Source organism: Mustela putorius, unplaced genomic scaffold (genome assembly GCF_011764305.1).
Source record: "Mustela putorius furo isolate JIRA1106 unplaced genomic scaffold, ASM1176430v1.1 tig00000580_pilon_pilon_pilon, whole genome shotgun sequence".
Lineage (NCBI taxonomy): Eukaryota > Metazoa > Chordata > Mammalia > Carnivora > Mustelidae > Mustela > Mustela putorius.
In genome coordinates, this window is record NW_025421423.1 from 8,889,815 (window position 1) to 8,954,701 (window position 64,887).

General features: G+C 36.5%; 2 protein-coding genes across 2 annotated transcripts; one reads left to right on the top strand and one right to left on the bottom strand.

The window, feature by feature from the left end:
• Positions 1 to 28,926: 28,926 nt before the first annotated feature.
• Positions 28,927 to 29,959, bottom strand: LOC101673144 (olfactory receptor 13C3). Its single transcript, XM_004747893.3, has one exon. The coding sequence runs from the start codon at positions 29,878 to 29,880 to the stop codon at positions 28,927 to 28,929; it is 954 nt and encodes a 317-aa protein (XP_004747950.2). The 5' UTR covers positions 29,881 to 29,959.
• Positions 29,960 to 48,438: 18,479 nt separating this feature from the next.
• LOC101673455 (olfactory receptor 13C8) lies at positions 48,439 to 49,398 on the top strand. The gene has a single exon (XM_004747894.1). It carries the CDS (start codon positions 48,439 to 48,441, stop codon positions 49,396 to 49,398), a length of 960 nt encoding a protein of 319 aa, XP_004747951.1.
• The last annotated feature ends 15,489 nt before the right edge of the window (positions 49,399 to 64,887 follow it).

Here is a 64,887-nt window from a genome sequence, read left to right on the forward strand (position 1 = left end):
ATTTTAATCAGATGCAGTGAAGAGAGTAATGGGGAAGGAAAAAGACAACTCAATAAGGACTGGAATTCTGATTCAGTGTTTAAGAGAAATGTTCAAAACTGTAAAGCAAATTTTATTTGTATGCATATTTGTCTGCCTCACATTCTTTTCAGTTAGATTGTGTGCTTTTATGGGGCAGACAACTGATCATAGTAAACTGAATCATTACACAGCAATTTAACATCTGCTCAAAGGCAAAGTTAGTTGAACTCACAATCATAGCCCACTCTCAACTATTTTGCTTTTTCCTATACTAAGACTAGTGTACAGACCAGCTGTGCATGAATCTGATGGAGAATCTTTGAAGAACAATAATCTCTCTTCATTTGTTTTATTCTCTGACGTCAGAGTTGTCCTTCATAATTTATTTACTTAGGCGAACCTGAGAAAACAATAATAATGCTTAAATATATTTATGTACACATGTATAACACTTTATACTTTATTTTTTTTCTTAAAGATTTTATTTATTTATTTGACAGACAGAGATCACAAGTAGGCAGAGAGGCAGGCAGAGAGAGAGAGAGAGAGAGAGAAGGAAGGAAGCAGGCTCCCTGCTGAGCAGAGAGCCCAGTGCGGGGGCTTGATGCCAGGACCCTGAGACCATGACCTGAGCCGAAGGCAGAGGATTTAACCCACTGAGCTACCCAGGCGCCCCTATACTTTATTTTTAAAAAACAAATTAATCTTCTTATTATCCTTATTTTTTTTTTCAAATGTGAATGACAGGATGTGGCCAAAGTTATCCAGCCTATAAGTAAAAAGCAGAGCTTGAAGCTCAGATCTTTGCCAATGAACTGCAGCTGTTGGGGCTACAACACAAATCAATACACCTTGTTTTCCCACTGACTAGTATCCAGAAATTTTGGCCATGGTGGAATAATAGAATCAACTATTTCAGTCTCCCAAATTTTTCATATGTTTATAAATTAACTGGGGATCCTGTTAAAATGCAGATTCTCTTTTTGTAAGTCTTTGACAAAGCCTGTGATTCTGCATTTTTTTCTTTTTTTCTTTCTTTTTTTTTTTTTACAATTTTATTTTTAAGTAATGTCTGTTCCCAATGTGGGGCTCAAACAGACAACACTGAGATCAAGAGTCGCACACTCTACCTACTGAGCCAACTAAGTGTCCCTGTGATTCTGCCTTTCTAATAAGCTTCAAGTGTATGTCAAAGTAGTTGGCCTGGGGCCACATTTTGAGCAAGGCTTTAGTTCACTTATAGTGAGATGGCAGACTATCCAGATATTTGTGATCCAAATAGATTTCCTTTTGTTTTATTATATGGACTAGCTTAACAACTTAGAAAATGACCAGAAGCATACTTCTTTTGTATTTCCCAGTGAACAAATTCCAGAGCCATATCTCACTGTTCAGTACAATTCAGAAAATAATACTATTGAAAGACAAATTTCATAAAAAGAAATGTGGATTTTTACTGGTCTACTACAATATCTGTAGGATATTACAGACAGCCTAACTCATTTCTGTTCCAAGCTGAGTAAAGACAAGACAAATATAACAAATATCTAAAATCAAAAAGTCCACAATTCAATAAGGAAAACATTAAAACTACATATGGAACAATTAGATACAGACTATAATTACTTTGTGTGACCAGACTGAATATTAAAAGTGTTCATAGAAAGAGGAGGCTAATAAGAAATAAAGTCAAGGGAGAATTTTGGAAGAATTTCAGACAGGTTGGATCTGTAAACATTGAAGTGTCAAGGCAGGTTTGGAAGACAAGAGGGGGAAAGAGTATCCCAGAAGGGAGAATATGTTGAGCAAAGTTTAGTAGTAAGCATATTGGCATTATTTCCTATACAAACAAGGCAGTTTCTGTGGGGGAATAATGGGAAGCACATCTGAAAAGGTAAATGAACCAAGCATATAGAAAGGTCCAAAAGTGAGGCAGATAAATTGATATTTCTTTTTGTGGTGAAGGGGCCTGTCATTAGAAGCACCAAGCACAAGATGAGCATTTGGACCTGATGATTTTAGCTACCTTCCAAACTTAACATTATACACTTTAATTTTATCAGGTTCTTGAGCAGATACATGATATGAGGAATTAAAATGTTTAGATTAATTAGGCTATCATTAATTACAGACTGGTACACACACACATAGTTATCTTTTCATAATCACCACCAATTTTCAGGGTAACCAAAATTTCAAGCTTAAGGCTCATATAGGCTAATAGTTTTGAGAGTGTCAGCATAAGCTCACTACCCTACTCTAACACTGTTGTGTGATGATAGGTGGGAAGATTCTCTACAGTGTATAATGTCTTAGAGTCAGAAGCCAAACTCAACAGAGGTAGCCTCACTTCAGAAAAAAATCAGCTGAAGAATAAAAAATAGAAAATTTCAACTTGAATGAGAGGAGCAAATGAGAGAATATTAAATCTCCAAATTAGAGATGAGAAAATAGAGCCTCAAAGCAATTTTGAAGTCTATTTATTCATCTAATGGTCAGAAGTACCTAAAAGAAAGAAAAAACACCTATAATTTATTTAAATTAAAAAAAAACCTTTTCATTTATCCAAACAGCTATTGCAGGATCTTATGTGCTAGATACTTCTAGTGCTTGAAATTAGTTCACTTCATTGAGGTCACATGACTAATAAGGGACAGAGACAAAATCCAAAGCCCATTTTCTTTCCAGTATTCCTGTATACAACAAGTAGCATTAAAATCTGTATGGGGGGAACCTGGGTAGCACCCTCAACAGTTCAATAGTTGAGTGTCCAACTATTGATTTTGGTTCATGTCATGATCTTAGGGTCCTGGGATTGAGCCTTGCACTGGGCTCTGCACTCAGTGGGGTCTGCTTGAGGATTCTCTCCATCTCCCTTTGCCCCTCCCCCTTGCTCATGCATGTTCTGTCTCTCTCTCTCTCTCTCTGTCTCTTGCTCTCTTTCTAAAAATAAATCAGTATGCTACAGACAAAGGACTGATATCCAAGACCTATAAAGAATTTCTCAAACTCAACACTCAAAACACAGATAATCACATCAAAAAATGGGCAGAAGACATGAGCAGACCCTTTTCCAAAGAAGACACACAAATGACCAACAGACACATGCAAAAATGTTCATCATCATTAGCCATCAGGGAGATTCAAATCAAAACTACATTGAGATACCACCTTATACCAGTTAGAATGGCCAACATTAACAAAACAGTAAGCAACAAGTGTTGGAGAGAATGTGGAGAAAGGGGAACCCTCTTACACTATTGGTGGGAATGCAAGTTGGTGCAGCTACTTTGGAAAACAGTGGGAAGATTCCTTAAGAAATTAAAAATAGAGCTACCCGATAACCCTGCAATTACACTACTGGTATCTACCCCAAAGATGCAGATGTAGTGAAAAGAAGGGCCATTTGTAACCCAGTGTTCATAGCAGCAATGGCTACAATCACCAAACTGTGGAAAGAGCCAAGATGCCCTTCCACAGATGAATGGACAAAGAACATATGGTCCATATATACAATGGAATATTATGCCTCCATCAGAAAGGATGAAAACCCAACTTTTATATCAACATGGATGGGACTGGAGGAGACTATGCTGAGTGAATTAATTCAAACAGAGAGAGTCAATTATCATATGGTTTCACTTACTTGTGGAGCATAAGGAATAACATGGAGGACATTAAGAAAAGGAAAGGAAAAGTGAGTTCGGGGAAATCAGAAGGTGAGATGAATCATGAGAGACTATGGACTCTGAGAAACCAATTGAGGGTTTTAGAGGGGATGGGGGTGGGGAGGTAGGTGAGCCTGGTGGTGGGTATTAAGGAGGGCATGTATTGCATGGAGTACTAGGTGTGGTGCATAAACAATGAATCTTGGAACACTGAAAAATAAAATTAAACTTAAAAAAAAGACAACAAAAAAAGAAAAACAACAAATTAAATGTCCTTACTAGTAAAAAATCAATCAATCAGTAACTCTTTAAAAAAAAATTGTATAGAAAACATGTGTCAACAACAGAAGATGGCCAACAAGAAAATGGCCAGTATCTGTGGATATACTGAAGTCACAAAAGCGAAACTTGACTGTGTGCAGTTAACAATATACAAGGAAAATGGCTCACTTTTGAGGACTTAGTACTTTTTATCATGGAGGAAGATTCACAACTATGGAATTGAATCATATGCCTGGAATACTCTATTTCTCTGAAATGATTCTATACTCACTGTACACTACTTCTTAGGATAAATCAAAGTTCTCCCAAAATGGGCTCAGAAACTAGTCAAGGAGTACCTTAGACAAGTGATATGAGCCATCTCTTTGGCTCATGCATGAACACAAAAGGAAGAAGATAGTAATAGACTGATTTACCAGGAAATGTGGTGATGTTCCAGATCCAGCCCATTTGAGGTCTAGGCCTGTGAGAGCCTATTGGCTTCTCTTTCCAAAAAAAAAAAGTAGTGAAAATATATCTTAAACCACTTCTGCTACATGCTTTAAGTCTTCCCCTCCTAGACATAAATTCCCTCACCAATTCAAATCCATCTTGAGCCAGACCTGTTTTGCTGCCTTTACTCTTCTCCCAGAAATCTAAATTGATTATTTTGCATATTGTAAGATAACAAGAGACACTGTAATTTATACAAAAAGAAAAAAAAAAGTAGAAACAGCTATATCCCTCAAGATATTCATTGCCAGGGGGCGCCTGGGTGGCTCAGTGGGTTAAAGCCTCTGCCCTTGGCTCAAGTCATGATTCCAGGGTCCTGGGATCGAGCCCCATAATGGGCTCTCTGCTCAGCAGAGAGCCTGCATCCTCCTCTTTCTGCCTGCTTCTCTGCCTACTTGTGATCTCCGTCTGTCAAATAAATAAATAAAATCTTAAAAAAAAAAAGATATTCATTGCCAAGTTATTTCAAACAGCATAAAATTGGGATCAACAAAAAATTCCAAAGGAAGAGGATCTATGATAAAATTATAGCATATTTGGAAAGACATTCTGAAGAAAAACAATACAAAGAAATGCCTAGATATAATATTTAGAAGTCGATACATAAAAATGTATATTTTTGTTATTATGAATGAAAAAACTACTATCCATTTTGTTAAAATGATAAGACTGTGGTTTGCTTTCTCTATTTTCCAAATATTTTTAATACTAAAATAAAAACAATTGCTCCATCCTCAAAAAATAATAATAATAACAAGAGATATAAGGAAGAAACTTGTGTGTCTTGCCCATCACAACTCACAGATGACCTAACAAAGGGGCTGCACATTATCAATGGGTTTTGATTAAATAGATAAAGGCTTACTTTCTACACTCTTAAGAAATCTCTCTGTAAAGTGTTTGTGGATTCATATTCAAGAGCATTTCAACATGCCCAAATGGTTCATTTGCAGTAGGCTCTAAGTTTCAAAAAAATATTATCTTTAAGTTATCACTAAGATGCCATCTTACATAGAAATTTACCAATTTATGTAGTGAAAGTGCAGCAGGACTGCCTAATATTCACTTGAACAGATATAGCATGAGATTATTCCATTTACAAAGTGCTTGTAACTTAGACACAAAAGCTCTAGGTTTGAGGTTCTTCTAATACATAGTCTCAGTTTTCTCATTTGTGAAATAGTGATAACTGCTTTGCTTTTGTCTAACAGGTGTGTTTTCAGAAAAACTTAGGTGGCATATGGAAACTGCTTTATGGATTAACAGGTAGTATAGAAATAACAATAAATCATAGCTATTCAGTTATAATAAATTAGTAGCTATATGACCTCATGCTGTTCACCTTTTAAATCTACATTTAATAACAGCCTTAACTTATGGGTTGCCTGGGTGGTTAAGTGTCTGCCTTTGTCTCAGGTCATTATCCTGGGGTCCTGCAATTGAGCCCTGCATCAGTCTCTCTGCTCAGCAGGGAGTCTGCCTCTCCCTCTCCATCTGCCTCTCCCCCAGTTCATGCCCTTTCTCTCTCTCTCAAATAAGTAAGTAAGTAAATAAATAAATAATAAAATATTTTTAAGATAATAGGTTTAACTATAGATTGGAAAGATACGGTGTCATAGTATTTAAGACTCACCTGCATATTGATAAATTATTTCTACCCCCTATAATATCCAGTTACTTCTTCTTAGTATTTATGTCAGCATTCTGAATTAAGGTCAGGTTCAACAAGCAATGCCAGATTCCACATGTGGAAGAGTAAGTATTTGTTATGCAGCATTTGTTGTAATTGTTCCCCAATTCCCAAAACAATTTAAAGTTGGATGAAAGATCTGTGGAATGGAGAAACTTCTGGTACATTAGGGACAGTGTCCCACAGACCCAATTAAGAATGGTGCAGGGAATAAACTGTGATTGACCCATAGTTCAAAAATGAAATGACATTCTCCTACTCATGTAACTCTTGAAAATGGGCAAATATTCACAAAAATTAACTTTATGAAATGTGAGCCCTTTTTAGTTTAAAATAGCAAAGTCAACTCAAAGTAAGATCTTAATTCAAGTGATAATTACCAAAGTGGAAAGCTAGAATTGAGAAATGATTTAGATATTATGAATGACCTAAAGCAGGTATTTGTTGTGAATTAAATGTATTATCATTATTTTGGGGGAAATGAAAAACACAGACAAGCAATAAAATTAATAAACTGATAGGACAAAAGTGAATTCATATGTTTAAGACCAAAAAAAGTTTTTAAAAGCCCATAACAGATAGTTTAGAGCTTGAACTCAGATAAGTAGATAGCACATTACTGATTCAAAGTGTTTCAGAAAGTCTTTTAAGCTATATTATAGTTGTTAGCACTTAGATTCCAACTACTTTTCCAACAGATGTTACATTTCACTGTAGAATATCTAGATTCTAGAGGGCCATTTTGAGAAGCCAGAACCCATGCCTAAGTAGGGAACTGAAAGACCATGGACTGTGGTCCAGCAGCAACTGACTCTGAAATAGCCCTATCACCTTGTAAACTTGGCTACAGCCCTATTTGGCCTTAATCCTGCCACCAAAGCAAGTTCAAAAGCACATTAAAAGGATCATACACAATGATCAAGTAGGATTCATCCCTGGGATATGAAGTTGTGTCAATATATGCAAATTATTAAATGTGAAATACCACTTTAACAGAATGAAGATTTAAAACCATATTATCAACTCAATACATGCAGAAAAAGCATTTGACAAAATTCAATACCCTTTCATGATAAAACAAAAAAACCCTCAACAAATTAGGTATAAAAACAATGTATCTCAACATTATAAAGGCAATATATGGCATGCCCACAGTTAACATTATACTTAACAGTAGAAAGTGAAAAGATTTTTCTCTAAGATCAGGAACAAAACAAGAGTGCCCTCTCTTGCTTCCTGTATTCAACCTAGTACTGGAAGTCTTATCCACAGGAATTAGGCAAGAAAAAGAAATAAAAGGCACACATTGGGAAGAAAGAAGTTAAATTACCCCTGTTTGGGAAGGAGTCAAGATGGCAAGAAGTAACAGGCTGAGACAACATCGGGTAGCAAGAGATCGGCTAGATAGCTTATAAACAATTCTGAACATCTACAAATCCAACAGGAGATCAAAGAGAAGAAGACAACAATTCTAGAAACATAAAATCAACCACTTTCTGAAAGGTAGGACCAGCAGAGAAGTGAATTCAAAGCAAAGGGAAGAGACCGCGGGGGGAGGGGCCGGCTTCCGGCAAGCAGCGGAGCAATGGAACACAAAATCAGAACTTTTAAAAGTCTGCTCCACTGAGGGACATTGTTCCAGAGGCTAAACTGGGGTGAAGCCCATGTGGGGACAGCGTGGCCTCAGGTCCCGCAGCATCAAAGGATCAGGGGTGTCTGAGTATTGCAGAGCTCACAGGTATTAGAGTGGGGAAGCCAGCTACAGAGACAGAGCCAAGGAGTGAGCTCTCAACTCAGGATTACCTTGAACCGTGGTCTATGGCATAGGCCAGTGCTCCACCCCACAAGATCAGGGGAGACCTGCCTGGAAGAGCTCAGGGATATGCAGTGTTTGGAGACTCCAGGCGAGGCTGTGTGCCAGAGACAGAGATGCTTGGTCAAAGGCTGGGTGAGCTCGGAGTGCAGCTGGAGGCCAGGGAGACAGGAGCGATTGAGCACGTTTCTCCAAGGGCGCACTGAGGAGTGGGTCCCCGAGGTCTCGGCTCCTCCAGGCCAGAGATTGGGAGGCTGCCATTTTCATCCCCATCCTCCAGAACTCTACGGAAAGCATTCAGGGAACAAAAGCTCCCAAAAGCAAACCCGAGGGGAATACTTAGCCTGGCCCCTGGTAAGGGCGGTGCAGTTCCGGTTCGGGCAAAAACGTGAGAATCACTATAACAGGCCTCTCCCCCAGAAAAACAACAAGAAATCTAGCCAAGACCAAGTTCACTTACCAAGGAGAACAGCAGAATCCCAGAGGAGGAGAAAGCAAAACATGGAATTCATGGTTTTCTCCCCATGGTTCCTTAGTCTTGCAAAGTTAATTTTTTTAACTTTTTTTTCTTCTGTGAAATTTTTTTTAACTTTTACCCTTTCCTCTTTTAATGTTTTTTAACTAGTTTATCTTAACAATACCTTTCATTAAAGAAGATAATAATAATCTTTTTTGAACCTTCATTATTATAGTCATATTTTTTTAAAGATTTTTTCTTTATTTATCTGACAGAGATCACAAGTAGGCAGAGAGGCAGGCAGAGAGAGAGAAGGAAGCGGGCTCCCTGCAGAGCAGAGAGCCCGATGTAAGGCTCGATCCCAGGACCCTGGGATCATGACCTGAGCCGAAAGCAGAGGCTTAACCCACTGAGCCACCCAGGTGCCCCTATTATAGTCATATTTTAGCCTTCATTGTATCTAACTTTATTTTTTGTATACACAGAGGGTTTTTTCTTCTAAAAAAATTGGGGCACAACTTGTTCTAATAGATCAAAATATACCCTAAATCTAGCACCCGGCTTGTTCTAGTCTCTAGCCTGAGCAAATTCTCTCCACTTTCTTTGCTTTAATCTCCCAACCAACTTATCTTGTCAACTCCTTTTTTAAAAAATTAAAAATTTTTTTTTCATCTTTATAGTCATATTCCATCCTTTCATTGTGTTTACCCTTATATATGTTTTTCATTCTTTAAAATTTTGGGAGGTAGTTTCTTCTAAGAGACAAAAATACTCCCAAAATTAAGTGGATGACCCTGTTCTAGTCACCAGTCTAATATATATTTTTTTCTTTTTTCTATTTTTTCTTTATTTGTTTTCTTTTTTTAATTTTTTTTCTGAACTTCTTTTTACCCCTTTCTCCCCCAACCCCCATGATTTGGGGTCTCTTCTGATTTGGTTAAAGCACATTTTCCAGGGGTCTTTGCCACCCATTTAGTATTTTATTCTGTCATTCATATATTCTTATCTGGATAAAATGACAAGGCAGAAAAACTCACCACAAAAGAAAGAACAAGAGGCAGTACTGAAAGCTAGGGATCTAATCAATATGGACATTGGTAATATGTCAGATCTATAGTAAAGAATGACAATTCTCAAGGTGGTAGCCGGGCTCAAAAAAGGTATTGAAGATACTAGAAAAACCCTGTCTGGAGAAATAAAAAGCCCTTTCTGGAGAAATAAAACAACTAAAATCTAACCAAGTTGAAATAAAAAAATGTATTAGTGAGGTGCAATGAAAAACGGAGGCCCTTACTGCTAACATAAATAAGGCAGAAGAGGGTATTAGTGACAGAGAATAAAGAAGCTGAGCAAAAGAGAGACAAACAACTATTGGACCCCGAGGGGAGAATTCAAGAGACAAGTGATACCATAAGATGAAACAACATTAGAATAATTGGGATTCCAGAAGAAGAAGAAAGAGAGAGGGGAGCAGAAGGTATATTGGAGAGAATTATTGTACAAAATTTCCCTAATATGTATGGCAAAGGGAACAAGCATCAAAATCCAGGAGGTTCAGAGAACTCCCCTAAAAATCAATAAGAATAGGTCCACAACCCATCATCTAATAGTAAAATTTACAAGTCTCAGTGACAAAGAGAAAATCCTGAAAGCACCCCGGGAAAAGATGTCTGTAACACACAATGGTAAAAATATTAGATTGGTAGCAGACTTATCCACAGAGACCTGGCAGGCCAGAAAGGACTGGCATGATATATTCAGAGCACTAAATGAGAAAAACATGCAGCCAAGAATACTATATCCAGCTAGGCTATCATTGAAAATAGAAGGAGAGATTAAAAGCTTCCAGGACAAACAACTAAAAGAATTTGCAAACACCAAACCAGCTCTACAGGAAATATTGAAAGTGGTCCTCTAAGCAAAGAGAGAGCCTAAAAGTAGTAGATCAGAAAGGAACAGAGACAGTATACAGTAACAGTCGCCTTACAGGCAATATAATGGCACTAAATTCATATCTCTCAATAGTTACCCTGAATGTTAATGGGCTAAATGCCCCAATCAAAAGACACAGCGTACCAGAATAGATACAAAAACAAAACCTATAAATATGCTGCCTAAAAGAAACTCATTTTAGACCCAAAGACACCTCCAGATTTAAAGTGAGGGGGTGGAAAACAATTTACTATGCTAACGGAAATCAAAAGAAAGCTGGGGTGGCAATCCTTATATCAAAGCAATTAGATTTTAAGCAAAGACTATAATAAGAGATGAGGAAGCACACTATATCATACTCAAAGGGTCTGTTCAACAAGAAGACCTAATAATTTTAAATATCTATACCCCTAACATGGGAGCATCCAACTATATAAACCAATTAATAATAAAATCAAAGAAACACATCAACAATAATACAATAATAGTAGGGGACTTGAGCACTCCCCTCACTGAAAGTGGACAGATCATCCAAGCAAATATCAACAAGGAAATAAAGGCCTTAAATGATACACTGGACCAGATGGACATCACAGATATATTCAGAACATTCCATTCCAAAGCAACAGAATACACATCTTTCTCTAGTGTACATGGAATATTCTCCGAAATCACATCCTGGGTAATAAATCAGGACTCAACTGGTATCAAAGGATTAGGATCTGAGGGTTTTGAAGGGGCGGGGGGGGGGTGGTCGGGTTACCAAGTGGTAGGTATTATAGAGGGCACAGATTGCATGGGGCACTGGGTGTGGTGCAAAAATAATGAATACGGTTATGCTGAAAATAAATTTTTTAAAAAAGTTTTTAAAAAAAAGATTAGGATCATTCCCTGCATATTTTCAGACCACAATACCTTGAAACTAGAACTCAACCACAGGAAGAAATTTAGAAAGAACCCAAATAAATGGAGACTAAAGAATGAATGAGTCAACCAGGAAATGAAAGAAGAATTGAAAAAATTAATGGAAACAAATGATAATGAAAACACAACAGTTCAAAACTGTGGGATACAGCAAAGGCAGTACTGAGAGGAAAATAGATAGTGATACAAGCCTTTCTCAAGAAACAAGAAAGATCTCAAATACACAACCTAACCTTACACTTAAAGGAGCTGGAGAAAGAACAAGAAAGAAACCCTAAACCCATCAGGAGAAGAGAAATCATAAAGATCAGAGCAGAAATCAATGAAATAGAAACCAAAAAACAAACAAACAAACAAACAAAAAACAATAGAACTAAGCAACGAAACTAGGAGCTGGTTCTTTGAAAGAATTAATAAGATTGATAAACCCCTGGCCAGACTTATCAAAAAGAAAAGAAAAAGGACCCAAATAAATAAAATCATGAATGAAAGAGGAGAGATCACAACTAACACCAAAGAAATACAAACAATTATAAGAACATATTATGAGCAACTCTATGCCAACAAATTTGACAATCTATAAGAAATGGATGCATTCCTAGAGACATATAAACTACCACAACTGAACCAGGAAGAAATAGAAAACCTGAACAGACCCGTAACCAGTAAGGAGATTGAAGCAGTCATCAAAAATCTCCAATTAAACAACAGCCCAGGTCCAGATGGCTTCCCAAGGGAATTCTACCAAACATTTAAAGAAGAATTAATTCCTGTTCTCCTGAAACAGTTCCAAAAACTAGAAATGGAAGGAAAACTTCCAAACTCATTTTATGAGGCCAACATCACCTTGATCCCAAAACCAGACAAGGATACCATCAAAAAAGAGAGTTACAGACCAATATCCTTGATAAACACAGATGCAAAAATTCTCACCAAAATACTAGCCAATAGGATCAAACAGTATATTAAAAGGACTGTCCACCACGACCAACTAGGATTTATTCCAGGGCTGCAAAGTTGGTTCAACATCTGCAAATCAATCAATGTGATACAATACATTAATAAAAGAAAGAACAAGAACGATACGATACTCTCAATAGATGCTGGAAAAGCAATGGACAAAGTACAGCATTCTTTCCTGATCAAAACTATTCAAAGTGTAGGGATAGAGGGTACATACCTCAAATATCATAAAAGCCATCTAGAGAAACCCACTGCAAATATCATTCCAAAGGAGAAAAACTGAGAGCTTTTCTACTAAGGTCAGGAACACAGCAGGGATGTCCATTATCACCACTCCTATTCAACATAGTACTAGAAGTCCCAGCCTCAGCAATCAGACAACAAAAGGAAATTAAAAGCATCCAAATTGGCAAAGAAGAAGTCAAACTCTCACTCTTTGCAGATGATATGATACTATATGTGGAAAAACCAAAAGACTCCACTCTAAATCTGATAGAACTTGTACAGGAATTCAGTAAAGTGTCAGGATAGAAAATCAATGCACAGAAATCAGTTGCATTTCTCTACACCAACAACAAGACAGAAGAAAGAGAACTTAAGGAGTCAATCCCATTAACAAGTGCACCCAAAACCATAAGATATCTAGGAATAAACCTAACCAAAGAGGCACAGAATCTATACTCAGAAAACTATAAAGTACTCATGAAAAACATTGAGGAAGACACAAAGAAATGGAAAAATGTTCCATGCTCATGGATTGGAAGAACAAATATAGTGAAAATGTCTATGCTACCTAAAGCAATCTACACATTTAATGTCATCCCAATCAAAATCCCATCCTTTTTTTTTTTTTTAAGAAAATGGAACAAATAATCCTTAAATTTATATGGAACCAGAAAAGACCTCAAATAGCCAGAGGAATACTGAATAAAGAAAGCCAAAGTTGGTGGCATCACAATTCCAGACTTCCAGCTCTATTAAAAGTTGTCATCATTAAGACAGTATGGTACTGGCACAAAAACAGACACATAGATCAATGGAACAGAATAGAAAGCCCAGAAATAGACCCTCAACTCTATGGTCAACTAATCTTCGACAAAGCAGGAAAGAATGTCCAATGGAAGAAAGACAGCCGCTTCAACAAATGTTGTAGAAGAAACTGGACAGCCACATGCAGAAAAATGAAACTGGACCATTTCCTTACACCACACACAAAAATAGACTCAAAATGGATGAATGGCTTCAATGTGAGAAAGGAACCCATCAAAATCCTTGAGGAGAACACAGGCAGCAACCGCTTCAACCTCAACTGCAGCAACTTCTTCCTAGGAACATCGCCAAAAGCAAGGGAAGCAAGGGCAAAAATGAATTATTGGGATTTCATCAAGATCAAAAGCTTTTGCACAGAAAGGAAACAGTTAACAAAACCAAAAGACAACTGACAGAATGGGAGAAGATATTTACAAATGACATATTAGATAAAGGGCTAGTATCCAAAATCCATAAAGAGCTTAGCAAACTCAACACCCAAAGAACAAATAATCCAATCAGGAAATGGACAGAGGGAGGAGTCAAGATGGTGGAGAAGTAGCAGGCTGAGACTACTTCAGCTAGCCAGAGATCAGCTAGATAGCTTATCTAAAGATTGAAAACACCTGAAAATCCATCGGCAGATCGAAGAGAAGAAGAACAGCAATTCTGGAAACAGAAAAACAACCACTTTCTGAAAGGTACGACTTGCGGAGACGTGAATCCAAAGCGACGGGAAGATAGACCCCAGGGGAGGGGCCGGCTCCCGGAAAGCGGCGGAGCAACGGAGCACAAAATCAGGACTTTTAAAAGTCTGTTCCGCTGAGGGACGTCGCTCCAGAGGCTAAACCGGGGCGAAGCCCACGCAGGGTCAGCATGGCCTCAGGGCCCGCAGGGTCACAGAAGGATCGGGGGTGTCTGAGTGTCGCAGAGCTTGCGGGTATTGGAACGGGAAAGCCGGCTACAGAGACAGAGCCGACAGTAAGCTCGCAGCTCAGGGTTACCTTGAACCGGTCGCAGGCTCGGTGAGCTCGGAGCACGGCCAGAGGTCAGGCAGACGGGGTAACTGGGCGCTGTTCTCTGAGGGCGCACTGAAGAGTGGGGCCCTGGGCTCTCAGCTCCTCTGGGCCAGAGACCAGGAGGCCGCCATTTGTATTCCCGTCCTCTGGAACCCTACGGAAAGCGCTCAGGGAACAAAAGCTCCTGAAAGCAAACCCGAGCAGATTACTCACCCCAGCTCCTGGTAAGGGAGGTGCAATTCCCCCTGGGGCAAAGACACTTGAGAATCATTACAACAGGCCCCTCCCCCAGAAGATCAACAAGAAATCCAGCCAAAACCAAGTTCACCTACCAAGGAGTATGGTTTCAATACCAAGGAGAGCAGCAGAATTCCAGAGGAGGAGAAAGCAAAGCATGGAACTCATGGCTTTTTCCCTGTGATTTTTTTTAGTCTTGCAGTTAATTTAATTTTTTTCTTTTTCATTTTTTGTTTTTTTTTCTCGCCTTCTGGTAATTTTTTTTAACTGTTCCCTTTTTCTTTTTTAACATTTTTTAACTAGTTTATCCAATATATATATATTTTCTTTTTTATATTTTTCTTATTTGTTTTCTTTTTTTAAATTCTTTTCTTTTCTTTTTTTTTCTTTTTTCTTTTTAATTTCTTTCTTCCTTTTTGAACCTCTTTTTATCCCTTTTCTCCCCCCTCACGATTTGGGATCTCTTCTAATTTGGTTAAAGCATATTTTCCTGGGGTTGTTGCCTCCCTTTTAGTATTCTCCTTGCTCCTTCATATACTCTTATTTGTAAAAATGACAAGATGGAAAAATTCAAAACAAAAAAAGAACAAGAGGCAGTACCGAAGGCTAGGGACCTAATCAATACAGACATTGGCAATATATCAGATCTAGAGTTCAGAATGACAATTCTCAAGGTTCTAGCCAGGCTCGAAAAAGGCATGGAAGATATTAGAGAAACCCTCTCGAGAGATATAAAAGCCCTTTCTGGAGAAATAAAAGAACTAAAATCTAACCAAGTTGAAATCAAACAAGCTTTAATGAGGTGCACTCAAAAATGGAGGCTCTCACTGCTAGAATAATTGAGGCAGAAGAAAGGATTAGTGATATAGAAGACCAAATGACAGAAAATAAAGAAGCTGAGCAAAAGAGGGACAAACAGCTACTGGACCACGAGGGGAGAATTCGAGAGATAAGTGACACCATAAGACGAAACAACATTAGAATAATTGGGATTCCAGAAGAAGAAGAAAGAGAGAGGGGGGCAGAAGGTATACTGGAGAGAATTATTGGGGAGAATTTCCCCAATATGGCAAAGGAAACGAGAATCAAAATTCAGGAGGTTCAGAGAATGCCCCTCAAAATAAAAAAGAATAGGCCCACACCCCATCACCTAATAGTAAAATTTACAAGTCTCAGTGACAGAGAAAATCCTGAAAGCAGCCCAGGAAAAGAAGTCTGTAACATACAATGGTAAAAATATTAGATTGGCAGCTGACTTATCCACAGAGACCTGGCAGGCCAGAAAGTGCTGGCATGATATATTCAGAGCACTAAACGAGAAAAACATGCAGCCAAGAATACTATATCCAGCTAGGCTATCATTGAAAATAGAAGGAGAGATTAAAAGCTTCCAGGACAAACAAAAACTGAAAGAATTTGCAAACACCAAACCAGCTCTACAGGAAATATTGAAAGGGGTCCTCTAAGCAAAGAGAGAGCCTACAAGTGGTAGATAAGAAAGGAACGGAGACCATATACAGTAACAGTCACCTTACAGGCAATACAATGGCACTAAATTCATATCTCTCAATAGTTACCCTGAATGTTAATGGGCTAAATGCCCCTGTCAAAAGACACAGGGTATCAGAATGGACACAAAAACAAAACCCATCTATATGTTGCCTCCAAGAAACTCATTTTAAGCCCGAAGACACCGCCAGATTTAAAGTGAGGGGATGGAGAAGAATTTACCATGCTAATGGACATCAGAAGAAAGCAGGAGTGGCAATCCTTATATCAGATCAATTAGATTTTAAGCCAAAGACTATAATAAGAGATGAGGAAGGACACTATATCATACTCAAAGGGTCTGTCCAACAAGAAGATTTAACAATTTTAAATATCTATGCCCCCAATGTGGGCACAGCCAACTATATAAACCAATTAATAACAAAATCAAAGAAACACATCAACAATAATACAATAATAGTAGGGGACTTGAACACTCCCCTCACTGAAATGGACAGATCATCCAAGCAAAAGATCAGCAAGGAAATAAAGGCCTTAAACGACACACTGGACCAGATGGACATCACAGATATATTCAGAACATTTCATCCCAAAGCAACAGAATACACATTCTTCTCTAGTGCACATGGAACATTCTCCAGAATAGATCACATCCTCGGTCCTAAATCAGGATTCAACCGGTATCAAAAGATTGGGATCATTCCCTGCATATTTTCAGACCACAATGCTCTAAAGCTAGGATTCAACCACAAAAGGAAGTTTGTAAAGAACCCAAATACATGGAGACTAAACAGCATCCTTCTAAAGAATAAATGGGTCAACCGGGAAATTAAAGAAGAATTGAAAAAAATCATGGAAACAAATGATAATGAAAATACAATGGTTCAAAATCTGTGGGACACAACAAAGGCAGTCCTGAGAGGAAAATATATAGCGGTTCAAGCCTTTCCCAAGAAACAAGAAAGGTCTCAGGTACACAACCTAACCCTACACCTAAAGGAGCTGGAGAAAGAACAAGAAAGAAACCCTAAGCCCAGCAGGAGAAGAGAAATCGTAAAGATCAGAGCAGAAATCAATGAAATAGAAACGAAAAAAACAATAGAACAAATCAACGAAAGTAGGAGCTGGTTCTTTGAAAGAATTAATAAAATTGATAAACCCCTGGCCCGACTTATCAAAAAGAAAAGAAAAAGGACCCAAATAAATAAAATCATGAATGAAAGAGGAGAGATCACAACTAACACCAAAGAAATACAAACTATTATAAGAACATACTATGAGCAACTCTAAGCCAATAAATTTGACAATCTGGAAGAAATGGATGCATTCCTAGAAACATATAAACTACCACAACTGAACCAGGAAGAAATAACGAGTAAGGAGATTGAAACAGTCATTAAAAATCTCCAAACAAACAAAAGCCCAGGGCCAGACGGCTTCCCGGGGGAATTCTACCAAACATTTAAAGAAGAACTAATTCCTATTCTCCTGAAACTGTTCCAAAAAATACAAATGGAAGGAAAACTTCCAAACTCATTTTATGAGGCCAGCATCATCTTGATCCCAAAACCAGACAAGAATCCCATCAAAAAAGAGAGCTATAGACCAATATCCTTGATGAACACAGATGCGAAAATACTCAACAAAATACTAGCCAATAGGATTCAACAGTACATTAAAAGGGTTATTCACCACGATCAAGTGGGATTTATTCCAGGGCTGCAAGGTTGGTTCAACATCCGCAAATCAGTCAATGTGATACAACACATCAATAAAAGAAAGAACAAGAACCATATGATACTCTCAGTAGAAGCTGAAAAAGCATTTGACAAAGTACAGCATCCCTTCCTGATCAAAACTCTTCAAAGTGTAGGGATAGAGGGCACATACCTCAATATCATCAAAGCCATCTATGAAAAACCCACTGCAAATATCATTCTCAATGGAGAAAAACTGAGATTTTTTTCCGCTAAGGTCAGGAACACGGCAGGGATGTCCATTATCACCACTGCTATTCAACATAGTACTAGAGGTCCTAGCCTCAGCAATCAGACAACAAAAGGAAATTAAAGGCATCCAGGGCGCCTGGGTGGCTCAGTGGGTTAGGCTGCTGCCTTCGGCTCAGGTCATGATCTCAGAGTCCTGGGATCGAGTCCCGCATCGGGCTCTCTGCTCAGCGGGGAGCCTGCTTCCCTCTCTCTCTCTCTGCCTGCCTCTCCATCTACTTGTGATTTCTCTCTGTCAAATAAACAAATAAAATCTTTAAAAAAAAAAAAAAAAAAAGAAATTAAAGGCATCCAAATCGGCAAAGAAGAAGTCAAATTATCACTCTTCACAGATGATATGATACAATATGTGGAAAACCCAAAAGACTCCACTCCAAAACTGCTAAAACTTATACAGGAATTCAGTAAAGTGTCAGGATATAAAATCAATGCACAGAAATCAGTTGCATTTCTCTACACCAACAGCAAGACAGAAGAAAGGGAAATTAAGGAGTCAATCCCATTTACAATTGCACCCAAAACCATAAGATACCTAGGAATAAACCTAACCAAAGAGGCACAGAATCTATACTCAGAAAACTATAAAGTACTCATGAAAGAAATTGAGGAAGACACAAAGAAATGGAAAAATGTTCCATCTCCTGGATTGGAAGAATAAATATTGTGAAAATGTCTATGCTACCTAAAGCAATCTACACATTTAATGCAATTCCTATCAAAGTACCAGCCATCTTTTTCAAAGAAATGGAACAAATAATTCTAAAATTTATATGGAACCAGAAAAGACCTCGAATAGCCATAGGGATATTGAAAAAGAAAGCCAACGTTGGTGGCATCACAATTCCGGACTTCAAGCTCTATTACAAAGCTGTCATCATCAAGACAGCATGGTACTGGCACAAAAACAGACACATAGATCAATGGAACAGAATAGAGAGCCCAGAAATAGATTCTCAACTCTACAGTCAACTAATCTTTGACAAAGCAGGAAAGAATGTCCAATGGAAAAAAGACAGCCTCTTCAATAAATGGTGCTGGGAAAATTGGACAGCCACATGCAGAGAAATGAAATTGGACCATTTCCTTACACCACACACAAAAATAGACTCAAAATGGATGAAGGACCTCAATGTGAGAAAGGAATCCATCAAAATCCTTGAGGAGAACACAGGCAGCAACCTCTTCGACCTCAGCCACAGCAACATCTTCCTAGGAACAACGCCAAAGGCAAGGGAAGCAAGGGCAAAAGTTAACTATTGGGATTTCATCAAGATCAAAAGCTTTTGCACAGCAAAGGAAACAGTTAACAAATTCAAAAGACAACTGACAGAATGGGAGAAGATATTTGCAAACGACATATCAGATAAAGGACTAGTGTCCAGAATCTATAAAGAACTTAGCAAACTCAACACCCAAAGAACAAATAATCCAATCAAGAAATGGGCAGAGGACATGAACAGACATTTCTGCAAAGAAGACATCCAGATGGCCAACAGACACATGAAAAAGTGCTCCATATCACTCGGCATCAGGGAAATACAAATCAAAACCACAATGAGATATCACCTCACACCAGTCAGAATGGCTAAAATCAACAAGTCAGGAAATGACAGATGCTGGCGAGGATGCGGAGAAAGGGGAACCCTCCTACACTGTTGGTGGGAATGCAAGCTGGTGCAGCCACTCTGGAAAACAGCATGGAGGTTCCTCAAAATGTTGAAAATAGAACTGCCCTATGACCCAGCAATTGCACTACTGGGTATTTACCCTAAAGATACAAACATAGTGATCCAACGGGGCACATGCCCCCGAATGTTTATAGCAGCAATGTCCACAATAGCCAAACTATGGAAAGAACCTAGATGTCCATCAACAGATGAATGGATCAAGAAGAAGTGGTATATATACACAATGGAATACTATGCAGCCATCAAAAGAAATGAAATCTTGCCATTTGCGACAACATGGATGGAACTAGAGTGTGTCATGCTTAGTGAAATAAGTCAAGCAGAGAAAGACAACTATCATATGATCTCCCTGATATGAGGAAGTGGTGATGCAACATGGGGGCATAAGTGGGTAGGAGAAGAATCAATGAAACAAGATGGGATTGGGAGGGAGACAAACCATAAGTGACTCTTAATCTCACAAAACAAACTGAGGGTTGCTGGGGGGGAGGGGGTTTGGGAGAAGGGGGTGGGATTATGGACATTGGGGAGGGTATGTACTTTGGTGAGTGCTGTGAAGTGTGTAAACCTGGTGATTCACAGACCTGTACCCCTGGAGCTAATAATATATGTTTATTAAAAAAATTTAAAAATTATTTTTAAAAAATTATCCCCTTTGCAGATGATATGATCTTATATCTGAAAATCCTGAAAACAGAATGCCCGGGTGGCTCACTGGGTTAAGCCTCTGCCTTCGGCTCAGGTCATGATCTCAGGGTGCTGGGATCAAGTCCTGCATAGGGCTCTCTGCTTGGCAGTGAGCCTGCTTCCTCCTCCTCTCTCTCTCTCTGCCTGCCTCTCTGCCTACTTGTGATCTCTCTCTGTCAAATAAATAAATAAAATCTTTTTAAAAATCCTAAAAAATCACCAAAACAAACAAACAAATAAACAAAAAAAAAACTTTTAGAACTAATTCAGGAAAGTTCCAGGATACCATTTAACAAAATGAAAGGTCTGTACATTGGAAATAATAAGACATTGGTGAAAATTTTTAAAAAGAAATTTAAAATTTTTCATTAAAAAAATTCAAAAAGACACAAATAAATGAAAAAATATCCTGTGTTCATGGGTTAAAATATCCATACTACACAAAGCAATCTATAGATTCCATGCAATGTCTATGAAAATTCCAATTTTTTTCATAGCAATAAGAAAAACAATCCAAAATTTATAGGAACCCCAAAGGACTCAATAGCCAAAGCAATCTTTAGAAAGAAAAACAAAGTTAGAGGTACTCTGATTTCAAATGCTACTATAAAGCTTTAGTAATCAAAACAGTATTGTAGTAGCATAAAAACAGAAGCATAGATAATGTAACAGAATAAGTAGCTCAGAAATAAACCCAGGTATGTGCAGTAAACTAAGTTTTGACATGAGTAACAAGAATACTCAATGAGAAAAGGATAGTCTCTTTAATAAATGGTGTTGGGGAAACTGGATAACTACATGCAAACAATGAAGTAGACTCAAATAGCCATACATAAATATTAATTTGAAATGGATTAAAGGCCTATATGTAATATCTGAAACTATAAAACTCCTAAAACTTAAGGGAAAAGCTACTTGACATTGATTTTTGCAATTTTTTTATATACAACACCAAAAGCACCAGCAACAAATGCAAATAAATAAGTGGGTCTATATTAAATAAAAACCTCTGCATAGCAAAAAATCCATCAAAAAATTGAAAAGGCAATCTATGGAAAGACGGAAAAAATTTGCAAACCATATACGTGGTAAGAGGTTAATATTCAAAACCCATAAGAAGAAACTCATAACACTCCATAACAAAAAGGGGTGAGGGGCAAAGGAACTGAATAGAAATTATTCCAAGGAAGACATTACAATGGTCAACAGGTACAGGAAAGGTGCTCAATATCAGCAATCATCAAGGAAATGCAAATCAAAACCACAATGAGATAGTTCCTTATATTTGTTAGAATGGCTATTATCAAAGGACAAATGATAACAAGTGTTGGTGAGAGGGCACTCTTGAACAGTGTTGGTAGGAATGTAAATCAGCATAGCATTTATGGTAAACAGTATGCATGCTCCTCAGAAAATTAAAAATACCTTATGATTCCATAGTTTGGCTATTGTGGACATTGCTGCTATAAACATTCGGGTGCACGTGCCCCTTCGGATCACTACGTTTGTATCTTTAGGGTAAATACCCAGTAGTGCAATTGCTGGGTCATAGGGCAGTTCTATTTTCAACATTTTGAGGAACCTCCATGCTGTTTTCCAGAGTGGCTGCACCAGCTTGCATTCCCACCAACAGTGTAGGAGGGTTCCCCTTTCTCCGCATCCTCGCCAGCATGCTGTGAAGTGTGTAAACCTGGTGATTCACAGACCTGTACCCCTGGGGATAAAAATATATGTTTATAAAAAATAAAAAATTAAAAAAAAAACCTTATGATTCATCAACCTCACTTCTGGATATACATCCAAAAGAAATGAAATCAGTATCTCAAAGAGATATCTGCACTCTCATGTTCACTGAAGCATTATTTACAATGGGAAAGATAAGGAAATAATCTAAGTGTCTGTTGATGTACCAATGGACACACAATGGAATATTATATAGCCATAAAAGAGAAGGAAATCTTGCCATTTGTGATAATATGAGCAAAACTGGCAGATATTATGCTAAGTAAAATAAGTCAGACACAGAAAGTCAAATATTGCAGGATCTCACTTAACATGTGAAATCTTCAAAAAATAACAATAGGGGCACCTGGGTGGCTCAGCAGGTTAAAGCCTCTGCCTTTGGCTCAGGTCATGATCCCAGGGTCCTGGGAACGAGCCCCACATTGGGCTCTCTACTCAGTGGGGAGCCTGCTTCCTCCTCTCTCTCTTCCAGCCTCTCTGTCTACTTGTGATCTCTGTCTTTCAAATAGTTAATAAAATCTTTAAAAAATATTTAAAAAAATAAAAAAAATAAAAAACTGATAGGACCAGGGGCACCTAGGTGGCTCAGTGGGTTAAAGCCTCAGCCTTCAACTCAGGTCATGATCTCAGAGTCCTGGGATTGAGCCCCGCATAGGGCTCTCTGCTCAGCAGGGAGCCTGCTTCCCTTCCTCTCTCTCTGCCTGCCTCTCTGCCTGCTTGTGATCTCTGTCAAATGAATAAACAAAATCTTTAAAAAAAAAAAAAAAAAAAACCTAAAGGACCAGGAAGTGAAATGGTTGTTGACAGGGTTTGGGGTAGTGGGAAAAATGGAAATACACTGGTCAAAAGGTACAAACTTACAGTTATAAGATGAGTAACTTGTGGAGATCTAATGTACAGGATGGCAATTATAGTTAATAACACTCTACTGTATACTTGAAATTTTCTAAGAGAGTAGATCTTAAGTGTTTTCACCACACACACTGAAAGGTGACATTGTGAGGGGATGAATATGTAAATTAACTTGACTATGGTAATCATTTCACAACTTATAAATTAAGTCATCATGGTATATATTATAAAAACTACATTGTAGAACCTAAATATAATATTTTAAATAAAATATCTGCATTCTGAGAAGTAAAAATTTTCTTAAGAAAGATTGATATTTAGGCATGGACATAGACACAAACATGCACATGCACTCACCCACACCAGAAACCATAGCATGTGTACATTGAAGCATAAGTGGAAATACATCCAGGTTGCTTTTATATTATCAGATCATAGAAGTTAAGAGCTGGAAAGCTCTGTAAAAATCATTTAGTAAGATGTCCCCTTCTATAAACAAGGAAACTGGAGTAAAAGTGATGAAGTAATATTCCAATGTCACAAAGTCACTGTTACTATATAATTAGGAAGAAATAAAAATAGTATTTCTCATTCATTAGAGGAATCAGACAATAACAATAATGATATGGTATGAATTTTTACTGATTCTCAGAGAGTAGCTAATGGACTAGCAATATGGTCTGAAAATATAGGCCTTATATGGCTGGATGATAAAGGACTCCTATATAGGGTGATATGTTACAGGACACTTTATGGATTGAAGAAGGATTTTCAAAGTGGGGAAAACCTATGACTACCATAACATTTTCCACATGAATTCATAAAAGAACTAAATACAACAAATGAGTCTTTTTTCTCTTTTTGGAAGTGGCCCCTTGGGGATGTGAGATGAAAGTACATAAAGGCATTCAAGCAATACAACAATGTGTGCAAAAAGTGCATCCTACTATCTCCCTAAGGATCTGGAAATGTACCTAACAATTGTGATGTTTGTAAGCAGAAAAATCTGGAACTAAAAGTCATTACAGGCTACCTACAAAAGGATCCAGGAAGAGGCATATCTGGCAAGTGGATTACATTGGCCCATTACCCTTGTTTCTGGGTAGATAATGAGTCTTGACAGAGAGAGATGCTCATTTATTTGATTTGCATAGCCTGGCAAATAAAGCAAAAACTCCTGCCACTCTTTAAGGTCTAGAGCAAGATTATTACTTTAATTTGAATGTTGGTTATCTAAAGTGAAATTCAAGGAGTTACAAAGCATTAAACATCATATACATTCTTATCCATAAAATGTGGACCAAAGAAAATTGTAATAGACAATTGAAATCCCTGCTTACAATATTGGAAAATAAGAGACTAAAAGGATGGCTTTCAGGACTGAATGAATGTGTGCTAACACTTAATATATGTGGCATTAAAAGAAGACTACCACTGACTATATTTTGAGATATCTGGGGAGGGAGATATGGTGAAAATGGTGGGAGCACTCATAGAAACTTCTTCTATATCTCTAAAAATTTTTCTTTTTCTTTGGTTGACTCTATATTCCTGTGACATGAATTGCATTTATGAGTTCTGGAGAAATGGTCAATTGTTGAACATGACACAGGATAATACATCTAATACTTCCTAAAAGAAAGATAATATAGATGATTCCTTCTTTTATCTCTTTTTAAAAAATGGGATTAATGGGTAAATAACTAGTAGTGCAGTAGCTGGATTGTAGGATAGTTCTATTTTTATGAGGAACCTCCATACTGTTTTCCACAGTGGCTGCATCAGTTTGCATTCCCAATAGGGCAAGAAGTTTCTCCTTTCTCCACATCCTCTGCAAAACCTGTTGTTTCCGATGTTGTGATTTTAGCCATTTTGATAGATGTGAGATAATAACTCATTGTAGTTTTGATTTGTGTTTTCCTGGTGAGCAGTGATGTTGAGCATCCTTTTATGTGTCTATTGGTCACCTGTACATCTTCCTTGGAAAAGTGTCTATTCATGTCGTCTGCCATTCTTTGTTTTGGGGGGTATTGAGTTTTATAAGTTCTCTTTATATTTTGGATACTGACCCTTTACCAGGGTTTGGTCATTTACAAATATTTGTCATTTATGTATTATTTACAGATATCTTCTCCCATTCCATAGGTGGCCATCTAGTTTTGTTGATTGTTTCTTTCACTGTGTAGGAGCTTTTTATTTTGATGTAGTCTCAATAGATCATTTATGCTTTTGTTTCCCATGCCTCAGAAGATATCCACAAAGAAGTTGCTATGGCCGATGTCAAAGAGGTTACTGCATTGTCCTTTAGGATTTTTATGGTTTCAGGTCTCACATTTAGCTCTTTCACCCATTTTGAATTTATTTTTGTGTATGGGGCAAGAAAGTGGCTCAGTTTCATTGTTTTGCATGTTGCTGTCCAGTTTTCCCCACACCATTTGTTGAAGAGACTGTCTTTTTTCCCCTTTGGATACTCTTCATTAATTATTTTTGTCTCTCTCTTACCTGGTTAGTGGGATAAACCTATATGCTTATACTTATCCACCATACGAACAGACTAGAAAAGGGGAATCATTGGCCATGTTTAATTGCTGCTAGCATCATGGGTTCGCCCTATAGATGAATCCAACAGTCCTACCCCAAGGAGGATAACCTGGGTAAAAATAAACAAAAAGTGGAAAGAAGGGAACATAATGGTTGATATAAAGGGAGCCCATGGGAAGCTCTTTGGCATACTCTAAAGTATATTTGGTGGTTAGTATTATAGTATCATGGGGAAATCAATCTTTGGAGTACAAACTACATACTCAAACTCAATAAGCAGTTAATAGCAACATGCTGTATATATAAACAAACACTAACTGAAATGTTCTAAAAGACGGTTGTGCAGTACTGGCCTGGGAGATTCAACTGGAGAAGGCATTGCTCATAGTTTATGTCTTCCAAAAGGTGCAATCTCTATATTTATAAAGTCTCTATATTTATAAATATAAACATAAACCAATTATGTAACTATGTCCAGGATTTGCTTCAAAATAATCTGGAGGAAGAAGATAGATAATGATGAGAGAAGACTGACCACATGTTGGTAATAATTTAAGTCGTATGATTGGTACCTGGGATTTTATTAAATTACTCTTTTTTTTAAATATTTGAAATTGAAATTTTCAGAAGTATGTTTTAAAGAAAAATTAAATATAAATATGCCTATATATAGATAAATAAAGATATAAATATGTATGTGTAAGTATATATATAAACAGAGCTGTAAACATTGGGGGAAACTCTTCTAATGGGATGGGTAATATATTTCTAAGAATAATTTAGCTAGAAATTAGAATAAGTTCATATCATCTGCCCTTTGAATTTCGACTGTTAAAATTTATTCTTTGAAACAATAGGTATTTTACATTAAAAAAAAACTTTAATGGTTCATAGTACATCAAAGTAAAAACATGATAAATTTATAACTACTAATGACTAAGAGAAATATTGAAAGTGATATCTTTGGGAGATGGTAAATAGGCAACATTTTTCTTACATATTTTTAAATTTATTTTACTTATTTTAGAAAGAGAGAAAGCTCGTGTGTGCATGCATGTCCGTGCACAATCAAGCACAGGGAGGGGATGGAGGGGGACAGAAAGCAAGAGTGTGAGAAGCAGACTCCCTGCTGAGTACAGAGCCTGACCTGGGGCTCAGTCTCACAACCCTGAGGTCATGACCTGAGCTGAAATCAAGAGTCTGATACTTGACCAACAGAGCCACCCAGGCACCCCTTTAAACATTTTAAAATAATTTTTTATTTAAAAAATATTTATTAATCAGGAAACCACACACCTAACAATCTCTTTGAAATTTTCTGATTTTCCAGGGAGGACAACTTTATCATCGAATCTATTACCTTTCCAATCATGGATAGACATGATCATTCTTGTTTCTGTCAAAGCCCTATTCAATTCACTTTTATATACCTACGGAATATTTTATTAGGTGAAGAGTTCAACTTTATATAAGCCTGAATATAAGATGCTAACATTCTTTTTTTTTTTTTAATTTATTTGACAGACAGAGATCACAAGTAGGCAGAGAGGCAGGCAGAGAGAGAGGAAGGAGCCAAGCAGAGAGCCCGATGCGGGGCTCGATCCCAGGACCCTGAGATCATGACCTGAGCCGAAAGCACAGCTTTAACCCACTGAGCCACCCAGGTGCCCCAGATGCTAACATTCTTGATGTTACGTGGGAAACAATTAAAAATTAAAGTGCAAAAGAGCTGGTTTAAACAATATAAATAACATTTTTACATGCCTAAAACCTTGTTGTCACATATCTAAAATTAAAGAGACTTAAACAAGAGTCAGATACAAATGCAGGGCTTCTAGTGGGGAGGGAGAAAATTAGTGCCAGAAATTCAAAAGCTATTACCCACAGGGTCTAGGGCATGCCTTTCTGAATAGAACCAAAAGCAGCACTGATGTGATTCAACCCAGAAGAGGGAGCAGCAGCTGGAAGTTTTCTGCAGTGACAACACTTCATTCTTGGTGGGATAGTGGCAAGAAGAGCAGAATTCAGTGACCAGATCATTTAGGTAGAAACTTAAGTCACCCAAGGCAGTGGACTGGCAAAGAATGAAGCCTCTGAGTAGGAGATAGGGAGTTACATTGTGGCTCCAAAACAAAATAAGAAAGAGGAATATTAAGTAGGAAATAAAGTCAAAGCCCAGCTATCACAGTGGGCTAAGAGATGACAGAAAAGATAGATGGCGTGGCCCAAAGATAACCCTTCTCTCAGTAATGGCCTTCTAGACAAGGAATCAATAGAAAAAGAAAAAGAAAAACATGAAAAACTTACTGAAGAGTTTCAAGTCATTGGAAAATGTAAGAACTGATTTTATTTTCCCAGTCATTGTTTTTACCACTCCTTCTGAGCTTGTAAGAACACCCCAGTCAGGTTTGAAACATTTCTGTTTTATCTGGCAGAGAATACTCACCTTCCTCCCACTTCTAGACTAGGTCCTCTGCCAGCTGGCAGCCTCGAGAACCCTGCAGGCCTCCACTCAATCAAGCCAGCAGCCAGGCTCTCTTTGTAGGAATCCAAAACCTTAAAGGACTCTTTTGCAACACCCTCACTTAATTTGACTTGGAAAAAACAATTTTCCATTCTTTCTCAGGGACTATAGAGAAATGCCTCCTGCCACCCATTGTGCACTCTCCATAAGGTAGACAACTTCCTTAATTATTTCTTCCCTGGACCTGAGCTTCTCTTTATATAGGTATGGGGAAAGGCAAACACAGTATGATTTATATTAGCAGATTGACTTTCAGAAGGAGGCTTTAGCTCTCAAAATTACTAGCTTATGGTAAAAGAGATGCTTAGTAGTAACTTTTAGTCCTCAATCTGGAGTCTTAGCTTCAATTCTGAAATTCTAAGACACTGTGAAGTAGCACATTGTTAGATGCTTTCTCCAATTTATTGCAACCTTAAATGACACTGAAACCGGGTTTTATTTCCTTATTACAAGGAAGGTAACTATGGCTTACAAAGAATAGTCTATCCAATCTCATTGACGTGGTGTCAAAGGGCAGATCCTGTACCCTTGCCTACTTCCAAACCTATGTGTGATTATTTTCTATTTTGTGTCCACACAAATCACCAGAAACACTCATCTCAGATATCATCAAGAATGAGATCCTAATAGAATTCACCATACTTGTGAGCTCTAGATCAGCACATTTTGGAAAGTGAGTTGAAAGCGAATTACAGTTCTCAGTAATTCTAGTTGAGGAGGACTAGGGAAGGGGAAGAATAAAAATAGCTCTCCTTAACTATAGTTTCTGCAAAGGTTTTTACTCATTGACCTATGAGTACATCTTTATGCCTATTACACAAAGACATGCACTTTCTGTATAGGAAATACTTACTTAATAGGTTTTCGGTTCAGAAGATATTTTACGGCAGCTTTTACATCCTTGTTCCTCAAGCTATAGATTATAGGATTTAGCATGGGTGTCACTACCCCATAAAACAGGGAAATGAGCTTGTCTGAAGTTTGAAACTTGTCTTCTCCAGGCAATTCTTGAGACTTGGGCTTGGCGTACATGAAGAAGATGGTACCATAAAATATGATCACTACAGTCAGATGTGCTGAGCAGGTGGAAAAGGCTTTGCGTCTCCCTGTGGCTGAGTTCATTCTCAAGATGGTATAAAGGATAAACATATAGGAGAAAAAAATGACCAGCAATGGAAGAACCAGGAATGCCATATTCGATATCACCATGGTGATAATATTGAGGGATATGTCAGCACAAGCTAGCTTAAGGACAGCTAATATTTCACATGTGAAATGATTGATAATATTATTCCCACAGAAAGGCAATCGCATGGCAAGAGATGTTTGTACAATTGAGTTGATACCACCAGAGAGCCATGATACAGAAGCCATTAGTACATACACCACCTTGCTCATGATGATAGGGTATCTCAGAGGGTTACAGATGGCTACATAGCGATCAAAAGCCATCATGCCCAGGAGCAAACACTCTGTGGACCCCATTGCAAACCCAATGAACATCTGTACTGTGCATCCGGAGAAGGAAATGTTCCTTTTCTTTGAAATTAAGCTCACCAAAGTTGAGGGAACAGAGGAGGATGTATAGCAGATGTCCAGGAAAGAGAGGTTGCCCAGGAAGAAGTACATGGGAGTGTGAAGACGGGAGTCAAAGATGCTTGCTATGATCAGAACACCGTTGCCAATCAGAATCACTAGATACATTACTAGAATTAGAACAAAGTAAATAATCTCAAATTTTGGGTAACCAGAGAGTCCCAGAAGAAGAAATTCTGATGTAAATGTCTGATTAATTTTATCCATGTCATCTGCTTTCAGGATGTTAAGCAAAGATCAAAAACAAAATATTCACTGCCAAGAAACAAATGTTACAAATTACCTGAACAATCCATTTTTTAATATGGTGTTATAAGGAGTGTTTGCTTGACGCTATGACATCCAGTCATCTTCAACAACGTGTGTAACTAGGAATCAGTGAAATCGGGAATGACAGGAGTGCTGATGCCCACTGATAATATGCGAAGCTCTACCTGTGACCAGACAAACATACAGAAGTAACCTTTCCTGCTGTTGACATGTTCCTGTGTGTTAAGGTTCCCCAAACTCCTGACTAATTACCAACTATGAGCCTAACTTCCTTTGCACCAGAAAGCAAGCAGTGGAGATGGCAAAGTCTACTCAATAAGGACCAGAAATGGGGTTTAGCAATGACATCATGGTCACCAGTTCACAGCAACTCTCTCTATATCTCTTTCTATGTCTGACATTATATACCTTATGTTAGCCAGTTAATTGTGCATTTTATAGACATTTAATAATAATATTGAATATTGAATAGCATAAAATAAAATTTAATGTCTATTTAAATATAGTTAGTTGTTGATCTGGAATACCAGGCCCCTCTTAGTATTTATGTGACTGTTCCTAGGACTAGACAACTGCAGAGATCAACTCTGCATGAATGTCACAATCTTTGGAGGACATTACATAGTCTCTAACTTATTTTATTCTGTAACTTCACAGTGTATCTTGACTTGTTTAAGTCAACCTAAGAAAACAGTAATACAGTTTAAATATTTACTATGTAATCATAAATGTGAGTGTATGCATCACTGTATGCTTTACAAAATATAATCATTCTTTACATTAGCCCCATTTTTTCTCCAAATATAAGAGATGGAGCTTGTCCAGAGTTAACCAGATAGTAAATAATACAATGAAGCTCAAGGCTCAGATCAAGTCTGTTCACAGGGGAGCCTGGCTAATTCAGCAGATAGAGTATGTGACTTTTGATCTCAGGGTCATGAGTTCAAGCCCCACGCTGGACATAGAGATTCTTAAAAAAAAAAAAAAAAAGTCTGTTTCATAGCTTTACTGGTTTTCATATACATACAAGTCATCCAGGTATCCTGAAAAATTTTAGATTCTGTTTTAGAGTTCAGGGCAGCTCCAGTGATTCTCCATTTCTCCTAAGTCGACAGGTGGTACTTATGCAAAGGTCTTAAAAGCCCTTGAGTAGCAAGGGTTTAATCTACACTGACTTGACAGAATATCCAGATTTTTCTGATCTAAACTGATTTTCTTTTGCCTTATTATGGATTGGAATGCCAATCCTTTTGTGTTTTACAGAAAGCTTCAAATTCGTATCATGTTGTTATAGTCTCTTAAGAAAAAATTATTAAAAGACATTTTTTGAAAAAAAAGCAGTTTAAACTTGTGCCAGACTACTATAATAACTTTAGAATATTACTAACAGCCTACCTTAAACCTAGTAGGTTGGATAGCCAACCTACTATCCAAGCACAGTAAGGATAAACTAAAGAATAATGTAAAGTGTCTGCCATAACAAAGCCCAAAATTCAGTTAGGGATATAGGAAAAGCACACATGAAAACATATCATACATATAATTACATTATGGAGTTGAGTGAAAATTGTCAATTTTCCCATAAGGAAGAAGTTTACAAGAAATAAATCATGCAAGGGAGAAGTTGGGAAGTGTTTCAGACTTGGGCCAGATCTGGAAACATGGGAATTAGAAAAGTTTGGAAGAAAAGAGGGGAAGTGGGGTACCCCAAAAGTGAGAAGTTGAGTCAAAGTTAGGAGTAAATAGAGCACAACATTTTTGGACAAGGAAGTTTCTGTGGAGGGGTGGTGGCAAGCACACCTGAAAAGAAAAGCATAGAAGGTACACAGAGAGTCTCTAAGGTTGGGCAGAGAACTTGCCATTTCTTTTGGTAAGGAAAGGGTCCATCATTACAAAGCAAAGAGCATGGGTTGAGGGCTTAGAACCTCTGGTAATAGTACTCTCCAAAAATTGCCACCATACTATGATTTTATGAGAGTTTTTATCAGAAATGTAACACAGAATTAAGGTATGTAGATTAATGGGATTGTCACTAATTACCAACTTGATGTGAAAACTGATCTTTCCAAAGTCACCACCAGATTTGACATGGGGCAAAATCACAAATTTAGGCTTCCCATGGGCTAAGAGTGTTGAGAATTCCAGCAGAGCCACTCTTGCCCCGGTCTACCACTTCGTTTGTCATGGGACAGTAGTTGGGAAAATTACTGTAGAACAGGTATTTCTTAGAGCCAGCAATCCAATTCAACAAAAGTCCAGCTCAAACAAATTCTCAGTACATAAAAATTTTAGTTAAGAATACACAATAGAAATATTTCAACTCTGAAGAGAAAGACAAGGGGATATAAAAATCTCAATTTTAGGGTGCCTGCGTGGCTCAGTTGGTTGTGCCTGCCTTCAGCTCAGGTCACAATCTCTGGGTCTTAGGATGGAGCCCCACAATCCCTCTCTCTCTGCCCACCACTCCCCTGCTTGGATGCGTGCTCTCTCTCTGTCAGACAAATAAATAAATCTTTAAAAAATAAAAAATAATAAAATCTCAATTTTAGAGTTGAAAAAATAGCCGTAAAGAGATTGTTAATTTTCTTTTTTTTTTTCAGCTTCAGTCCAGAACATAAAGGGGGAAAGAAAGAGGAAGGGGAGAGGAAGAAAGATCTTCATTTCACTTATGTAGCCAACTCTTATTTCAGGATCCTATGTGCCTTGAAATTGGTTCAGTTGGAATAATGAGCAGAGGAATGATCCAAAGCCCATTATCTTTACATTATTAACATGACTAACCGGAATCATTAAAATTGCATAGAAATTATAAACAGAAGGGGATGCTTAGCAAAAACTAGAAATATTGGGGTCACAAAAATTGACTATATTCATTCAACAGTGCCCAGAGAGATGGGTCAATTATTCTATACTACTTCTTATAATAAATCAAAATTCTCCCAAGATCAGAAATTGGTCAGAGGATGCACTGGATAAGGGACATGAACACTCTAATCAACCTAGTCACTAATGCAAAAAAGAAGAAAACAGCAACATACTGCATTACTAGGCTACATGGAGATGTTCCAAGTAGGACCCAAAGGTCCAGGCCTGGAAAGCCTGTTGGCCTCCTGTTCCAGACAACTTCCAGACAACGCATCTGAGGCCACCTAACCTGCCTCTCCCAGTCTTTCCCTCCTGGGCAGGAAACCCCTCACTAATTAAAACCCTTCTTGAGCCAGGCTTGTCTTGCTGAAGACAAGCTCAAGTAGCTTGTCTTGCTACATCTGCTCCCAGCTCTCTTTAAACTGGTTATCTTGTTATATTGTGAGATAAAAAGAGACACAGGAGAAGGACCTTGTCTGTCTAGGTCATCCCTCTAACACCTAAACCTAACACAGTGGCTGCACATAATAGATGGGGGGGGGATTGACTTAATACATAAAGGCTGACTTCCTAAACTCTTAAGCAATTACCCTATGTAGTATTTGTGGCTTAAGGATCAGGAAAACTTCAATATGTCATATTTAATTTGCAGCAGGTCTTAATTTTTTTAAAGTATCTTTCAAGAAGTACCAGCAAGCTGCCATATTACACAGATAATTAACAGTTCATACACTATAAGTATAGAGGATCACCTAATATTCGTTGAAATATATATATACGACATGGGTTTAGCATGGGGGGAAAAGTGCCTCAAACTAAAATAAAAGTCTTTGATTTGAGGTTCTCTGCTCCTAATTTATAGCCTCAGTCATCTCATTTGTAAAATAGTGATAAAAATACTTGCTCTACTCTTCTTGCTAGGATATTATCAGGAAAAGAGATAGCATAAGGAAATTGCTTTAAGGATTAATAGACATTATACAAATAATAGTGAAATACTATAAAAAATAATGATTTACCGCTGTATTTTATTGACAATAAATTGGTATCCGTATTGTACCAGATTATTAACATTACAAATTCATATTAATAATAGCTTTAAATATAGATTGAAAGAGTGTCTTGGTATTAAAGACTCACCTATATACTGATAAATTATTTCTACATCCTAGAAGACCCAGTTACTTTCTTCTTAGTATTCATGTCAGCATTCTGATTCAACAAACAATGCCTGATTCCACAGATATGGAAGAGTAAATATTTATTATGCAACAGTTGTTGTAATTGTTCCCCTATTCCCAGAGCAATTTAAAGTTGGAATGATAGATCTGTGGAATGGAGAAAATTCTTGGAGTGTTAGGGACAGTGTCTCAAAGACCCAATTAAGAGTGGTTCTGGGAATAAACTGTGATTGAACCACAGCTCAAAAATGAAATGACATTCTCCTACTCATGTAACTTTTGGAAGCAGGGGGAAATATTAATAAAATTAACCTTATGAGATGTGAGTTTTTTAGTTCAAAAATATGCTCACCAAAGGAGAGTTAATTCAATGTAAGAAATTAGTTATTCAAATGATAATTACCAAAATGAAATACTGAAGTTGAAAAGTCACCTAGATATCATAAATGAAATAAAACATATTTTCTGTAAATTAAGAATATTATCATTTAATTTGTTTGCTTACTTTATATACATTCTTTTGGACTAGTTAATTTCATGCAGGATGCCTTTGCCAAACTTTTTTGGAATTAAAAGAAGTACAGATAAAAATACAAATAAATAAATCCATAGGCCAAAAGTTAATTCATATTTAAGGCCACAAAAAAAAAGTCTAGAACAGATAGTTTGGGGCATGAATTCTGATAGGTAGATAACATATTAATGAAGTAAAATGTTTTAAGAACATCTATTGACGTATACTGTATATATTAACATTGAGTTTTGGTAAAGTTATCCTTTAGAAATATAGAAGAAATAAAGACTTTCCTAGAAAAACAAAAGCTAAGGAAACAGTTCATTACCACTAGACCCACCTTACAAGAAATCTTGAAAGTTCTTCAAGCCAAAATGAAAGAACACTAATTAGTAATATGAAAACATATTAAAAATATACAATATACTAGTAAAGATAAATACATAGTCACACCAGTCAGAATGGCTGAATTAACAGGTCAGGAAAGAACAGATGTTGGTGAGGATGAAGAGAAAGGGGAAACCTCTTACACTGGTGGTGAGAATACAGCTGGTATAGCCACTCAGGAAAACAATATGAAGTTTCCTCAAAAATTTCATAATAGAGCTACCCTATGACCCAGCAATTGCACTAGGTATTTACCCCAAAGATACAATTGTAGTGATCCAAAGGGGCACTTGGACCCTAATGCAGCAATGTCCACAATAGCCAAAGTATGGAAAGAGCCCAGATGTCCATTGATAGATGAATAGATAAAGAAGATGTGGGGGTGCATGTGTGTGTGATGGAATGCTACTCAGCTATCAAAAAGATGAAATCTTACCATTTGCAATGACATGGGAGAACTAGAGGGTATTATGCTAAGTAAAATAAGTCAATCCAAAGGACAATTATACGATTTTGCTCATATGCGGAATTTAAGAAACAAAACAGAGGATCATAGGGGAAGGGAGGGCAAAATAAAATAAGACAAAATCAGAGAGCAAGACTAACCATAAGAGCTCTTAACTATAAGAAACAAACTGAGGGTTGCTGGAGAGGGAGGAGGTGGGGTAACTAGGTGATGGGCATTAAGGAAGGCACATGATGTAATGAGCCCTGGGTATTCTATACAACCGATGAATCACTGTAACTCTAACTCTGAATCTCATAATACACTATATGCTGATTAACTGAATTTAAATAAAATAAAAGATCAACTCATCAAGAAAATGTAACAACTGTAAATATACATGCACTCAACATCACAGCACCAAAATATATTATTTAAATACTAACAAATCTAAAGGGAGAAATAAACAATAACACAATAATAAGAGACTTTAATACCCCACTTTCAGCAATGGAGGGATTATCCAGACAAGAAATCAATACATTTGATTTGAGCCATAGTTTCAACCAAATGGACTTAACAAACATATATAGAACAGTCCATCTAAGAGCATTCTTCTCAAATGCACACAGAATATTCTCCAGGATAAATCATATGAGAGGCCACAAAACAAGTTTTAGAATATTTAAGAGGATTGAAGTCATACCAAGTATCTTTTCTGAGCACAATGGTATGAAACTAGAAATCAACAACAGGAAAGCTAGATAATTTACACACCTGGAAACTGAACAGCACACTCATGAGCAACAAAGGGGTCAAGAAAAAGCTTTTAAAAAATATATCTTTAGGCAAATGAAAATGGAAAATACCCCATGCCAAAATCTATGGGATGCTAAAAAAAAGTTATTAGAAGGAAGATTACAGTAATAAATGTATATATTAAGAAAAAAAGAAAGGATTGCCAGGGTGGCTCAGTTGGTTAAGTGTTCAACTCTTAATTTTGGCTCAGGTCATGAGATCAAGTCCCATTTCAGGCTCCATGCTGAGCAAAGGAGTTTGCTTAAGATTCTCTCTCTCCCTCTTCCTCTGTCCCTCCCCCCACCCCAACTTGTGTGTGCTCTCAAATACATATATACATACATACATTAAAATTTTTAAAAAGAAAACAGAAAGGTTTCAAATAACCTAACTTTACATCTCAAGAAACTAGAAAAAGAAGAACAAACTAAGCCCAGAGTTAGACATAGGAAGAAAGTAACAAAGATCAGAGAAGAAATAAATTAGAGACCAGAAAAAACAAAACAAAACAATAAAAAGACCAATGAAATCATAAAACTCCTAGAAGAAAACACAGGGGAAAAGTTCCTTGACAATAGTCTATTGACACTAAAAGCACAAGCAACAAAAGTAAAAATCACAAGTGGGACTACATCAAACTAAAAAGCTTCTGCACAACAAAAGAAATAATCAACAAAATGAAAAGGTAACCTATGGAATGTAAGAAAATATATTTGAACTGTATATCAGATAAGAAGCTAATGTCCAAAATATATAAAGAAGTCATACAACTCAACAACTAAAAAAATCTGGTTTTAAATGGGCAGCAGAACTGAATAGACTTGTGGGGGGGGGTATGACATTTATTAGAGATGATTGGATATAATTCTTTTTAAAAATTAACATATAATGTATTATTTGTTTCAGGGGTACAGATCCGTGAATCATCAGTCTTACACAATTTACAGCACTCACAATAGCACATTAAATAGACATTTTTCCAAAGAAAACATAGAGGTGGCCCATAGGAATGTGAAAAGATGCTCAATAGCACTGATCATCAAGGAAATGCACATCAAAATCACAGTAGGATATCACCTCATACCTATTAGAATGGATACCTTCAAAAAGATGGGAAAACAAGTATTGATGAGGATGTGGGAAAAAAAAGAAACTTTGTCTACCATTGGCAGGACTGTAAATTCCCCAAGCCACAAGGAAAACAATATGGAGATTCCTCAAATATACAACTACCATATAACCCAGCTATTCCACTTCTGGATATATACCCAAAGGAAATAAAAACAAGGTTTCAAAAAGATATCTGCACTCCAATGCTTATTATAGCATTATTCACAGCAGCCAAGATATGGAAACAACATTTAGTGTCTATCAAACCAATAAATGGATAAGGAAGATATGGTAGAAATATAGAATGGAATATTACTCAACCACAAAAAAGTAGGAAATCCTGCCATTTGGGGCACCATGGATAGACCAGAGGGGCATTATGGTAAGTGAGATATGTCAGATACAGAAAGACAAATACTGTATGAAATCACTTAGGCCAAACCCCTAGAAACAGAAATGGAATGATGGTAACCAGCAGCTGTAGGGTAGGGAAATTGGTGAAATGTTGATCAGGGGGTACACACTTGCAGTTAGAAGATGAGTAAGTTATGGGGATCTAATGCACAGCATGTGATTGTAGTCAACAATACTGTATTACATATTTAAAAGTTGCCAAGAGACTTAGTCTTTAAAAAAAAAAAAAGATTTTATTTATGTATTTGACAGAGGGATGGTGGGGGGGAGGGAGAGAACCTGAAGCAGACCCCACACTGAATGCAGGGCCTGAAATGGGGCTTCATTCCTCAACCATGAGATCATGACCTGAGCTGAAACCAAGAGTTGGATGCTTAGCCAAGTGAGCCACCCGCATGCCCTAAGAGACTAAATTTTAAATGTTCTCACCACACACAAAAAGACAGTCATATGCTGTGATGGAGGGGTTAGCTAACACTATAGTAGTTTTCATGGTATAGCATAAAAGTGTATCAAGTCAACTCCATGTACATCTTTAGCTCACAGAACATTATATGTCAATTAGAAATGTAGATAGCACATAAAACATACATATTTCAAGTTTTTAAGGCTGAAGGGACAGAGAAAGAGACTAGGGAAAGAGGACTCAAGTTTCGTGTTCTTTCAGGATCCTTTCTTCTTCAGTGGTTCTTCAGTGAAAAGTACTATTCCAATATTAAAGTTAAATAATTTCCTAGTATACAAAATATAGAGTGGCATTTGAGGAACTAAATGTATATGGCAAAATTGCCTATCTACCTACAAATATATATTCTGAGCATCCACAATGCTGAAGGTACATCTTGAGATGGTGCTGTGATACAGAAAAATAAAATAAAAAGTCTTCTGCCATTAAGTAGTTTTAAGTCCCATACACATATCATGGGCAATAAACAACATCTTCTTGTCCCTCACTCAATCTTTAAAATGAAAATAATAGAATGTATCTCATATGATTATAATAAGGATTAGTTAAATTAAATACATGTTAAGTGCAGGAGAAATAACTCTCCCCCACTCAGTTGCTTGTATCATTATCTGTCAATAAATATTAGATACCTGAAGAGCATAATTTGCAGCATTTAGAGTGAACCAAAGAAGAAATACGTAGAAGGCTATGTAGAAATTACCAACTTGACAAAATAGGCTTGTCTAAAAAAGCTTTCACAGAAAAATATTGAGAAAGGAAGCTTCATTTCTGGGGTGAAAATTGAGTTAAAATGCAAACTTTAGTTATTAAAGTCAAAGAGGAATTGTTTTTAATAAAAGGTTACATTCTGCTACATATGTTTCAAGCTCAACTTGACACTAGAGAGGAAATAAAGTTCATTTTTAACATTTTATTGATATTTAGCTATCAGTTTAAATTGTTTACATTCTTCTAATCTAAATTTCCTGCACTCATTGCAGAGTGGGGATGCAACATTCTAATTCATGGTAGTATGCTGGGAAGCACATTAGGTATTTGAAAATACTGTACAAATGAAGGCACTTTATAATATTAATCATGGGAAGTGTTCAGATAATATATAAGTACTATTTTTCTCTTTGAGTCTTTTTTAAAAGATTTTATTTATTTATTTATTTGACAGAGACAGACACAGTGAGAGATGGAACACAAGCAGGGGGAGGGGCAGCAGGAGAGAGAGAAGTAGGCTCCCCACCAAGCAGGTGGCCCAATGTGGGGCTCAATCCCAGGACCCTGGGATCATGACCTCAGCCAAAGGAAAACGCTTAAGGACTGAGCCACCCAGGTGCCCTCTGTTTGAGTCTTAAAATTATCAAATACTGTGGTAATGTAGATGGTGATATACATTTCTTATTTTGAGTTGTATGACAACAAAAATATACCAATTATATGTTATAATTGGATCCAACTACATTTTCCCTGGAGTTTTGAAGTTTTTAATCCTTCATGTTTACATTCTTAACATTACTCTTTTGCAAATATCGGATCCTTCTGTGACTTGTCCCAAAAAGAATTTAAACTGCCTACTGGGTTAATGGCTGGTCTTTTGGAGAATGTTTCCAGGGCTCAAAATGTAGACACACACTTAGATAACCACAAAGGCCTTCAGAATTTACAGATCATCTTACATATTTTTTTCTGATATTGAACTAGAAACTGGGCCTGAGAGTGAGAATATTTTAAATAGACTCACCTACCAGCTTTATCAAAGGAATAAACTACTAGTAAATTGAAATTTGAAGAAAATAATTACAAGCATCCTACTTGCTACCTAAATCTCACTACTATTCCCTCACTTGATCCTGAAAATTATTACATAAACAGGAAAAGTAGAGAGCACTACTTGAGGCTATGAAGCAAAGCAACTGTTAAGTAAGAAGACTAAACTCAAATCAAGGAAAGGAAACCATTCCTCAAGCTCAAAGGTACATAAATGACATTATATTTCACCTTCTTTTCTTGTAAATTTCTTTCAAATTATGGGTAAGATATCAATTTTATATGCTTTAACTGGATATATCTAATTTTTCCATCTGTCAAGCTTTCATTTAGTGTCATAAGGCTTTACATTAAATTTTAGACAATTGCTGAGTAATTTTCACAACAAAGCTCTTAGGTAGGAACTGGCTTTATTTAAAGAAGGAAAAAAAGAGGTTCCAAATCTTTGGGTTTCAAATCTAAGCACTTTAAAATAAAATTCAGTGTTCTTTTGCCACACCTGCCTCTTCAAAAACATTTATTCTGCCTTCCCTTCACTCCTCACAGCAGACAGTTTGAGAACAATAGATGCCTCCATTTGGTGTTCTTTAATTGTTAAAGACAGCATTGCAGAACAGGTGCGCTGCAGCCAAGCAATTTGAACATTGTTGGACCTATAATATGCTGGAAAAAAAAAATTCTCTATCCCAAACGTGTGGAATTGCAATGCAATTATTGACCAACTTCCACAGTTACTATGATCACATTTCTTAAAATTTTTTTAAATAGTTGAGATATCATATCACCTGTATTTGAAAATAATTGTTATTTATCATATGGTTTCACTTATTTGTGGAGCATAACAAATAGCATGGAGGACAAGGGGAGATGGAGAGGAGAAGGGAGTTGAGGGAAATTGGAAGGGGAGGTGAACCATGAGAGACTATGGACTCTGAAAAAGTCTGAGGGTTTTGAAGGGGCGGGGGTGGGAGGTTGGGGGAACCAGGTGGTGGGTATTAGAGAGGGCACAGATTGCACAGAGCACTGGGTGTGGTGCAAAAACAATGAATACCGTTACGCTCAAAAGAAATAAAAATTTTAAAAAAATTGTTGAATTCCAAGTAATTGAGACAAAAATATGATTTCTATATCTAACTCTATAAATACAAATAAATTTACACTACCTCTTCCATGAACCCTTTCTGAAAGCCCCTTGGATCAGGATCATTGTAATCAGTACCTCCTTTATCCTAATGCCCCTGAGTTTCAGAGTGAGTTTTGACTTGAAAATAGATTGTGTGTGAGCAAAACTCCACCACAGGTCCCTTAAACCTGTCTTGTTTTGATTACTAGTGACTTGGATTAATCTTGGCTAACAGTAATGTCCCAGAAAAAAAAAAAAATCTGAGCATCTACTCCCTCTGTTCCTACATTGTGCTAAATGCTTTAATTTGTAGCAGAAATTCAGCTTGTAGATAAAATCTGCAGTTGTCAGATTCTCAATATGTTAGTCATACTGCTTGGATTCCAAGTTTACTTAAGTTAGCCTCTCTCCAATTATCACTAAAACCAGTAAGATTAACATAGAACACATTTCTCTAAGATGATACAGTGTTTCAGAATGTGAACTTTATAGCCAATCCTACCATTGTTAATTAAGTATAGGACACTAATTGAGTCATTTAACTTCTCTCAGCATTGCTTTCCTCCTTTCTAAAATGAAAAGGCAGTAGTATAGGGCAATTCCTTTGAAGCTTCAAAATTACAAAATCATAAAGGAAAAAATTAAGTTGTTTAAGAAATACTTGAAATATTTTTATAAAGAACTATCCTATGGTCTTGAGAAAAATAGATGTTATACTTACTTCATTTGCTCACCACCAAGTCTAGTTATACTGCCTACCACACACAAGGCTACTGCTAAGTAGTGATTGAGCATTTGGATGTTACATTCATCTTGCAAAGAACTTTCACTGTATCATATCATTGGATTCTTTTATTAAATGTATGATGAAACTATTGGTAACTTTATGAAGAAACCTACAATCTGAAAAGTAGTGTAGCCCTCACCTACCTAGCATGTGAATCAGGTGCCCTCAGAATGCAATTTTGAGTCTCACTGTCTTTTAGTTGCTACTAATTATGATCCAAGGAAGAATCAAATGTGTTTTAAGTTCCTACTCTATACTATAAGCTTAGCATATGTGATCACAGTTAAACTCAGAACATGCTCCCCAATATATGTGAGCACACAGTTGCTGAGGGAAGCTAGAAAATTAGCATAATGTTGCAGAGCTCATAAGAGATGCAGTCAAGATTTCTTTCAGCTCATATACATTTAACTACCATTGCTTACAATGCCCAGCATATCCTGGGACAACTAAGGGTAAAGTGAAAACAAAATGGATGTGTCTTTTTCACCTAGTGAGTAATACCTTAATAAACACTTCTGGAAGAGAAATTTTCTAGGGATGGAAAATTTTCTAGGGGAGGATAAGCTCTTAAAAAAAAAAAAAGCATGAATAGAAGAAGGGTTGGGTTCCTATGACCCACAGGGAATCAATCTTTTAATTTATTAACTGGAATGTTTTACTTTTCCTCTGGGTATCTGTTGAAGTGCCCTTCATACTCAGAAATGAAAAAGAAAATGGAAAAACCCAGGCAGAATGAGCCTGTTGTTATTACTTTGGTTAGTTTAATAACTAAAGCAATCAGTTAAGACCTAGCTGTGAAAGACCCAACAGAGTATTCGTCTCACCTCAAAGGGAAGCTAGATGCACTTTAATTTTCACAGACTATTACAGGACCAAGCCAAGAACCCAGAGGAAATGGGAGGATTGTGCCTTTGCCAAGGGAAATAAAACTTTATGATACCAATTTGACCTAAAATGAACTATTATGTTTCTAATTCCAAAAGACTAATCTTGAGTCAGGGTCACTACAAGCTGGAGGAGGAGCCAATCAATGATTGCCCTGAAAAACAATGATTACAGACCTACCAAGCACACAGGTCACAGTACCATAGTAGTGAGAAAAGTACATGATCTTGAAGAATGCCTCTATGTTAAAATTTTTTTCTGTGTTTTCATCCTTAATATCCCCTGGAAAAAAATCCCAAAGGTTCTCAAGTTCCTGAAGAATAAATTTTAATTCCTTAATGCTACATTTAATATATATCAAAAATGGCAAATCTTCCTTCCTTTTTTTCTGTCTTTTTTTGAATACTGTACCCTTATACACTGTTTTCTTGCCTAGAAGCCCAGCTGACACATTTTGCCTCATGCTATTACCTAAGACTTTTTCCTGCCAGCTCATCAAGGCCAAATTCAACTGACAAGATACAATATCTTATACAGGCTCTTTCTCAGATAATCTCTTCTTTGAAGTCTGTTTCTACTTTCTTTTGTAGTTTGAATAAAATGTGTATAATGACTGAGGCTTCCCCCAGGGAAGCCTGGTTTCCTACCAACAGAACTCACTACTGTGGTGTGGTGTGGTGTGGTATGCTGTGGTTTTATCAAGGTCCACATTCTATTCTTTTGCCCCATAGACTCAAAATTGATTGGTTAAAACAAGAAGAGGCTGGATCTCACTCACAGGGGTTGATTACACTCACTCACAGATCCTACTATGAAGCAGAGTACTATGCTTTACAATGAGAAACAGAATGGCTGATAGAGAGCAAACCACTCAACTCCTCTGCTCAGTCCATTATTTCTTTCTACACAAGTGACCTGGATGGCCAGCTTCTCATTCTCATCAGAATGGAAACCTGAACCAGATCAAGGGAGTCATTTATGTGAATAGTATACTTAGTGGAATCAGGCTAATAGGAATTCCAGATTCATCTGTCTCTACATTAAGGACACTTACCAAGGGCACCACAAGACTTGGAATCTCTCAGATGAGTACTGCCTCTCACTGACCCTGGGACTTCATTTCATTCCCCATTACTGACCAACCATTTTATGCTTGACTTTTCCTTAGCTAGAATTAAAACTTCATTGTGTAACCAAACTTTAGTCTATTTTATTTTCCTTTTAAGTGCCTTAATTTTTTCCCTCCAATCGAGGGAAAAAAAAAAAAAACAAACTATCCCTCCAATAGTTTTTATGAAATCAGAAGTCAATTTTCCTTTATTTTTACATTTATAATAGTTCCCCTCTATTAAAACTATACTTTTTTTAAAAATCAGAGCTCCTTCATTGTCATATGCTCTATATTGTTCTCTATGATTTTTATGTGTTTTTACTTGTTCCCTTTAAACTTAGGCTTTAGTTAATCATACTCCTCTGTATTTTACATTATTTCCCTCTATATATTATTTTCTTCAGCCTTTAAAAAGCTTCCTGTATTCTCCCATAACCACTGATTCCACAAAAATTTGTTTGATTTGTCCCTAAAATGCAGGTACCTTGTAAAATACGTATCTTAATTTATATGTAAATTTTATTGTGCCATATATCACAATACAGCTTACTTTTCTTAAAGATTTATTTATTTATGCGGGGGGGGGAGAGAGAAACCTAAGCAGACTCTGTGCTGAGTGCAGAGCCCAACTCCAGGCTCAATCTCAAGACCCTGAGATCATAACCTGAGCCAAAACCAAGAGTCAAACAGACTGTGCCACCCAGGCACCCCTACTGCTTACTTTTTAAACACTTCTTCAGAGATGTATTTATATTGCTCTGTGGAGCCCAGTTCATTTGCTGTAATTTCTACAGAGTGTTCCATAATGCATTTTTACATGCGATAGAACCATTACTCTGATGATGGGTATCCAGGCTTCTCCAACCTCCTTTTGTCACAATCCAATGACGAGCATCCTCATGCTTATCTCCTTATAGTCTTGAGCAAGAACTTATCTGGAACATATTTCCAAGACTAGAATCATTGGGTCCAATACAACCAGAGAGTTTTCTAGTATACTAGTGTACACTCCCAACAGAATCTAATTCCCCATATTCTTGACAACTTTAACTATTATCTTCTTTTCTAGTGAACATGAATTATATGTTATGGCTGTTTTAATGAGCATTTTTCTGATTTTCAAAGTGTGAGAATCCCTCCATATATTCATTAGCCACTTAGGAAATACCTCCCATGAATCACTAATTCATATCATTTGACCAGTTATCTGTTGGTTAAAGCTTTACCTTTTGGGTTAGCAAAAGAGCTTTTGGTTTTTGTGATTTTTCTTTGTTTCATTTGTATATTCTATCAAGAGGGTTACTTGTCAGTTTTAGATATTGCAACTCCCTTCTATAGTTCACTAACTTTATCTTTGATGCCCTTTAATGAATTAAGTCCCCCAAGTTTTGCTTCATAGTTTATGCCATTTGTATTTTGTTTTAAAAGGTTTTTTCCTCCACTATAAGTTCACAAGGATTTCCTAAATTGTCTTTTATTAATTTTGTAATTTCTTTTTTTCACCTTTAAGTTTTTAGTTCACCTGGTTTCCACTTTTATGTATGGTAATCCAAGGATCTAATTTTACCTTTTTTCCATACATAAAGACATTTTCCTAACACGACCTACTAAGCTGTCACTTCCTCATTGCTTTGGGGTGACAATATTATGATTTATCAAATTCCTGTATATACGTGTCTATATCTGAGATCTCTTTTCCAATGGACTATTTAAATGTCCTTGAGCCATTATCATAATATTTTTATCACTGTAGCTTTGCAGTGTGTTTCAAATATGGATGCTTCCTTTATTTTTCCTTTATAAAATTAAGTTGTATACTTTTATTCTTCCACATAAATTTTAGGATGAATACTCACATTCCTCAAAAAATTTTAACTAAACTTTTGAATATATTTAATTAAATGTATAGACTAATTTAGGAGAAAATGGCAGTCTTGTTATTTTTGGCAGTCTTATATTTTTATCCCATATATTTTATATGATTTTGATCAGAACTACCAAGTCTATGTAAGAGTGGGCATCTGTATCTCATCACAGATCATAAGAATGTATAAACTGTTTCAATTATTAGTCAATAATAATTTATATAGGTTTTTGGTACATAGTTTTCTCTCAAGATTAAGAAGTTATCTCGTGTTTGTGAAATTTCAAATAGTTGATATGAAAATTATGAATTGACCTCCACCAAATTTATTTCCTGCACCTCTTGAAATAGTTACTTTTAATTGTCTCTAGACCATTTATATCATGATTTATTTGTGATGTTTACCAAATATTTACCAAAATGTTTTAAATATTTTATTTATTTATTTGACAGACAGGGATTGCAAGTAGGCAGAGAGGCAGACAGAGAGAAGGGGGGAAGCAGGCTCCCTGCTTAGCAGAGAGCCTGATGCAGGGCTCAATCCCAGGACCCTGAGATCATGACCTGAGCCAAAGGCAGAGACTTTTAACCCACTGATCCACCCAGGCGCCACCAAATGTTTATGGAATAATAATTCTTGCTTCTTTGGATTGTTATATATAAAAGAATTTATATATATATATAAATATATATATTTATATATATTTATATATTATAAAAGAATTTATATATATATATAAATATTTATATATATTTATATATTATATATTTATATATATTATATATATAGATTTATGAATAAAAGAATTTATATATATATAAATATTTTTATATATTATATATAAATATTTATATATATATTTATATATATATAAATTCTTTTATTCATAAATCTATATATATATAAATTCTTATATATATATATATCTGGCATTGAGTAATCAATACATAAACTACTATTTTAGTATTGTTGTTTCTAATAAAACTATTAAAATGCAGACTATTAATATTACTTCTAACTCACTATATTGGTGGTTTTCAAACTATGCCCCTTAGAAACCTCTTAAACCAAACTGAGTTCGGAGAAAAAGTAAATAGGGTATGAAAGGAATAGTACTTTGTCTTCTTTAGCAAATCAGTGTAACTCCAATCAGAGAAAATTCCTTCTTTCCTTTATATGCTATGCTTCTGTATAAATTTGGTTTGCTAAAACATAATGGCTACATATCACTGGTTTAGTTACATGTGTACACTTTGAATGAAAGCACTATTATTACAGAGGATCTCTCAGTGATAGTCCTTGTATGAGGTGAAAATAAACAAATTAAGTGGACCTACAATATATAACATTATGTCTCTCTATTCATGATAAAATTGGCTTTGTAAGTATTTTCAATTTATTTCTGTTAAAAACATTTATTTGAGCACATTTAAAAAAAAGCAGTTATTCGAACACGGAGGACATGGGGAGATGGAGAGAAGAAGGGAGTTGAGGGAAACTGGAGGGGGAGATGAACCATGAGAGACTATGGACTCTGAAAAACAATTTGAGGGTTTTGAAGGGGCGGGGGGTGTAAGGTTGGGGGTACCAGGTGGTGGGTATTAGAGAGGGCACGTATTGCATGGAGCACTGGGTGTGGTGCATAAACAATGAATTCTGTTACACTGAAAAGAAATTAAATTTAAAAAATGTAAAAAAAGAGTTATTTGAAATATGACACATATTTCAGCACTGTATTGAGGTAGTTACTGTAGTAATATAAAGATATGTCCCTCTCTTCAATGAAGCCACTGTCCTCAATGAGGCTTTGTGCAAATATGTCACCAGCAGACCCAAATAAGCTCTGAAAAGTGATTTGATTATACAGGACAGCATTGTAACTTTGATGGTCCCTGCGTACTTTTGCCAACATGGGCCCTTTCTCTCATGAAATAATATGAAAAGTTATATTTTACAACTATTTTGATATAAAGATAAATATACTAATATACTAAAGGTCAAAAGTTTATTGTGTTATTCAGATTTTAAAAGAAATAAAAAGTTTTGTATAGGTTTCTAACAGTATGGTAGGCCTACAGTGCCTAGTGGATAAGGTGGCCCTGCAGCTATGGGTTGAAAATTCAGATACATATACAATCCCATCAGGTACTATTAATGAATGAAATCAACTGAGAATAACATGTTAATTGGCAACTAATATTCACCTTCAGTGACAAGCAGATAAGAGAGAAAGGAGGGCAGTCTGGTGGAATGGAGAACATGCTTCAGATCCAATGCATAATTCGTAACTGAGCTCCAAGATGGAAATAGGTATAATGATTTAAAATATTATAATTTATTTGAAGACAAGCTGAAAATACACTTTTAAACCATATCTCCTGCTTGTAAAATGTTGATCTCTGGTTCAAATTTAAAACAGTGCTGAAAAGACTGTCAAACAAAACACATCTCTCTGCTGCATCCAGGCTATAGACCACTGACTTGCAGTCAATATGTTAAGAGGAAGAATTAGTAGGAATAGCAATAAACTGGTTTGGGATCCAAATGTCCTATAATCAAATGTACTCTCTCTTAACCCTGAGAAAACCAGGTTAAGATTCTTGCTCTGGTGCCCTTGGTTTTCAGTGAGAAATCTGCCATAGACTTATACTGTTACATCCAAATATAGAACAGCAGTAACACAGAATATGATTCTTAAAAGATGTAGCTCTTGCAGATACTGCATTAACAAATTCCTATTCTACCACCTAGAGTGCTTTTGGAGAAAGATTATATGCCAAATGGAAAGGACCAATGATTCCATGATGACGGAATTTGTCCTTGTTGGGCTTTCTGCCCACCCAAAGCTCCAGACAGTTTTCTTTGTGCTAGTTTTGTGGATGTACCTGATGATCCTTCTGGGAAATGGAGTCCTTATCTCAGTAATCATCTATGATTCTCACTTGCACACCCCCATGTATTTCTTCCTCTGTAATCTTTCCTTCCTGGACATTTGTTACACCAGCTCCTCTGTCCCACTAATTCTTGACAACTTTCTGACAGTAAGGAAGAGGGTCTCCTTTTCTGGGTGCATGGTGCAAATGTTTCTCTCCTTTGCCATGGGGGCCACAGAGTGTGTGCTTCTAGGTATGATGGCACTTGACCGCTATGTAGCCATCTGCTACCCACTGAGATACCCTGTCATCATGAGGAAAAACGCCTACATGCCCATGGCAGCTGGGTCCTGGGCCACTGGGCTTGTTGACTCAGTGTTGCAGACATCTCTCGCAATGCAGTTACCATTCTGTGCTAATAATGTCATTAACCATTTTGTCTGTGAAATTTTGGCTATCCTAAAACTGGCCTGTGCTGATATTTCAATCAATGTGATCAGCATGGCAGGGTCAAATCTGGTTGTTCTGGTTATACCACTGCTAGTTATTTCTATCTCTTACATTTTTATTGTCACCACTATTCTGAGGATCCCTTCCACGGAAGGAAAACGGAAGGCCTTCTCCACTTGCTCCGCCCACCTAACGGTAGTGATTATATTCTATGGAACCATCTTCTTCATGTATGCAAAGCCCAAATCTAAAAGCTCTGTTAGTGCTGATAATCAAGACATCATTGAGGCCCTCATCTCTCTCTTCTATGGAGTAATGACTCCCATGCTCAATCCTCTCATCTATAGTCTGAGGAACAAGGATGTAAAGGCTGCTATGAGGAACATGCTGAGTAGAAGAAACTCTGATGGAATATGAGGACCGATTTACACTATGTGAATGAGTATCCAGAGCTGCTGCAGACACAAAATTTGAAAAGAGAAAATTACACGTGAAAACGAATTCAAAATCATCTGACAGAAAAATTTTGGTGGCTGTTGTTACTGTTAGCTTTTTGTTTTAACTATAGAAACAAAACGTGTTTCTGGTTTTAAAATACTCATATGGAAATGCAAAAAAAAAATCTCTTTAAGAAACCCAGGCAAAATATAGTCACTCTGAAACCTTCAGAAAGTAATACAGGAAAAAGGTGTACTAAAAACACCTGAAACTAATATAATACTGTACGTTAACTAACTGGAATTAAAATAAAAACTTCAAAAAGAACATAATAGTACTGAAATGGAAATATACAATAAAGAAGTAATTACTAAGTTTTAAAAAAGGTGTACTAAAATACTCTGTAACCTAAAATAAGCACATTTTAATTAATTATGCAAAAAGAATACTGATTGGCTGATTGGAAAATGGCATATTCTATATTCATTTTTAACTTATTCATTATTTATTATTTGCGTCCACCCTATAAGCTTTTTGAAAATAAGAACTTGTCTGTTTATTACCCTACAGCAACCCACAGACCCAGAATAGATCCTGGCACATAACAGATGCTTGATAAATATAAGTATTTATTTTAATAAATAAATGAATTGTATCTTATATAAGAGTAGGAATGTATGTCTGTGGTATATGAGGTAACAAGGCTTATTCAAAAAGAAAGCTGATTCATTGTTTTATTTTCAAAATAAACTGTATAGGTTTTGAAATATGAACTCCCCTAAGAGTTAAAATGTTGCCTTTTGTTTTCTATGAGATGACTATCACAATACAGAAGAAGAGGTTTTTGTTAACTAGCTCTCATAAGTTATCTGGATTTGGTATATAATGAGACTAGGGTAACTAAAAGAGTCCCCTGGTCATGCAGCCTAAGTTTTAACATAGTAGAATGGAGGTGACATGGTAGCACAGTTCCTCTTCGACTTTGACAAGAGACCAGGTTGTAATGAGAACTACTTTCCTACTCTGCATTGGATCACATAGTTCCTGAACAGTAAGAAAACTAGACAGAACTGGTAATTGCAATAAAAGGATAAGAAGTAACAAAAGACATTGGGGAGGGTATGTGCTTTGGTGAGTGCTGTGAAGGGTGTAAACCTGGTGATTCACAGACCTGTACCCCTGGGGATAAAAATATATGTTTATAAAAAATAAAAAATTTTTAAAAAGTAACAAAAGAAAAAGATTCAAGTTGCTCAATAAACTAAAGGGCTACAGGGTTTGGTGTTGGCAATAAGACAAAAATGGGCCAAAACTCAGATGATCTCTAATGACTAAAAAGAGGACAGGCAGTGCCAATGTGAGGACAGAAGCCCCATTTCCATGAAGCAAGTATGTCACTGATATGAATAGAAGAAAGCATTCCTTTTATCTAAGCCCTTTGAAGAGCCTATGGGATTTGAAATATAACACACAAGTCTAAAGTAAGACTATAACTACTAAATTCTAAGAGTAAGTCCATAACATCTTCCTTTCTTGTGAATGGGTAATTAAGGTTACTTCATAAAATTAATTCATGGGCAGTACTAAATAGTGCCTTGAACATTTTAAACATCCAATAAACATCGGTTGTTTTATTAGAACTAGTGTTGAGTGAATTTAAATATATCGGAAAGCTTTGAACAGGCACAAGATTTTCATTCTTATTTTTTATGGAGTAAATTTTAATACTATTAAACTACTGTCTCTCAACTTCAAATCCATTTTTCTATGCTCCATTTTGTGTTAGGACTGGGTCACTGAAAACCAATTTCTCCTTTACTAGCGAGCTTCCGTTAAATTCTTCCCAAAGAGTTACTGGAGAATAGAAGGCTGGCTGATGACAGGGGCTCTGAGCTTCCCGGTCTGTTGCTTGTTCCTGTCAGCATCATTCCAGGTATGGGTCTTCACCATGACAATGGCAGTCCTTTAGCTGCTTCCAGTATTACTTTCAGTTTTCTTTTTTTCTCTATAACCCAGAAGCAGGAGCCTACCAGTGCCACCTCCTCAGAGGTTTCGATCTGTCACGCAGCTTTTACTTCTGGAAAATGAATCTTCATATCAAATGCTTAAGTCTGTCTTGAGGTATCTTTAACAGCAGTAAATAGTCAGTTCTCTGCCTGAGAACTGTAGTGAAGCAGATAGAGCATAAACAGTGTATTTGGTCAGAATGTGATTTCCATACACAAATAAATAACAGAAGGTACTGGGCAAGACATTTGTGTCTCTATGGTTGGTTTCTTGTTTCTAAAATGTAGATTATGAAAGTTTCTGTACTATGTTCCAAAATAACATAGCAGTAGTCATATACTCTATGAAAGGAGAACATTGAGTGGTTCACTGATTCTAAGATACTTGTGAGAAAGGATAAACTTAGAGAGAAAAAGAAACATAAATATAACTCTTTTCTTTTTTCTCACCAATGAAATTTTGCCATATACAATGACATGGAGAGAGCTAGAGAGTATAATGCTAAGTGAAATAAGTTAGATAAAGACAAATACCATATGATTTCCCTCGTATGTGGAATTTACGAAAGAAAACAAATGAGCAGGGGAGGGGGGAAGAGAGAGAGGCAAACCAGGAAACAGACTCTTAAAGATAGAGAACAAACTGATGGTTACCAGAGGCGAGTTAGGTGGGGGGATGGGTTAAATAGGTGATTGGAATTAAGGAATTCACTTGTGATGATCACTGGGTGATGCATTGGTGTGCTGAATCACTATATTGTACATCTAGATCTAAAATAACATTATATGTTAGCTATATTGGGATTAAGATTTTAAAAAAGAAATAAATGGACAGAAATGCTAAAAAATAATAGTAAAATAAAATTTATCAAACATAGAATAAACAGTTTTTTGAGTGAAATGCTTATACTTAAATTCCGATAGGAAACTTGGCTAGAGAAAGAAGGAAGCAAAAATAAAAAGAAGGTAAGGATATGGAATTATCTAAGCAATTTAAATGCAAAGTCAATGTGCAAGCCATTGTGCTATACATTCATGTTATTATTTCTTACTAAATCTTCACAATAATATATATTCTTGCTTTCAATTTAAAGATGAATAGACTAAGACACATAGTAGTTAAGATCATACAGATTCTAAGTGAGAAACCTAGTTTTCAAACCAGAGCCTTGACTATAAAAACATAAATGTCCTTACTGCCTACTGGTCAGAAGGGAAATATCTTGAAACCCAGTTGCATCTGAATCAGGAAAACTAATCCAAAGACATCAGAGGACAAAAAAGTTAAGATATCTTAATTGGATTTATCCTTGGAATTTCTCTAAAGCTATTAACTGTATATATAGGTGAATTCAGGGGGCTATGATGATCAACTCTTCCATGATTATGGGAAAGGCCATGAATAAGACTTTGTCTTGAGCCCAGTATTGCAACCTCCTTAGAAACTCATTGATTCCTATACTTACATGTTATAGATGATATCACCAGGAACCAAGGGTTTCAACCAACCAGAAAACTGCTAAATAAACCTAGGGTCATGAGTTTTCGTTGTGATGCATTTTAGAGAAGATGAATTTTTAGGACACAAGAATTTTTAGTTTATCAAGGGAGGCAGAAGACATTAATGGACAAAATACTGAATATGTAGACTATTTAACTTTGAATCTCATCTCCACATCTACCTTATTAATCTATTAGCTATGCATATAGTTTAACTTCTCTGAACCTGTTTTCTCACTTTTTGTAAAGATTAAATATATCAGCTTATTCACCCACATGTTGCAGCGCTTATCTCAGTCTAGAAAAAGGGTCTCAGTTTGAAAAACCAAGGAGCCAGAGGAATAGGGAGAGTCTGACTATAACCAGGTTTTGCATGTGATGATTATGGATCACAGACTGATGGCATCTAGCCCGTATATGAAGCAAATTTAAACACCAACAATGGGCATTCAGTCTGATGATATAGATAGTGTGACTCTTGACACAAATATTACAGGTAATGTCTTCACAGTACGAGAAAAAGCAGGACAGCCATTACTAACTATACCCCAAATTTTAGAGAAGAAACAAAGTAAAACTACTGAAAGGAGGGCAAGTAGGCTGCTGAGGAGGTAGAAAGAGAGGCATGGCTATGTGGTGTCACAGATCACAAAAGGGAGAGTCTCAAGAAGTCTGAAAGGGAATGCTGCAACTCTAAGAAAAGAAAATGGAAATGTAGACATTGGCAATATTAGAGACACTAATGCAGAGAAGAGGGACTATAACCCACTTGGTTCAGGAATGGTTTCCGTAGGGCAGACTGGATAGCCAACCGTGGTACGTCCAAACTTGTGAGAGGATCAGTAGGATCCTAAACAAAGATGAAAGTGTAACACATTTACTAAGCCAAGATAGGAAATTCTTTTAACTATCCCTGGACAACTTCCATGAAGTTTCTAGAAAACTGGGAAAAGGAAGAACAAGCCCTCATTCCTGTTGTAGATTATTTAAAAAATGAAGCAACCATTTCAGTGACTAATGTTTTCTGTAGCTCAGGGACAAGAATACATTAAATGCCACTGATGTTGTATATATATTTAAACTTCATAAAACCCTGAATATATACATGATCTTATACAATAAGGAATGTGTAGTCCAAAAAAAAAAAATTTATACAAATTGCCCTAGGTCCTACAGCAAGGAAGTAGCACAGTGGGGACAGGAACACAGGAACACAAGTAAACAAACTGCAAATTTCATATATTTCTCATCACCCCATCATGTATTTCAATGTTTTTGAAACATCTTAACTATCCCTTCCTATCTATCCATCTCTTTAGCAAATATACAAAGGACAACTTCCAACACTACACGACCTCTAATTATTTAAACATGGGGATTCCAAAGAGGCCAATCGACCTAGGAAGACATTGTTTCTTTTTTACTTGTTATCTTACAGCCTGGTAATCTCTTCCCACAGGAATATAAAACACAGTCTGATATTTACACCCGAGCAGGAAACTATATCTCAGAGGACATCATTAAAAGTTGACTGACCTACTTCTGTCTGATAGCAAGGTACAATTAGGTTACATAGGGATGGGATCCCACATGGTTGCAACAGTCTAAAGTCAAGCTTGTTAAAGAAAGCTTGTAACTTTTTTAACAACACTCTTCCCTCCACAAGTTTTCTGGGGGGAATCTGGGACTGTTCCTAGGAGATTCATTTCTCCTCCTTAGTTACAACTAAACAGTAGAGTATATGAGTTCATCATGTGGAAAATTCTAAAAGTGGAATCATTTTATTCTGTGAAGACAAAGCACTCCTCTATGCCTTGCCATCACCAAGTCATTAATAAAATATAATTATACAGGTAAAGAATACATATTCTAATAAAAACATTGAGTTAGGGTCAGAAGTAATAAACTTCTAATGGTAATACGATATTATGGCATATGTATTTTGTTTAGTTACATAGAATTAAAGAGATGTGCCACAGTCCTCACTTGAACATATTGCTTTAGACCCAGTTTGCTCAAGTGTAATCACTGCATAGCAGTGAAGATATTTGAGTATGTGAGTCCCAAGAGACTTTAAGTCATACAGACAGTCCATTTTCATCCTGGGAAATTAATTGAAGGCCCATATAACTAATGTTATGATTTTTAAATCTTTTTTTTTTGTTTGAAAAATGGAATTTTTTTTGAAAATAGAATGATCTAACTTTTTAAATAAAGAGTACTTTTCCCCAATAGTCACGTAAATCCAGGACAACCATAGGGCAGGACACATAATGAAAAATCCTGAAACACCTAGAGTGGGATTCAGTAAGTATCAAGATTTTTTTCTAACTCAGAATTCACACACCCTATAATGACATCTAAATATGGCACAAGTTAAGTACTCAGCTCAGGACCAGTAAGATGAAAATAGCAAAAAAACAAAGGATGGTAAATTTAAAAATTTTTTTTTAATTTTTATTTATTTGTTTGACAGACAGATTACAAGTAGGCAGAGAGGCAGGCAGATAGAGAGAGAGGAGGAAGCAGGCTCCCCGCCGAGCAGGAAGCCTGGGACCATGACCTGAGCTGAAGGCAGCGGCTTTAACCCACTGAGCCACCCAGGTGCCCCAAGAATGGTAAATTTAAAAAAAAAATCACACTAATCAGCACATCTTTGTAACAGAACTATTCATCACATCAATTCAGAATCACTGAGGAATAATCATGACCATCCCCAAAGAGCAACCTGTTCTTCTAGGGTACTTTTGGGGGATATACATGAATAATTTGTTCATCTACAACTTGATAAGTGAACATCTATGACAGAAATTTTAATATGCAAATGTTCAAGATTTTTAAGAGTACCAATATGATAGATATTCATAAGATCATCAACCGAGAGAATATTGGTACTGAACATAATACAAATGAATCAATATTACCTAGCACCCAACAAACAAAAATTTATCAGTATTTGTCCCTTTGGCATCTGGTAGCATTGGACACGGGAATCTGCAGTGAGAAGGGAACTTGGCCATGGTCACCTGCCAACTCCTGTGTTCCTGCCATACCCTGCTCTCACCCGCTCCCACTCAACACAAAGCTCCAGAAGGAATAAAAGGTAGTACCTGGCTGCAATTGAAACCTTCACATACGAGCATGGGAATGAGAGCTCTGACCCTTGGAAGTATGAGCCCTGCTTATTCCAAATGTATTACATCTACTTTTATAGAAAAACTGCTGCATGTGAAAGTAAAGAACCTGCAGTCAGATGGCAGTACTCTCTCATTTTCAGACAAATTTCACTGTGTAGAAAGTAGTCCTCACAAGATATCAAGCTGTGGCCATTTCCCAGTTTGACTATGGATGTTAAACGAAGCCCTGACAAGAGATGATACTCAAAAAAGTAAGGCAAAGGCTACAACAAATCAGAACAGAAACCCAGTTGGAATGCATGTTAGGCAATAAGCACAGCGGCAGTTTGATCTGTATCACATTTTAAGAAGATCCACCATGCTATCTAGAGAACACATTGAAGGAAGGCAGAGTGAAAGCTGAGAGTCCAGTTAGGAACTATGACAGAAATGCCGTGTTAAGCAGGAGCTCATGACTTGTCTGTGTTATGCATTCCTGATCTTTGTGTCTCCCATGGTTTTTTGGTCTTCCAAAGTGCCTGGTGAGTTAAATTCACTTGAATATACTTATCAAGAAAAATAAGCCGCCTCTAATTTAGATGGAATTATCTTAAATCACTTGTCAAGGTTTTGTGTAATCAAATTCAGTATGTTATATAATTTTATCTCACACAAGCAATCTGTATTTCCCCCAACTCATCAAAAAATAGATTCCATTCTTTGGTGGCAGTGATTCACTTTGATGCTCTTTCTATTGATTTTTATAGCTTCATATTGAAGCAGAATGATTATATGTCTGCTCTATTTACCAAAACCAACTGAGAGTGATTATTTGTTGCATCAACATTAGGCAAACTATACTCAGATTCACTGACTCATAATCAAATACAATAATGTTAACTGTCTTCTATGGAGTGCCTATTAAATACCAAAAACCATGATAAGCACTTTTTATCACGTAACAGCCTAACAAAGTGGTTAAAATATTCACTTCACAACTCAAATAACTTACTCAAGGTCAACAGGGTATAAGTCAGGAAACTGAGGTCTAAACACATAGGTATTCAACTCCAAAGCAAAATGATTTCCGTAATAGCAAAATGCATATTTAAAATCATTGATATAATCAAAATAGCAAGTACATTTGCCAAATACCTAGTATGAATCCATATTAGGCTCTTCAAATGCATTGCCTTATTAATTCTCAGAATAACAACTATCCGGTAGGAAATTTTAAGCTCCTCATTTTATAGACATGGAGCCTAGGGTTAGAAAGATGAAGTGACCTCACTGAGGTCAGAGAGGTAGTGCTTCACAAAACTGGACTGTCTAATTCCAGAATCCAAAGTTCTCAACCATCTCGCTCTCTGCCTCCTAAATAACAAAAAATACCTTTCTCCTGGAGGGTCAGACAAAACCAATAACCAGAACGTAATGCATAGGAGAGGTCCTTATTTATCACAAAGATCCTCATAAACCTAAAATACTCTCTTCAGTACTACATGTTCTTCATTATTTTAACCAAACACATGGGGGAATGGCTGAAGGAACAAAGAACTGTAGCCTGGCACAAAAAAGACTCAGAGGGAGGCGGCTTAAGATGGTGGCATAGGAAGATCCTCAATTTACTCCCTCCCATGGACACTATAAAACATAACTACATATGATATAACTTCCTCTGAAAAAGACCTGTAAATTAGCTAAACAGCTCCTCTGCAGCAGAAGATAAAAAGGCCATGTCAAGGTAGGGAAAGTAGAGATGTGGTCTTACCAAAAATCTCACCACTTCTCTGCCCCTGTGTTGTGACCCACAACCAGAAAGGATATTACAAATGTAAAGTTTCTCTCTGAGAAGCAAGTGTTTGTGCCCCATATCAGGCATCTTAACTCTTGGGACCTGCAACAAAATAATCATCTCCCAAAACATCTGACCTTTAAAATCAATGGGGCTTATATCCAGGAGAATCAAAGGGCTATAGGGAACTAACACTGCTCTTAAAGGGCTTACACACAGACTTGCTTGCCCCAGGACTCAGTACAAATGCAGCAGGTTGAAAAGCACCTAGACTACATGTGAAGGAGATTCATTTACTAATCTTAGAGTGTCTGCCAGAGGGGAAGGAGCCTGTTAGGACTCTGTCAGGAACAAAGGCATAGGCGGACCCCATTTTTGCATTCTCCCTCTATCCTACAAACACTGGCACTTGCACTGCAATTTTTGTACTCTTCCACTAATCAGCTAGAGCTGTGGGTGGACCCTCTCCCTGTGACAAGCATCCCATGCTCACGCTTAACCCACAGTCCCAGTAAAGACAGTGGGTGTGCATAGCCCACATAGGGACACTCTTTATGTGCCTGGCTCTTGGTGGTCAGAGAGAATAGTGTTTCTGGGCCCTGTTGGTATGAAACTATTGGAGAAATGATTCTTGTCAGGCTACCACCTCCAGAATACTGCAGAGACAGAAAATCAAAACGTACTCCCAGTCTTCCTGTGAAAAAGGCCTATTTACTTGTCCTGGAGCTTCAGCCTAAGGGGCAGGCTTCAAGATGACCACACATCTAGAGGCTACAGAAGTATTCTCAAGGAACATGGGCCAGGGGATGCCATTTTTGCATTCTCCCTTGGCCCTGCCACAGTTTGCCACTACCTTCTGAAAAGGAGCTCATACAGTTGCCTGGAGCCCTTGTTTTTGCAACTATCTCCAACGAGACACCTCCAGATCACCTGTTCTTAAGGTCAGCAGAGTTTATAATGGCTGTCCCATAGGACTATATATATTTCCATAACTTAAATGTGGTACCTGAGGGGCTAGATTCCAATCAGACTGAAACTAGGGGCTGACAGAGATCCCTCCCTCTGGAACACTCAGAGGACTTGATTCTCCCTCAACAACTGGTATCTATCAAGAATATGCTTAGATATTCACAAAAGTTTGAGAGACAACCAAGAGGTAGGGCAAGGTTAAACAATAAGTTTCATCTCCTATATAAGGCCACTCCTTTAAGAATGGGAGAGATAGTTATTTCACTTAATCCATGGGGTGGGGAGGAAACAGAGAGTCAAGCAAAATGAAGAGACAGAGGAATACATTTCAAATGCAAGAGCAAGATAAAGTTACAGAAATAAACTGTAATGAAATAGAGATAAGTAATCTACTTGATAAAATAATGGTCATAAAGATGCTCAACAAACTCAGGAGAAGAATGGATGTGCACAACAAAAACTTCAACAGAGACAGAAAATATGAGAAAGTACCAAAGAGAAGTCACAGAACTAAAGAATGCAAAAAATGAACTGAAAAATACATTATAGAGATTCAACAGCAGACGAGATAAAACAGAATGAATCAGTGATCTGGAAGACAAGAAAGGGGAACTCAACAGAGCTGCAAAAAGAAAAAGAGTTTTAAGAAGTGAACATGGGTTAAGGGACCTATACTTCAATGTAAACCAGAATAACATTATCATTACAGAGTACCAGAAGGAGAAAGGGGGTGGAGAGAAGAAAATTCAATTGAAGAAATAATTCTGACAACTTCCTAGGGAAGGAAAGAGACATCCAGACCCAGGAAGCCCAGCAAGTTCCAAAGAATATAAACTCAAAGCGATCCACACCAAAACACATAATTAAATGTCAATATTTAAAGATAACAGAGAATCTTAAAAGCAGCAAGAGAAAAACAACTTGTTACATACATGGGAAACTCCATTACACTATCAGCGTAGTTCTCAGCAGAAACTGTAGGCCAGAAGAAAGTGGTATGATATATTCAAAGTGCTGAATGGACAAAAACTTCCAACCACGAATACTCTACCTGCCAAGGTTATCATTCAAAACTGAGGAAAAGAGAGAGCCCTTTCCAAACAAAAGCTAAAGGAGTTCATCACTACTAAACTGGGCCCACAGGGGGCACCTCAGTGGCTCTGTTGGTTAAGAGTCTGCCTTTGGCTCAGGTCATGATCCCAGGATCCTCGATCAAGCCCAGTGTCAGGCTCCTTGCTCAGTGGGGAGTGTGCTTCTCCCTCTCCCATCCTGCTCATGTGCTCACTCTCTCTCTCTCTCTCAAATAAGTAAATAAAATCTTTAAAAAAAAAAAATAAAACTGGGCCAAAAAGAAATGTTACAGGGATTCCTTTAAGCTAAAAAGAAAGGACACCAATTAGTAAGAAGAAAACATATGAAAGTAAAAATCTCACTAGTAAGGATAAATATATGTAAAAGTAGAGGATTAATTACTTAATGTGTATGAAGGTTAAAAGGTAAAAGTAATAAAAATAACTGTAATAATAGATACACAAAATAAAAAGATTGAGTGAAATATGACATCATAAATGTAAAAAGGGGAAAGTAGAAAGTAAAACTGTTATGCTTTAGAATGCATTCAAACTTAACTGGCTATCAACTTAAAATGAACTATTATATATATAGGCTATTATATGTTAGCCACACGGTAACCAGAAAGCAAAAAGCACTAGTAGATATACAAAAGATAATGAGAAAGGACTCTAAGCATTACACAATAGAAAATCACCAAACCAAAAGGGAAGAAAGCAAGAGAAGTAAAAAACAAACAAACAAACAAACAAAAATTGTAACTTTGTATGGTGGCAGAGTGTAACTAAGACTATTATGATCATTTTGCACTGTATGCAAATGTAAAATCATTATGTTGTATACCTGAAACATAATGTTGTATGTCAATTAACTTCAATAAAGAGAAAAAGACTCAGAAGCAGCAATTTTCTGTTTGTTTTTTTGAAATTTTTCAATTTCAAAAAAAAATATGAAAACTGTCATGAAAAAAGAGTATATACTTCTTGCTGTTCCACAAGGAAAGATGAGAGTTTCACACAGAGGGTACACATACAGTTAAATATGAAGAACTTTCTAATAATGAGGATTATCCAAAAATAACCTGTGTGGCTTCATAACTATCTAACTATCACTGGGTTTGGAGGCAACAGTAAGAGGAACATCAACCATACTGTAGATGTTTCTGTCATCTCATAAGGTTTAGAACTAAATTAATATAAAGATGACTTCCAGTTCTAAGATCCAACTATAAATGAATTTTGCTGTTTCACTTAGAATGATTATATTAGAGTATGCATTTAATTATCTCTATCTCCCCATTAATAATTCATTAGTCATAATTTACTATGAAAGTTACTGAGATTATTCTAAAAAATAAAATAAAATCATTCCTTTTAAAGAATAAGTTACATTATTACAGCATTGTTTATAATAGTAAAAAAAGAAAGCAAGACAAATGACCATTATTTGAGAATAGATTAAATAAATCTTGAGACATAAATATAATAGACTACCATGTAGCCATTATAATCATATTACCCATGTATTTGATGATATGTTAAAATGCTTATGATATAATGTTATGCATAAGAGAATGTAAATTACAGATAAAGGTAGAAATTTTGTGATCTATAATATACTTCTCCTGTTGATCTTTAAAAATATTTGAACCTGTATTTCTGAACCTATATTTTTCTATCAGCTATGTCCAAGTTCATCTCAATGTTGCCGTAGTGCCAGGTCCATGACAGGTGCCCGGTAAATATCTGATGAATGAATAAGGAGGAATGAATGAATGGGAGGGAATGAAAAAGGGAAAGCTGTGATGCATTTTTTAAAAAGTATTTTGGAAAAATTAGTTTATATTATTAAAATATCAATCTGTCCCAACCCTTAGACATAAAACAAAATAGTTTTCCAGGAAGGAGACAAACCATAAGAGACTCTTAATCTTACAAAACAAACTGAGGGTTGCTGGGGGGAGGGGAAAGGGAGAGGGTGATTGTTTTATGGATATTGTAGAAGGTATGTGCTATGGTGAGTGCTGTGAAGTGTGTAAGCCTGATGATTCCCAGACCTGTACCACTGGGACTAATAATACATTATATGTTAATAAAATTTTTCTTAAAAAATCAAGTCAAAAGAAAATTTCATTCATATTTTTTCAGGGATCATATGAAAATATTACCTCAATGAAAATTAAAATAACAAGGCAAAATTAAGAAGGAAAATCACAAGTTGGAAAAGTATTTGACAAAAAAATTGAAGAATGAAGTGTTAATCTATTAAGACTTCACACCTCAATGTAAGGCAGGAATCCTTCAGAATCCTAGAGAAGAACATAGACCTCTTCAACGTCGGCCACAGCAACTTCTTTCAAGATATGCCTCCAAAGGCAAAGGAAGCAAAAGTGAAAATGAATTTTTGGGACTTCATCAAGATCAAAAGCTTCTGCACAGCAAAGGAAACAGTCAACAAAACAAAGAGACAACCCACGGAATGAGAGAAGATATTCACAAATGACAATATAGAAAAAGGGCTGATATCCAGGATGTATAAAGAACTCCTCAAATTCAACACACACAAAACTCAACACACCCAAAAAATGGGCAGAAAAAATGAACAGACACTTCTCCAATGAAGACGTAGAGATGGCTAACAGACACATGAAAAAATGCTCATCATCACTAGCCATTAGGGAGATTCAAATCAAAACCACATTGAGATACCACCTTACACCAGTTAGAATAGCCAAAATTAACAAGGCAGGAAAAAACGTGTGTTGGAGAGGATGTGGAGAAAGAGGAACCCTCTTACACTGTTGGTGGGAATGCAAGTTGGTACAGCCACTTTGGAAAACAGTGTGGAGATTCCTTAAGAAATTAAAAATAGAGCTTCCCTATGACCCTGCAATTGCACTACTGGGTATTTACCCCAAAGATACAGATGTAGTGAAAAGAAGGACCATCTGTATCCCAATGTTCATAGCAGCAATGGCCACAGTCGCCAAACTGTGGAAAGAACCAAGATGCCCTTCAATGGACGAATGGATAAGGAAGATGTGGTCCATATACACTATGGAGTATTATGCCTCCATCAGAAAGGATGAATACCCAACTTTTGTATCAACATGGGCGGGACTGGAAGAAATTATGCTGGGTGAACTAAGTCAAGCAGAGAGAGTCAATTATCATAGGGTTTCACTTATTTGTGAAGCATAAGAAATAGGACATGAGGACACGGTGAGATGGAGAGGAGAAAAGAGTTGAGGGAAATTGGAGGGGGAGATGAACCATGAGAGACTATGGACTCTGAAAAACAATCTGAGGGTTTTGGAGGGGCAGGGAGTGGGAGATTGGGTGAGCCTGGTGGTGGGTATTATGGAGGGCACATATTGCATGGAACACTGGGTGTGGTACATAAACAATGAATGCTGGAACACTGAAAAGTAATTTAAAAATAAATAAATTTTTTTTTGCAACAACATGGATGGAACTAGAGCGTATCATGCTTAGCGAAATAAGTCAAGCAGAGAAAGACAACTATCATATGATCTCCCTGATATGAGGAAGTGGTGATGCAACATGGAGGCTTAAGTGGGTAGAAGAATAAATGAAACAAGATGGGATTGGGAGGGAGACAAACCATAAGTGACTCTTAATCTCACAACAAACTGAGGGTTGCTGGGGGGAGGGGGTTTGGGAGAAGGGGGTGGGATTATGGACATTGGGGAGGGTATGTGATTTGGTGAGTGCTGTGAAGTGTGTAAACCTGGTGATTCACAGACCTGTACCCCTGGGGATAAAAATATATGTTTATAAAAAATAAAAAATTTAAAAAAAAAAAAAAAAAAAAAAAAAAAAAAAAGAGTTCACACTAATTAAGAGATAAACTATCAAAATACCAATAGATAGTTAAGCAAAGGATGTGGATGGAGAACAAAAGAGAAAATGTAAGCAACAAATAAACATAGAGGGAATATTCAGTCTAACTGGAATCACAGAAATGAAAAGCTATAAGTAATGTTATAAATGTTATAAAGAATATAAAGAATAATCATCTTCTCTGGTTCCAGAAAATACACAAAAAATTGTCTGTGCAAATACTTCAGCAGCAGTGTAAAGTGTTAAGTTTTAGATTGGAAAAATAATTTTACATATGAACTAGGAATTTTTTAAAATTTTTTAAAATCACATACTTTCATTCTATAGTCTTAATCTCTCTAGATATTTGTCTTAAATTCTGAATTTTCAGTAGAAGGTAAAGCAGATTAGATAATCTGATACATAGATATTAATAGTCATTATATCAAAATCTCAAAAAAACTTGAGACAAATTAAAATATCCAGTAGTATTAAAAGTGACCTGGTGATTCACAGACCTGTACCCCTGGGGATAAAAATATATGTTTATAAAAATAAAAAAATTAAAAAAAAAAAAAAAATATTAAAAACAAAAGTGTAGGTTAGATTATAGTATTCCACTTAATGACATATTCTTCAAATGTTAAAAAGAAATATTAAAAATACTATAAAAATCAAAACATGTTGCTATAAAGTGGCAAATTCTAATTAAAATGTATACTATGATTATACAGTATAAAGAAAAATTTGTGATTTGGGGCCTAGAATTAACAAAATTATTAAAGATAAAAAGATTTTTTTAAAAAAGACTTTAAAGAAGTGGAATGACTATTTAGGACTCTATTAGGATTCACCTAGTATTATTTCTGAAATAAAAAGAAAAACAAATTCTCAGGAAAAGGTTAACTTTTCTGAGAACTTTTGGACATATTCTGATTCCAGTCCCAAATTATGTAGAGGCCATCATATACATCTATATTTAATGAATACTCCCAAGAAATGTATAACTGGGAAAGATGTTCTTTAAGTAATGGTAATTGGGTTTTTAGAATGTGCAGAAGTCAGGGACTTTACCTCTAGAGAATCCTAAATTTCTGACTCATAACCTTAGGGATTGAAGAAGTTTGTAAAAAATAAGTGCTAAATTGACTTCCCAAAGAAGCCAAATC

Bases quoted from the DNA above. Each gene is read 5' to 3' on its own strand.
- LOC101673144 (XM_004747893.3), bottom strand. From the start codon at position 29,880: ATGGATAAAATTAATCAGACATTTACATCAGAATTTCTTCTTCTGGGA.
- LOC101673455 (XM_004747894.1), top strand. From the start codon at position 48,439: ATGGAAAGGACCAATGATTCCATGATGACGGAATTTGTCCTTGTTGGG.